The 60,948-nt window shown below is 38.8% G+C and overlaps 4 protein-coding genes across 5 annotated transcripts; all 4 read right to left on the bottom strand.

The window, feature by feature from the left end:
* Positions 1–202: 202 nt before the first annotated feature.
* LOC146660933 (uncharacterized) lies at positions 203–5,281 on the bottom strand. The gene is made up of 4 exons (XM_085419661.1): positions 5,062–5,281; positions 3,114–3,161; positions 2,807–2,911; positions 203–2,584 (listed from the first exon to the last, which is right to left on the bottom strand). Exons 1-4 carry the CDS (start codon positions 5,194–5,196, stop codon positions 2,408–2,410), a joined length of 465 nt encoding a protein of 154 aa, XP_085275787.1. The 5' UTR covers positions 5,197–5,281; the 3' UTR covers positions 203–2,407.
* A 3,953-nt stretch (positions 5,282–9,234) lies between these two features.
* On the bottom strand, positions 9,235–17,307 carry LOC146660932 (uncharacterized). Its single transcript, XM_085421010.1, has 6 exons — positions 16,262–17,307; positions 15,993–16,040; positions 15,688–15,792; positions 10,287–15,465; positions 10,032–10,136; positions 9,235–9,783 (listed from the first exon to the last, which is right to left on the bottom strand). The coding sequence occupies exons 1-4, from the start codon at positions 16,394–16,396 to the stop codon at positions 15,334–15,336; spliced, it is 420 nt and encodes a 139-aa protein (XP_085277136.1). The 5' UTR covers positions 16,397–17,307; the 3' UTR covers positions 9,235–9,783; positions 10,032–10,136; positions 10,287–15,333.
* Positions 17,308–17,489: 182 nt separating this feature from the next.
* On the bottom strand, positions 17,490–22,788 carry LOC146660931 (uncharacterized). Its single transcript, XM_085421012.1, has 4 exons — positions 19,386–22,788; positions 19,194–19,241; positions 18,929–19,042; positions 17,490–18,759 (listed from the first exon to the last, which is right to left on the bottom strand). Exons 1-4 carry the CDS (start codon positions 19,518–19,520, stop codon positions 18,643–18,645), a joined length of 414 nt encoding a protein of 137 aa, XP_085277138.1. The 5' UTR covers positions 19,521–22,788; the 3' UTR covers positions 17,490–18,642.
* Positions 22,789–22,862: 74 nt separating this feature from the next.
* Positions 22,863–54,533, bottom strand: rad50 (RAD50 homolog, double strand break repair protein). Of its 2 annotated transcripts, none has more exons than XM_085421008.1 (29): positions 54,288–54,533; positions 53,622–53,759; positions 53,365–53,448; positions 52,790–52,941; positions 52,473–52,658; positions 52,184–52,388; positions 51,020–51,148; positions 50,175–50,340; positions 49,872–49,930; positions 49,563–49,697; positions 48,887–49,093; positions 47,281–47,463; positions 46,846–47,003; positions 46,555–46,730; positions 45,468–45,705; positions 42,420–42,609; positions 42,072–42,198; positions 41,274–41,467; positions 40,884–40,994; positions 40,548–40,640; positions 40,179–40,292; positions 39,907–40,034; positions 39,630–39,731; positions 37,201–37,323; positions 26,046–26,131; positions 25,796–25,938; positions 25,508–25,641; positions 23,037–24,822; positions 22,863–22,908 (listed from the first exon to the last, which is right to left on the bottom strand). In XM_085421008.1, exons 2-28 carry the CDS (start codon positions 53,748–53,750, stop codon positions 24,636–24,638), a joined length of 3,939 nt encoding a protein of 1,312 aa, XP_085277134.1. In that variant the 5' UTR covers positions 53,751–53,759; positions 54,288–54,533; the 3' UTR covers positions 22,863–22,908; positions 23,037–24,635. The 2 variants fall into 2 exon arrangements, with proteins under 2 accessions (XP_085277134.1, XP_085277135.1); XM_085421009.1 differs by lacking the exon at positions 22,863–22,908 and having other exon boundaries at positions 23,056–23,138; positions 23,273–24,822.
* Positions 54,534–60,948: the final 6,415 nt, after the last annotated feature.

Genomic DNA, 60,948 nt, shown 5'->3' with positions numbered 1-60,948 from the left:
CCTTTAATGTAAAATCAACCAGGGAAGAAAAAAAATGACAAGAGGAAAGAAAAAAACCAGTGACACTATCACGCTTTCAGCCTGTCCTTCAACTCACTGATATGCTTGCTGTCCTCTTAACCATTACTTGAATCTCTGCTTAAAGGCAGTATAATCACAGCGTGCTTAAATGGCAACTAGATCTTCTCAACATACTCTCTTTTCACACATCTTCTGAAATTATATCTCTTCTCACCCATAGAGACATCCAATCACATTATTAATATCTAATCACCAAATATCCAGCCACACCTCAACATCCTCTCTCTGTCCATCTGACCTTTCCACATACATGATTTAATATAGGATTTAAGCTTAAATTGCAAACTCACGTCATTGCATTTCTTCCATATTTGTTATATTGGTTAAACTTAAATGTACTTATTTTTTAAAATATTTGATTATATTCTGGTAAGTATTAAGCATCATTTACTATCAGCAAAAATCACATATAAATTATGCTCAGTTTGCCATTTTTATTTATTTATTTATGTTTACTTTTGCTGCTGTGTGATGTCATGGTTATCTCAAGTACACAGCTCTGACTGCCAGTATTGCACTTCCACCCACCTGCAGTTCAAACCTTCTTTTAGGGATGGGCAGCCAATCAGAAGAATGTTGGCTTAAAGGGAGTACAGATATGAACTGAAAATGAAGGCTTGAACAAAGTATATAAAACAACCCCCCCAAAAACTGTGTGTATGAACGTTAATAGTTAACAGTCAAGAAAACATTTGTGCTTATAAGATGAGCCCTTACTTTAGTGAGAGTTTCATTGTATTGTTCAAAGATATGTTTAGAATGTCATGATAGACAGGATTTCCAGTACAAGGATGGATTGCCACGACCACAGCAGACACCAGCATAAACATCATCATCTCATAAACAATTTCAAGAAACTGGCCTTGAAGACCTTGTTTCTGTTGTGTTGCTCAGCTTGTAAGCTGTTGCGATGTCTTGGCTGAGAGCAGATTATTTGTATTTGCTTTGCCCATACCTTCATCACATTCACCAGTTACAAAAAAATCCAAATGCAGACAGTAAGATGAAATGTGTAATTAATTTGTGATCAATGAATAGAATCAATGTTTCTCCAAAGAACAACCTATAGACAGTAGAGAAAAAAAGTGGTACTTTCAGAAGAAAGTTGATAACAGACACGTAATCCACAAAGTAGTAATATACTACGCAGACCATGTCTTCAAGCAGAAGCCCTTAAAGTGGTTGTTTTGCTCAGTTGGCAGGTTGTTGTGAGATGTTGGTTCAGATCAGATTACTTATACTTGCTTTGCCTACGTCTTTGGCATGTTTGTCGGTTACAAATGCAATCTGAGGTGACTGTGAGATAAGGCTTATGATGAAGTTGCGGTCAATAAGCAGAAAAGGAACTGTTTCTCTAAAATGAACGTATATGTTTGTTTGCATTACATTTCCCCCCTCATTATCATGTTGAATAAACCACTTTGAGATTACTTGAGCTTTACTTGAGTCATTCTGCGCTCCAGATGGGTTAATTGCTTTAATCGTGTTAATTGTGATGATGGATTGATATGCGTTAACATTGACAGCCCTAATTTATTCATGTCTTACTTGAATCAATGTATCAGTTTACACAATTGTGACCTCTCTATGATATTCAAAACTTGTATTGCATTACCTTCTGGGCAATTCTTCCCAGACATTTTTACAGTTAGTTTGAGAGGTATATGGCTCAGGTTAGCATTTCTACAACTGTAAACCAGTTTGTACTGGCAAATATAGGCTATAAATTTCACCAATTATGGAATTCTACAACTTTGGACTGTTTGTGCTATCAAAGCGACCCATACTTCAAAAATAACCAATTTTCTACCCACCATATGTCACAAACCTGTCAAAATAGAACACAAAACTGTCAAAGTTACCCATTATTAGATCTCTAAATAAGTTTCACTTTAATAGGTATTAGAATTGACCTAAGTATGTGGGTAATAAACAATTTGAATAGATGATTAAACTGCTCAACGTTTTAATGACAATATATCCATTCATCTCTTTAGCTTAAGGGTCATGGGGGGCTGGAGCCTATCCCAGCTGCCATAGGGCAAGAGGCAGGGTACATCTTGGACAGGTCATTTGTCTAAAAGGATGATAAAGGCATAAAAAAGAAAAGAAAATACTAATAGCTTACTAAACTATACTATAAGCTAAAACAAATGTCCAGTTTCACAACCATTGTTCTTTTTGTTGTATTCCAAAAAGGAATTTGTATTTCTGGCCAGAATTGAATCGGAAACTTATGCTTGGCAAACAAATGGGCTAACCCGTACACTTTATGAATTATGAAAAACATTCAAGTGATCACATATCAGACAGTTCAAATATCTCTCTAACATGGTATTTTCTTGAAACAAAAGTAAAAGTCTGAAAAAGACTTGTCTGTGGAATCCATTTCAAATGGATTATACCTCCTTATAATACATTTGGTGAGGTTTCCCAGCAAATCAGGTAGTGGCTGTTCTTTTTCTGACGGCCCTACTTTCTTTAGTACATCTTTGCAGTCCATCTGAAAGACAGGAATCTGTGTTCAGTATATATGCTCAGTTTTGCAGATGTATTTGTCTACCTAAAGTGAGATTAGCACATTGTCTCTAAATATTTACAACACAGACTGACGCTTTTCTTTCCAAACTCCTTAGACTATGATGACCTGGATGACTGAGAACCTTCACAGACTACACAGATTTGTTGTTCTTAAGTTAGAGATGTGTCAAAATAGATAACTTACATCTGATTTCTTAATGAATATTTCCAGGTTTCTCACAATTTCTTTCTCGTTGTCATTTTTGGCATGCTTTTGTAGGATGTCATTCACTTTGCAGAAGAAGTTATTCTGTATGGAACACAAGGACGGATTTATAAGCTTTTAAAAACACATGCATTTACAATTATACAAGTTGGCTAGTGTTTTTTCTGCAGTTTGTAAAAAAAAAAAAAAAAAGACAACTCAAACTTCCAATCAGCAGAACAATTCAAGAAAACTGAATGAATTAAAAGGAACATTGTTTCAAAGACATGAAAAAATGTCTCCTCACCCCACATCCATTGTCAGCCAGGTCAGACACATCCTCCACAAAGAACCTCTGTAAGATCCAAGAAAAAATTACTTTGTCAGGTAACACTTTTAACATATTGAATCAGATAAGGCACCAAAAAATTTAATAGAAAAAATATTTGTAACTGAACATTGCAAACACTTTTTAAAGGTTTTAACAGAGGTGGGACCAAGTCATTGTTTTGCAAGTCTCAAGTAAGTCTCAAGTCTTTATCCTCAAGTCTCAAGTCAAGTCTCAAGTAATGTCAGGCAAGTCAGAGTCGAGTCTCAAGTCACTGGTGTAAAAGTCCGAGTCAAGTCACAAGTCTGAAACTTTGAATTTCAAGTCCTTTCGAGTCTTTAAAAAAAAAAAAGAAAAAATAATGTTGCAGTTATGCTAAATGTAAATATTAGACCATGTAATTTTAAAATCTGTGTTTTTCTCAACACATGACAAAATAGTGAACTTAGAAAATATACACAAATTGTGAAATTGCACCTCTTTAAAATGCAGCTCAATTAAACCTAGCTCCAAGAATAATTTTCACCGACAGTTCTGAGATAAGCTGCATGTTATTCTTGGATGCGGTTGTAGGACCAGCTTTAAAATCGCATGACAAAAATATCATACACATTAAAAAAACTGTATCACCAACGTAGCCTGGACAACATTTGCTAGTTAGATGAAGTCAGCTATCTCATCTTAGCATATTTATATGCATATTTATAATCATACGGTTCTTGGAGTGAGTGCACACACTCATGAAGTTTAGTAACTTCAGGTCACTGCAACAAGCCCAGGTACAGTTTACCGACGGATGGGTACAGGACCTTGAAATGCACCGTGTAGAAAGTAAAGACCATCGTACGTATCATAAGTTTACCAGTCTCACAAATCGTCGTCATAAATACACATTCCTTAACCGTTTATTAATAGGACCTTTGAGCTCAACGGTAATTAATTAGTAGTGGAAATAATTTCTGGTACCCATCACAGAAATGTAGCAGTGACAATAATACTGTATGCTGTAATCGTACTGGGCAATTAGTGATACAAAACAACTGTTTTATCCTGTGAATAAAAGTATATGTTTTTGTCAATGTACCATAATAACAGAAGCGAAACGCAATATTGTGTCAGGACAATTCACTATTTATGCACAATAAATAAAGGAGCATAGCGCGACAATTTCTGTTCAGCGCCAGACTTGCTTGTAACCTATATCACTAATTATGTTATGAAAATGAGGTATTAACTACTAAAAAACACTGACCTTCGTGTAAATGCTTGGAGCAGACTAACCTGTGAGCTGGTGTTCTGGGACGTTATATTTGATCTTTGAATGGCTGCGATCCAGGCCATCCGTCGCGTCTTTGTTACTTCGGAAACATGGCTTGAACAATTTCTCTTCAACGACGTAATCCGATAACAACCGATCTCTTTACCCGTCAGCTTCTCGTGGCTGTCATGCGACCGGCTATTGCAGTTAATAATACAACGGCTTCTTGACATTTTTGTGTTTCTTTTTATCGCTGTATAACTGATTTCAATTGAAAGCCTGCGTGCGCTAGTACCGCTTGCCACGAGTTCCCAGAATCCTTTGCGGTTCTACCCGTGAATGACGTCACATTTTCAATCTCTATATAATATGCATGTTAAATTTTATATTTGGGGTAAAATATCAAGTCTTTTCAAGTAAACCGGTTCAAGTCCAATTCAAGTCCCAAGTCATTGGTGTAAAAGTCCAAGTCAAGTCACAAGTCTTAGAACATTTTTTCAAGTCAAGTCTAAAGTCATAAAATTAATGACTCGAGTCTGACTCGAGTCCAAGTCATGTGACTCGAGTCCACACCTCTGGGTTTTAACAAGTTAGGGCACCAAAAAAATGTTACAAAAATTTCAAGCTAAGTGTCACTCAAACAATTGTGCTTATGCGATGAACCCTTACCTCATTCAGATCTCTGTTGTATTTCTTAGTCAGGTCAATGATACGGTTTAGGTTGTCGTTACTGACAGGATTTGCAGCATATGGATTGATCAGCATGGCCACAGCAGACATCAGCACAAACATCATCATCTCCATACTTGTTGTTCGTTGGCTGAAAAGCAGAAGTCCTTGAAGTTGTTGTGAAGTGCTGGCTGAGAGCAGGTTATTTATACCTGGTCTGTCTACGCCTTCATTACATTTGCCAGTTACAAAAAACCAAAAAACAGTCTGCAGCTCCTTGGCGATAAGATCCATGATTAGTATGTGGTCAATGAGCAGAAACGAAACTATTTTTCTCAGAATAACCAATAGACTTGGTTGCATTACAGAAAAGATGAAAAAAAAAATGGTACTTTCAAAAGAAACTTCATTACAGACTGTGATCCACGCAAAGTGATACTGCTGAGAAAAATGGGGGAAGACTCAAACAATCTTAACTTTGATTTGAGGTGTGATTTTAAATCTGGCCAAAGGGGGGAGTCCGGTGACGTAGGCTGTCAAGATGGCAGCTTGAATGGGGAAGCTCCGTCGCAGTGGCAGCTAATTTGCGTTAGACTTAGAACATTGCGCTACACAACACTTACAAAATATCACCCCAGGGCTGTGGGAAGCTTGAAGACTCTTTGTGAAAGCTCATAATGCAGAGTCACTAACAAAAACTTACGCTTCAACGGCAAGAAGGCGCTAGCAAGGAAACCTCGGCGAAAGCTAATGATGTGCGCCCGCCCTCACCTTCAATGTCGGATACTATCCAGGCTGCTACAACTGAACAAATGGCCAAGGACATTGCAAGTCCATTGCAACCGAGACACAAGAGAGCAAACTCAATTTTATCCAAATTGCTACGAGGGCAGTGGAGGCTAAGCTAGAGGATATGGCTACTCGAATAAGCAACGCTGAGTCTCACCTGGATTTCCTTGAGGATGCTAGCAGAGTGCTAAAGGAAAATCCTCCTGCTACTAGTGACGAGGTAAACGCTCTACGACAGAAATTAGATGATCTTGAAAACAGAGGATGGAGAAAAATCCTGCACTTTGCTGGCTTTCCCGAGGGCTGTGAGGGTTCGGACGCTCTGACACTCGTGCACAACACAATTCCACAACTCCTTACAACTTCCTGGGCGGGCTGGAGATTGACTGCGCACACCGCAGCCTAGTGAGACGCAAAACTGACAGTCATCCCCCAAAGATCATCATCGCCTGATTTCTACGGTTCCAGGACAGGGAACGGATCGTGGAAGCTGCGCCGAGGCTGGGGCAGCTGAGCTGGAACAACCACCACATCATGATCTTCCCCGACTACTCCAAACTTGTCATGGACAAACGAGCAGCATTTAATCCCTGTAAACGGTTGCTGCACGAAAGGAAAATGAAGTTCTCCCCACTTTTCCCAGCAGTGCTGGTGCTGAAAATGACGGCGGGCAGACGTGAGTTTACCAACCCAAAAAAAGCCCAGGACTACATTCTGTCTTTACCTTAAGGGAGTTATTTACAGTCATGGGCTTGGATTTAAACACAACCTTTTTTTTTTTGCCCTAGTGTTAATTAACACGCTATACACGATATACTTTGTACAAACTGTTTAGTTTCAATATTATAGGGCTTCGTGGTTTGATTTCTTGATCAATCAGCTTGATCATCAGCTTGATCAATTGCGATTGCAAAATTCTGGCCAAGGTACTAGCAACCAGATTAGATAAGGTCAAGACTTACCTAATACACCCCGACCAAGTCGGTTTTATTTGGACTCGCAGCTCTGCCGATAACATTAGATGCCTAATTGATATTATGTGGGCAACCCAGAATAAATCCCCTACGGGGGACTCTTCTCCAGCTATAGCCCTCTCCCTAGATGCAGAGAAAGCATTTGACAGGGTAGAGTGGTGTTTCCTATTTTGTGTAATGGCTCAAAATTCACAAGGTGGATCAAACTTCTCTACAACAATCTAAGAGCATTACTACTAATGAACCGTATTATATCACAGTCCTTCGACCTCCACAGAGGTACAAGACAGGGCTGCCCACAGAGTCCTCTGCTTTTTGTTCTAGCTTTAGAGCCTCTGGCAGCGACAATACGTAGAGGCCCTAATTTTCCAGGTATCCAGGTCCACAATAATAATCACAAATTGATGCTCTATGCTGACAATGCTCTGGTCCTGATATTGTAGCCAGAACACTCTCTACCTGCTCTCTAAAGAATTATTAACCGGTTCTCTAATATATCAGGATATAGAGTAAATTGGTCAAAGTCTGAAGCGCCCCCTGTGACAGCCTTCTGCCCCAAAACCCTGTTCCAGCCAGGGGATTTCAGCTGGCCTCAGACTGGTATTAAATACTTGGGCATTACGTTCCCCCCTTTGTTATCTAACATAGTTCAGGTTAATTTTGAACCTCTATTGAACACGTTCAGAACCAACATAATTAGATGGTCCCCTTTGTTTCTCACCCTTTGGGGCAAAGTTAACATCATCAAAATGAATTGTGCTCCAAAATTTAATTACCTACTACAAACACTCCCGCTAAAAATCCCATGGTTTAGTCTTGAGAGTACTTTGTGGTCACCACTCCCTCCGATGCACATTTTAACCACCAAGCTCTCACCAGATATACAAACCCACCCCATTCTTTCGTTCCTGTAGACAGTCTGGAAGAAGGTGGCCTTGCTATTAAATGTTAACTCCTACCTTCATACTAAGGCCTCCATATGGCTCAATCCCAAACTCTGCATTAATAAGTCTCCGTTCTTCTGGAGACTGTGGGTCCAGAGAGGGATACTTGTTCTTGGAGACCTGTATCAGGGGAGAATTCTCAAGTCCTTCAACGACCTTAAAGCACAGTTTCAGGTGCCACAGAGTCAGTTTTGGAGATACTTGCAGCTCCGGCACTTATTGCTCAAAACCTTTGGTTCTTCCTCCTCACCACCTCCAATTATTGAATATCTCAGCTACATCAAAAAAATCTTTGGGGGAAGTCATGAAGTCTCTAAATATTACTCAATGCTTGTTAAGGGCACGAGTAAAGGGCTACCTGCCCTCCGATTAGCTTGGGAAGCTGACCTTGGTGTGGTTTTTACAGATCAGGAATGGACTACAATTTTGCAGAATAGTAAAAAGGTGTCCAGGGAACTTAGAACGAGACTAATCCAATTCAAATTACTACACCAGATTTACTGGTCGCCACACAGACTGTACAGGGCAAACCTCATACAGTCCCCTGAATGCTGGGGATGTCAGACTGGGGTGGGCACATTGACCCATATGATTTGAAGCTGTCCTAAAACCCAAATCTTTTGGACTGAGATACATGACTTTATCAAATCAACCATACGATGGGATATTCCTTTTTCACCAAGACTACTCGTTTTGGGGGACCCATCACTCCTTAAACATGCTCTGCCTAAGGCTGCTGAGTGGGTACAGACTGCATTGATGCTGGGGCGTAAACTCATTATCTCCCAGTGGAAGGCCCCTTCCACCCCACCTGTCTCTGTATGGCATGTTCAACTAGGGAGACTTGCTGCACTAGAACAACTCTCATAAAGGCTTCTGAATAAAGTGGAAAGCTTCCACCTGAAGTGGGATCCATATCTGTTCAGAGTAAAAGGATCAGACTAGAACTTAGAGTGGCACAGACATTGGGATTCTGACGAAGCACTCTCAGGGATGACAGAGTGTGGCATGCAGCAAGACCCACGTAGTCAAAGGATGGCTGTGTTTTTGTTTGTTTGTTTGTTTTTTTGCTTGTTTGTTTATCTCTTGTTTTGTTTGTCCCCCTTCATTTTGGGTTTGTATTCTCTACTGTTCTGCCGATGCTTTTTTTATGTGACGTAATCTGTATCTACAGTGGACCGTAGTGTTCTAAAATTACAATAGAATATTAATCACAAAAAAATCTGGCCAAAGAGCCAATGATTTTGGTTTCCACTGAAAATTGTTACATCACTTCCTACTCTACAAATTACAGTGAATGGTAGTAAAGATTTTTGACTTGAGACTTTGACTTTGAAAGGGTCTACACGACCGTTCACATTTCAAAAAATGAAAAAAAAAAGCAAGTTATTAACAGACTGCCATCCACTCAAAGTGGTTACCTGGAAATATACTGTTCAAAGAAATTAGCAGATGTGATTTATTGTTCTGTAAACAGTTGTTACAATGCGGCGTGAGAGAGTTACAATAAAAATATCACACAAATATATTACAACAACCAGAATTTATGACTTTCACTTAAAAAAGAAGCAAATTTGCAGTTGTACAATAACACATCAAGTTGGTTTCTTAAACTTTGTAATGATCAAAGACAGCTACAGATATATTTCTGCTTTCGCAGTTAAAACATAGTTCAACCAAAATAAATCTTTGTCTTGTACTGAATTTAGTATTAATAAATAATAAAAACTGCATAAAAAAAGAGAAAAATCAGTGATAACTTACCAAACTAATAAAAAAAACAACTAGAATATGAAAAAAATCTTAAATTATGAAAACCCATGACTTTTGAAATACACTTAAAAGAGTTATCACGTTAGCCAGTTCAATGATCTTGAAGGTATTCAGGCAGCTTGTGTTACGTTTCCCATGAAATTTCTTCTCTGAATACATTTGGTGAGGTTTCCCAGCAAATCAGGTAGTGGCTGTTCTTTTTCTGACGGCCCTACTTTCTTTAGTACTTCTTTGCAGTTTATCTGAAAGACAAGAATCTGTGTTCAGTATATCTCTCACTGTTTTGCAGATGTATTTGTCTACCTAAAGTGAGGTTAGCACATTGTCTCTAAATATTTACAACACAGATTGACGCATTTCTTTCTAAGCTCCTTAAACTATGATCATGGATGACTGAGAACCTTCACAGACTACACAGATTTGTTGTTCTTAAGTTGGAGATGTGTCAAAAAAGATAACTTACATCTGAGAAAACCCAAAAAAAACTTACATGTGATTTCTTAATGAATATTTCCAGGTTTCTCAAAATATCTTTCTCTTCGTCATTTTTGGGATGCTTTTGTAGGATGTCATGCACTTTGCAGAAGAAGTTATTCTGTATGAAGCATAAATAAGTAAACTAAGCTTTACAAATAAACATAAATAAAATGTAAAAAAGAGACCACTGTTCTTGTTGTAGTCTCTCAAAAAAAAAAACCTGAATGGAAAACTTGCAAACTGTTTCAAAGACAAGAAGTTTTCTCACCCCACATCCAGATTCAACCAAATGTGTCACATCCTCCACATAGAAACTCTGCAACATTGGTGAGACAAATTGTCACAAACAAGTTTTATGCACCAAAAACGTGAACAAAGCAGAAAAAACACGAGTTAACTAACAACAACAACAACAAAAAGCTCTATGAGTGTTAGGAGTCCAGAAAACAGTTGTGCTTATAAGATGAGCTCCTACCTTAGTGAGATTTTCACTGTATTGTTCAACAAGGTCAATGATACTGTTAAGACTATCGCTGAGAGTAAGATTACGGACAGGATTTGCAGCACATGGACTGATCAGCATGGCCACAGCAGACACCAGCATGAGCATCGTCATCTCCACACTTGTTGATTGTTGGCTGAAAACCTCTAGAAGACGTGTCTTCAAGCAGAAGCCCTTAAAGTGTTTCTGTTGCTCAGATGTCAACTGGCAGGTTGTTGTGAGGTCTTAGATGAGAACAGATTATTTATACTTGCTTTGCCCATGCCTTCGCCCTAATTGTTGGTTACAAAAAACAGCCTAGATACAATCTGAGGTGAATGTCAGATAAGGGACATGAGGATGTTATGGCCAGTAAGCAGAAAAGCAAGCGTTTCTCTGAATTAAAAAAAATGAAAAAGCAACTTATTAACAGATTGTCATCCACTCGAAGTGGTTACCTGGAAATGTACTGTTCAAAGAAATTAAGGGAAGACTTGAACAATCTTATGTTTGAATTAATGGGCTGATTTTTTTTGGTTTCCACTGACTGTTGTCACGTCATTTTTTACTCAACAAATTACGCAGAATATGGCACTAAAGATTTCCAACAAGAATATTTCATTCAGCAAAATCAGATGTTTGAAGTGTTTGTTTGTTGTTAACTTTGTGAGCATATATTGAGTGTAACTGGCAATTTTGCCTCACTTTCATGTTCAAGAAACCAGTCTGAGATGATTTGAGCTGTGAGACATGTTCCCTTGTCCTGCTGGAGGCAGACATCAGAAGATGGGTACACTGTGATCCTACAGGGAGAAATGGACATGAACAGCAACAATACTCAATCAGGCTTTTATGATTTAATGATGCTCAGTTAGTACAAAGTAGTGGTGTGCGACATTGCATATTTTGGTATCGATTCAATACCAAGTAAATACAGGCCAGTATCGCCGATACTGATACTTTTCAATAAATAAGGTGGATGCACCATTGAATTGCTAAATCTCAATTAATTTTCATGAACTTAAGTTTTTTTTATGATGTTTCCTTTTTTAGTATGAAATAGTTAAAACCTAGGACATAATTAGGACAAAATTTATAATTAAATAGAAAATACTTATAGAAAACCAATATTATCAATTTTTTTTGACAAAACCTAAAATCAAAAGTGCACGCAAACCAGTAAACAAATTAAAACAAACAAGTACTGTTGAGAAACTGTAACACAAAAATGACATCTAAAATTCTCAACAAAAAAACAACTGGTGAAAATACAAATAATATGTAAACAATTTAACAACCCCCAAAGCATCTGAGTCACGTCACATGATGGCGCAACATCTAAACACAAGAGGAGGAGGGGGAGTAAAGTGTGCCTGCTCTGTGCTGACACAGGAGCGGCGAGTCCGGCGACCTGGCTGTTTCGTCTTTTCCCAAACCACAGCACTGCAAACAAGAGCGGAACTTAAAGTAAAGAATCAATCTCACCAGGCTAGTATTGATCCGATATCGATGCCGACTTGGTATCGATACAATCGATATTTGGATCGAACCGCCCACCACTAGTACAAAGTGTGCCAAGAAAATATCACTCACATTGCATCACCACCGCCAGCAGCCTAGAGCGTTCATACACGGCAGCATGGATCCATGCTTTAATGTCATTTACACCAAATTCTGAAGCTACTGTCTGAATGTCACAGCAGAAACTAAATCATCAGACCAAACCACATTGTTCACATCCTCTATTTCCCAACTTTGGTGAGCCTGCATGATCTGCAGCTTCAGTTTCGTGTTCCGAGATGTCAGGAGTGTGACCTGGTGCAGTCTTCTGCTACTGTACTCAATTTGATTCAAGGTTCAACATCTTGTTGCAGTTGTGTACCTGACAAAATGCTGGTGATTATATATATATATAACTGATAGACGTTTTTCTGTCAGGTTCGGTGGCTTTTCATCCACATCTACACCCCTTACATGTGGGGTCCCTCAAGGATCTATCCTTGGCCTAGTCCTCTTTTCTCTTTACATGCTCCCATTGGGCTCTATTTTCAGGAAAGATGGAATCTTATTTCACTGCCGATAATCCTCAAATCTACTTTCCTCTTAAAAGAATTCTACAGACTCTCTAAAAGTTTAGCTAGACTTCTTTGATGACATTAATTCATGGTTTGCTTTCAATTTTTTGAATATAAACGATCAAAAAACTGAGATTGTACTATTTGGACCTTCTAACCCTTGTTTTTCTTTTAAGGGTACGGTGGCCCTGAAAGACCAAACGAACTGCAATTTAAGAAAACACTAGAAATAAGAAAAACGCTGCAAAAGCACACAAAATGCAACAGAAATAGGAAAAACGACAACGGAAAAAGGAAAAAACTAAACAGAAATAGGAAAAATGACTACGGAACTAGGAAAAACGAAAACAGAAATAGGAAAAAACATATTTCCAAAAGCACAAGGAAAGTGTTTCTGTGGAGACAATAACCCGTCGGACCAGTTGCAGGAACCAAAATATGCTAAGAATTGCACTGGGAGACTCTTAAAAGAAGTGGAGGATCTATCAGTTTTGTGAGGAAAGAAAAGGTGAGAGGTAAGTTTGTTAGCCTAACTATTAGCCTAAAAATCCGTCATCAGTTTTATATGAATCATGATAAAACACACCTCCCATGTTTTGGGTTCTCAGGGCCACCATATAAGGGTGACCTTGGGCCTCTGGAAAAGTCTAGAACTCCCATTGCAAAAAATCTGGTAGTGTTCTTTAATAGCAATTTTTGATTTGAGAAACAAATAAATTCTGTTGTAAAAGCCAGCTTCTTCCAGCTCAGGGCCTTTGCAAAAATTAAGAACATTTTGTCATCTGCTGACTTCAAGAAAGTAATTCATGCATTCATTTCATCCAGGCTTGACTCCTGTAAAAGTCTTTATTTTGGTATCAGCCAGGCTCTGCTCTCTCGTCTTCTGCTTGTTCAGAATGCTACAGCCCGACACTTGACAGGCACTCGTAAACATGACCATATTTCCCCAGTCTTGGCTCATTTACAGTGGCTTCCAGTACTTTACAGTACAGTAGAAATGATTTTAAGATTTTACTGTTTGTTTTTAAGTCTCTAAATGGATTAGCTCCATCAGACCTCTCTGCTCTTTTAACTAAAACTAATCCAAATAGGTCAGCTGATAAGTTGCTTCTAGTTGTCCCTTGAAGCAGGCTAAAAAACAGTGGAGACCAGGCCTTTGCAATTTCTGCTCCCAAACTTTGTAATAGTGTCTCTTCAAATTAGGATCTGATCCGTCTGAAAACACATTTTTAATCACTAGCTTTTAATTGTGACTGAGTTTTTGTTTTGTTCTTTGTGTGTGTTTGTTAGACTTATAGTCAAGACCGCCTAAACCAAGACCAGGGCAATACCAAGACCAGAGGGCATCGAGACCAAGACAAGACCAAGACAGACCAAGTCAAGACAAAGATAAAGTCGAGACGAGACAGAGACCGAGACAAAAAAAAGTCTTTATACTACAGCCAGATGCTGCTTCGTTTATGGGTGTCAGGCATATTTATGTGTTTTTGCGATGCACCTGCACAGCCCTTCTCACCCCTGTCTACTGTCTCACTCACTTACTGAGAGGACAGACGCACGCTCCACTTGACTGTCGCGTATCTCACCCTCTCTGTTTTTCACATAATGATATTATCCTATATCCTCGCATGTGATTGGCCACAATATGGAGGAATTGGAGCATAGCTGAGCCACTGTGTGAGAGCTGAGCAGTGAAAGGAAATTAAGTGAGGAGGTGGCTCTTGCTCAATGAGAATCGACTCTTCTGATTCACTACAAAGCACTCTCTAAGCACGGCTTTTAGAGCTGATGCTTTTGCGCATGACACATTATCGAACGTTGTGTATCATGGATACTGATTAATATTAATACTGTTACATATTAAACCTAGCCATATTTTCAAATTATGAGGAAAGTTTATATATACGTGATACTGAAAGCTTCAAACCACTATGAATGCTCAGTTTGCGAGTTCTTTTCTATTTACAGAGCTGTGGGATGTCACAGCTGTGGCTGTGAGTTAGCAGCTCCACCCACCTGCTTTGGGTGGAGCTTGTGGTTGTTTTGATTAGACTGCCAATCACAAGGAAGCTGACTTGAAATGCATGCAGTATCAAAGCCAAAGGTTCACTCCAGAGCATGGATGGCATGGGGAACTCTGACAGAGACCAAGAACTGCTGCAAATGAATATAATATCTCCCTATTAAGATGTTGAAAGGGCAGAATGATATGAAACGATCTGCGAAAGGTTCAGTTTTATAAAAATTCAGGTTTAAAATAAAGAAAATAAAATGTTTGTTACAGTAGATTGACACAAAGCATTTCCACACAAATTCCACTTCTGGGCAAATGTGATTTATTGTTCTGTAAACACTTGTTACAATGTGGTGTTAGAGAATTACAATAAAAATATCACTCAAATATATTATTAGAACCAGAATTACTTTTACTTAAAAAAGAAGCAAATTTGCAGTTGTACAAAAACACATTAAGTTGCTTTCTTAAACTTTGTAATGATCAAAGACAGCTACAGATATATTTCTGCTTTTGCAGTTAAAACATAGTTCAACCAAAATAAATCTTTGTCTTGTACTGAATTTAGTATCAATAAATAATAAAAACTGCATAAAAAAGACAGAGAAAAATCAGTGATAACTTACCAAACTATATAAAAAAAATATATAATATGAAAAAAATGCTTGAATTATGAAAACCCATGACTTTTGAAATACACTTAAAAGAGTTATCACGTTAGCCAGTTCAACGATCTTGAAGGTATTCAGGCAGCTTGTGTTACGTTTCCCATGAAATTTCTTCTCTGAATACATTTGGTGAGGTTTCCCAGCAAATCAGGTAGTAGCTGTTCTTTGTCTGACGGCCCTACTTTCTTTAGTACTTCTTTGCAGTTTATCTGAAAGACAGGAATCTGTGTTCAGTATATATGCTCAGTTTTGCAGATGCATTTGTCTACCTAAAGTGAGGTTAGCACATTGTCTCTAAATATTTACAACATAGACTGACGCTTTTCTTTCCAAGCTCCTTAGACTATGATGACCTAGATGACTGAGAACCTTCACAGACTACACAGATTTGTTGTTCTTAAGTTGGAGATGTGTCAAAATAGATAACTTACATCTGATTCCTTAATGAATATTTCCAGGTTTCTCACAATATCTTTCTCGTTGTTATTTTTGGCATGCTTTTGTAGGATGTCATGCACTTTGCAGAAGAAGTTATTCTGTATGGAACACAAGGATGGATTTATAAGCTTTTAAAAACACATGCATTTACAATTATACAAGTTGGCTAGTGTTTTTTCTGCAGTTTGTCAAAATAAATAAATAACCAACTCAAACTGCCAATCAGAAGGACAATTCAAGAAAACTGAATGAATTAAAAGGAACATTGTTTCAAAGACATGAAAAAACGTCTCCTCACTCCACATCCACTGTCAGCCAGGTAAGACACATCCTCCACAAAGAACCTCTGTAAGATCCAAGAAAAAATTACTTTGTCAGCTAACACTTATAACATATTGAATCATTTGTCTAGATAAGGCACCAAAAAATGTAATCGAATTTAATAGAAAAAATATTTGTAACTGAACATTGCAAACACCTTTTAAAGGTTTTAACAAGTTAGGGCACCAAAAAAAATTTCAAGCTAAGTGTCACTCAAACAATTTTGCTTATACGATGAACCCTTACCTCATTCAGATCTCTGTTGTATTTCTCAGTCAGGTCAATGATACGGTTTAGGTTGTCGTTACTGACGGGATTTGCAGCATATGGATTGATCAGCATGGCCACAGCAGACACCAGCACAAACATCATCATCTCCATACTTGTTGTTCGTTGGCTGAAAAGCAGAAGTCCTTGAAGTTGTTGTGAAGTGCTGGCTGAGAGCAGATTATTTATACCTGCTCTGTCTACGCCTTCATTACGTTTGCCAATTACAAAAAAACCAAAAAGCAGTCTGCAGCGCCTTGGCGATAAGATCCATGATTAGTTTGTGGTCAATGAGCAGAAGAGAAACTATTTTCTCAGAATAACCAGACTTGGTTGCATTACAGAAAAGATGAAAAAAAAAAAGTACTTTCAAAAGAAACTTCATTACAGACTGTGATCCACGCAAAGTGATTTCTTGGAAGTATACTGCTGAAAAAAATGGGGGAAGACTCAACCAATCTTAACTTCGATTTGCGGTGCGATTTTAAATCTGGCCAAAGGGCCGATGATTTTGGTTTCCACTGAAAATTGTTACATCATTTCCTACTGTACAAATTACAGTGAATGGTAGTGAAGATTTTTGACTTGAGTATTTCATTCACAATCTGATACGTTAATTAAATGTTTCCTTAATCCCTTGGATGGATTCTTACTTTAATGTTGTTATACTAAATTCTGGTTCTACCATCTAAATATTGCAGCAGAAATCGAGACTCAACATACTTGGCGATGATTTAAATGGTTTCTATTGTAGAATTGTAAACTGTAGCCTCACTATGTTATTCTTAGCAAACAGGAGTGGCACCTTATGTGTCTTCTGAGGATGTACCCTTTCTGCGTCGAAGTTCAGTGCAATTGGGCTACAGTACAAGATGTGTTGTGCATTCAGAGATGCTCTTCTGCATACGATCAATCTAACAATTGGCTATTTGACTTAGAGTGTTCTTCCTATTAGCTTAAAGCAGGGGTGGGCAACCACATGCCTCGAGGGCTGGTGTCCTGCAGATTTTAGAAGTGTTCTTGATCCAATATAGCTGATTCAAATGGCTAAATTACCTCCTCAACATGTCCTTTAGTTCTCCACAGGCCTGGTAATGAACTAATCATTTGATTCAGGTGTGTTGACCCAGGGTGAGATCTAAAACGTGCAGGACACCGGCCCTCGAGGCATGGAGTTGCCCACCCCTGGCTTAAAGCAGTCTGGCCATTCTCCCCTGATCTCTGCTATCATGAAAGTATTTTCGCACAGATAATTCGGTTTTACTTTTTCAGTTCATTCTCTGTAAACCTTAGATTGTTGTGTGGGTAAATCCCAGTAGATCAGCAGTTAATGAAATACTCATCTGGAACCAAGAAACTCGTCACGCTCAAAGTGACTTAAATCACTTGTGGTCCTGATTCTGATGCTGTGTTTAAACTTTAGCAGGGCATCATTACCATGGCTGCATGTATAAATATTTGCTTTCCGCCATGTGATTAACTGCTTAGATATTTTTGTTAATGAGCAGTAGAAGAGATATACATACAAAAGTGGCCAGTAAGTGTATATGCATACACACAATGTTAGACTGAGAGGTGGTGGTATCCTTAATATTGTTATCTCAGGTACACAGCTCTGTCAGTCAGTACAGCAGCTCCACCCACCTGCAGGTTAAACCTTCCGTTAGGGATGAGCAACCAATGAGAAAAGTAGCTTAGGGAGTGTAGTTTTCAAGCAAAAGGCTAATTTCAGACAGTGGATGGACTGAGAGTCTGCAGCTCGGTCAGTATAAATGAATCATGCAAAGTTATGCTAACAGAAGCCAAGAACTAAAACACTGAGCCACAAATGACACCATCATCAAAATGTGATCTTAACAGCCAAATGTGTGTAAAAGTTAATTGTCTTGCTATAAAGCCCAAAGCATTTCCATACAAACTGGGACTTGTGGATAAAAGTGATTTATTATTGTTCTGTAAACACTTGGTTCAATGCAATGTGAGACAATTGCAATAAATATGTAATACAAATATATTAAAAATCCTTAACTTAAATAAAAAATAAATACGCAGTTGTACAATAACATGTCAAGTTGATCTGTTGTGCTGTTTGACGACAGCTACACATACATTTTTAAAAATGCAATTAAACACAGCTCAGTCAGATATGTCTTTGCTAATGTACCGAATATAGCTACTATTAAATAACATCAACTGCATAAAAAGGAAGAAAAATACTGTCTTAAACTATAGAATGAAATAAATATCCAATGCTTGAATTGTGATAAATTACAAAAAGAAAAAAAAAAAAGAACAAAGAAAATGACTTGGAAGCATTATGACAGACAGTCCACAGATCTGGAAGGTATCCAGGCGTGTTTTTATTTTCCACTGAAGTTTCTCTTCTGAATGCATATCTTGAGGTTTTCCAGCAAAGCCGGTATTGGCTTTTCAGTTCTTGCCTTCGGCACAGTCTTCAGTACTTCAGTGCAGTTCACCTGAATGACAAGAAATCAGCTGAGCTCAGTACAATATGTTTTATTGTTTTGCAGATTCTTTGTCTCACCAAAGACACAACAGGTAGATTTAGTACATTGTCTCTAAAGGTGCGTAACACAGATTTGATGTATACCTTATATAGGAAATATGTCAGAGAAGATATCTTACATTTGTGCCGTTAATAAACACTTCCAAGTTTCTCACAATCTCCTTCTCTTTATATTTCTGCTGCTTTGTGGCATGGTTTTCCAGGATCTCGTGCACTTTGCAGATGAAATTATTCTGTATGAAACATAAACAAGTATTAGCGTTACAAATAAACACAATTAAAATGTTAAAAAGAGATCACTGTTCTTATTGCAGTCTCTCAAAAAAGAAACCTGAATGGAAAGCTTGCAAACTGTTTCAAAGACATGAAAAGTAGTCTTCTCACCCCACATCCAGATTCAACCAAGTGTGTCACATCCTCCACATAGATACTCTGCAACGTTGGAGAGACAAATTGTCACAATCAAGTTTTAAAAACTTGAACAAAGCAGAAAAAATAAAAGTAAACTAACAACAAGAACAACAAAAAGCTCTATGAATGCTAAGAGGCAGTTAAATGTATAAGATACGGTCTTACCTCATTCAAAGTTTTACTGTATTCTTGAACAAGGTCAATGATATTGTTTAAGTTCATATTGTAGATGGGATTTGCAGCACATGGACTGATAAGCAGGGCCACAGTAGACACCAGCACAAACGTCATCATCTCCATACTTGTTATTAGTTGGCTGAAAAGCTGAAAAGCCTTTAAAGTATTTCTGCTCAATTGTCAGCTTGCAGGTTGCTGTGAGGTCTTGGCTGATGAACAGATTATTTATACTTGCTTTGCCCACGCCTTCACCACAATTGTCAATTACAAAAAAAACCCCAAATGCAGTCTGCAGCGATGGAGAGATAAGACTCATGATTAAGTTGTGGTCAATACGCAGCTTGAGAAAGGAGAACAGTTTCTCTGAAATGAGTCTATACGGTGGGCTGCATTACAAAAAAGGAGAAGAAGAAAACAACAACAGACATCTATTTACAATGGTTACTTGAAAATATTCTCATAAAGTTGAGAAGACTTGACTAGTCTGAAGTTTGATTTCTGATGTGGTTTTCAATCCCGCCCTCATACAGGTGCTGGTTTTTGTTTAGACTGATTACTATTTCATCCGTTTCTACTGCACAGATTACACAGAGTTTGGCAGTAAACATTTTTCGACTTGATTATTTAATTCATGAACATCTGATGTTTTAGCCGTTTCCTCAATCGTTTGGTCAAACAGTAACTGTAATCTGCAGTTTTGCCCTAATTTTCTTACCAAGAAACAAGTCTGAGATGATTTGAGCTTCGTGATTTATGATCACTATTTTTTTTTTATTAGTCCTTTATCTATCCACGTAAAAATCTCATTGAGATTAAAAAAAGAGAGACCTGGCATCATGGCAACAAAAGTCAAAAATGCATGTACCTCATAAGTATATAACATTTAAAACAAATACAATATCCCCGTACGAACATGTGAAAAATATACAATAACAGATCAAATTAAGAGCGATATTAAAAACAATCACACTGAGTAAAAGAGTTATTCCCTCGTTCCTTTAAGATGGACTTAAACTCCCCCAAGGTAACCAATTCTAATAATTTTAGTTCCTTCTGCAGATTATTCCAGGAAGCAGGGGCAGCGTATTTAAATGCCCTTTCTCCCAATTCTGTTCTGATTTTTGGGACAGATATTGTGAAAATTAAGGCTGTACTGGTTGTGGTTTTTACACATATAAACACATAAATAAGAGGGAACCAGCCCAAGGAGAGATTTATAGGTAATATGGTGCATTATCCTGATGGAAATGCACCATATCATGCTGAATGCAGTGCATCCACTGCTAACCTTTGTATATTGTATATTTTATTTTATACATATGTACACACACACACACACACACACACACACACACACACACACACACACACACACACACTTGTATATATACATATTTGGTATGCATATTCAACATTAATGAATCAATGGTACGGAAATGGAGAAAGTAAGGAGAATGAGTTGAGCAAAGTTTGACTTATCTGGCTGTTCTGTTTCACTTAATGCGCCTTATGGTCTGAAAAATACAGTAAGCATATTCCTACGAGAATCCACCCTTGTGTATATGCAACTACCAGCCATTTTGTTAGGTACACCTGTTCAGCTATAGCATCATGTTGACCTTTGAATCAAACAGACTAGCAGCAGATTCTGCTTTTGACATCTAAGAACAGGAAACTCAGTCTACAGTCCACAGAGGCTCACCAAAATGAAACAAGGGGACTGGAAATCGATTTTTTGGTCTGATAACATTCAGACAGTGTTGTGTGGCAGGTGTTTTGTTGCCAGACTTGGGAACGCTTGCGGGGTGGCTCTAGCTCAAGAGACACCACAGACATTCTTATATTTGTTCTTAGAATTCTCATTCTTATATTTTGCTTTGTTCTTATGTCATTGTATTTTGCACACCTCTGTTGCTTGTGAAGCTTGCACACAAGAATTTCACTTACATGTGCTGTACCAGTGTACCTGCACATGTGATGTGACAATACAAGTGATTTGATTTGAAGTGGTAAATGGACCGATTCTGCTTTTCTACTCCCAGAACATTCAAAGTGCTTAATCCAACATGCCTCATTCACCCATTCACACCTGCACTTTCTTCTATGCTTAAATGCTTTCTATCTACCAATCGCACACATTAATGCTCCAATGGATGCAGGTTAGTATTTTGCATAAGCATATTTGCCATGCAGATCAAAGCAGCCAGGACTCAAACCACCAATCCTCTGATCAGCAGATGAGTAGATGATCTGTGGTGTCTCTTGCGCTAGAGCCACCCCACAAGCGTTAAAAAGTCTGGCAACAAAACACCTGCCACACAACACCGTCTCAATGTTATCAGAACAAAAAAAAAAATCGATTTCCAGTCTCCTTGTTTCATTTTGGTGAGCCTCTGTGGACTGTAGCCTGAGTTTCCTGTTCTTAGATGTCAAAAGCAGAATCTGCTGCTAGTCTGTTTGATTCAAAGGTCAACATGATGCTGTAGCTGAACAGGTGTACCTAACAAAATGGCTGGACAGATTTTTAAGCGCCTTGTACCACATAAAATTGGTTTGAGGTCAGTAAGCACACTACATATGATTTTTGAGAAAACTTGAAGGATTTTAAGTGTGCCTTATAGTCCGAAAAATACGGTACATGAATCTAAGGTACACAGTTGTGGCTGTGAGTACAACCAGCTACTCCTAAACCTTCTATGTAGGAGGAGCTACCAATCAGAAGACAGCTGGCTTACAGGGAGTGTAGCATTGAACCAATCATGCAAAGTAATTATAACAGAAGTCAAGATACTGAACTGAAAATATTGACAAGTATGTCCTCTTTTCAGACAATAGGGACTGAAGGACTGAATAATACGAGACAGCTTGTCAGAAGTAAGGCGTCATCAAAATTTAATATAAAAATAAAACAGGATCAAAATGTCTGTTAAAGCTGACTGTCTTAACATAAAGTACAAAGCATTTCCATACAAATGCAGCTTGTGAGAAAAACGACTTCTTGTTCTGTAAACACTTGTTTCAATGTGGAGTGAAAGAACTACAACAAACATCCAAACATATCAAAATGTGAACTGAACTTGTTTTAAATAAAATATAAATATGCAGTTTACAATAATGTGCAGTTGCTGCCTTAACTGTTGTAAAGTTTAATGCCAGCGACGGATGCATTTTTACTTATGCAGCTTAAAAATAACTCAACCAAAAACGTCCCTGTGAAAGCACTGAATGTAGTTGCTATTAAATAACAAATAAACTGCATAAAAGAGAAAACTATACCAGAAAATAAATATCCAGTACTTTAACTGTATCAAACTGTGACTATGAAAAACATTTGAAGACGTTACCAGATGTCAGACAGTTCACGGATCACGAAGCTAATCAGGCATTTTTGTTTTTAGATTCCCATGAAGTTTCTCCGGCGAATGCAGTTTGCAAGGTTTTCCAGCAAAAACGGTATTGGCTTTTCGGTTGTTGCATGAGGCACGTTAATTAGTTCTTCTGTGCAGTTCACCTAAAAGATAAGAAAACACCTGGGTTCAGTATGATCTCGCTCACTGTATTGCAAATGCCATTAGTACATAATCCTTACATATTTGTAACATAGATGGGACATTTTCATTTGGCAAAAAGATATCTTACATTTCCTTCTTTAAAAAACACGTCCAGGTTTCTCACAATCTTCTTATCCTCCGTTCTGTCATGCTTTTTCAGGATGTCATGCACTCTGCAGAAAAACTTATTCTGTATGCAACAGGAGCGAGAACATATTCACTTCAGACGTGTTTAAAATGAATGACATTTAAAAATGTAATCCAATAAAACTGAATGCTCTACAGGGAACACAGTTTCAAAGAGATGGAAAAGGATCCTCTCACCCCACATCCAGATTTAACCAAGTGTGTCACATCCTCAACATAGAACTTCTTCCACATTAAATAGAAAAAATATTTGTCAACATTTAAAATTGTAACACACTTTCAAGTTTTTTAACAAGTCAAGGCACCAAAAACGTTATAAAATGTTCAAGCTAAGAGTCAAAAAAACACTCGTTCTTATGAGATGAGCCCTTACCTCATACATAGTTTTATTGTATTGGTCAGCCAAGTCAATGATATGGTCTAGGTTGAGACTCCGGACGGGATTTGCAGCACATGGACTCATCAGCGCAGCAGACACTAGCACAAGCATCATCATCATCATTTCCATACTTGTACTTAGAGTGAAAACCTTTAGAAGATGCGTCCTCAAAAAAAGCCCTTGAAGTGGTTGTTTGGCTGTAGTCAGATTCAAGTTTGTTCTGAAGTCTTGGCAGATAACAGATTACTTATACTTGCTTTGCCCACGCCTTATCACATTTGCCAATTGCAAGAAAAAAAAATGTACGAATTGTGTGACAAAATTCTTGATTAAGTTGTGGTCAATGAGCAACTTTGAGATAAAGGCGCTGTGTTTCTCTGAAATAAATCTACAGCAATTAAATAATCTTACCTTTGATTTGTGGTGTGATAATAGGTTAATAACTTTGGTTTCCACTGAATGTTCTGTAATTTTATTCTCAGCTAATGACAAATGTACACCAGCTAAGATTTTCAAGTTGAATATTCCATTCATCACAATCTGATATGTGACTTATGTGTTCTTTAGGGTTTTTTTTTTTTTTTTTTTTAGCTATATATGAATTTCAATGTGTAATTTCCCCCTATTTTTTTAAGCAAAGCATGTGCTGTTGCTGAAAATGCCATCTGATGGCTGCTGGTCACTAGTCAGAGCAGTATTTCAATAAATATGTAGAAAAGTTTCGACAGTTTTTAGCAGTTTTATTTTTCCCCCAAAACAAATCCAAACAGCTCTTTTCCTCACGCTGGATTCCAGCACAACAAGCAAATTCTTCATGGATTAGAATCAAGCTTTTTGTCCTTAAATATTTCTGATGTTAACAGAAGCCTATTGCTTTTGTTTTGGCACTTCTTCTAACAGTTTCTTAAGGATAATTACGGTTATAATACGTTTATATAAGGTTATTGACGACTGACTTCAAAAACAAACACTATCAACCAAACATGCCTTTGCATATCAGTTAAATTATAGTCAGTTATTAAACAAATGATGTGCGAATGAGTTTTCTTCATGCCTCCTGAAAAGCAAACCTGAACGTGGTCTTTGCCCAAATAAAATCAAAGCAAAGAGATAAAGCATTAGTTTACATTTCCAAAGCAGCTTTTCGAATCACTTCAGTGCTCAGTGAAGATAGGATGAGAGGGAATTGATGCTGCACTTTGTGATTTCAGAGTTCTGATCCTGGTTCTTACGGATACGATAGAAATGTTCAATGTAGCTGGATCGCCCGAGCAGCTCCACAAAGTCCTCGTCGTGAGTGATGATCAGCAGCTGGAAGTTGCGCTGGCGAGAGCGACTCTTAATGATTCTGAAGAAAACAGCAGGAGATAAAGAGTTACATCCCACTGCAAGGAAGACAGTGGCTGCCAAGGTATACAACTAGAAGTCTGTGTTTAATGTTTTGACAGGTCGGATGCTGGTTTCTCTGTCCGATACATTACACGGTCTGCTCCAGTAAAGCCAAAATAGTTCAACTTTTACAGAGGAATGGGCATGACAACCTATACATCCTGTAACACTTCAGTGGGCACTGTGTAGGGACACAGTATGAGGCTTGAAGGATAGCACCAATCTACATTAAAACAGAGGAGTCTGTTTTTTACTACTGCAATAATTAAACAGTTCTTTTTAATTCAGTATCACCAGCTGTGCACTTCTTTTTATTTCCTGGTTTGAAGCCCATCTACTCCTCAGTATCTATAGCAACATATCTACATCAAAGGGGCCTTTTTGGTACAAAGTTAACTTGGATTTAATGACAGCTTTTAAGCCCAAGTGAGGTTCCAGATGTGATGAGGCGGCTTATAAATGGGACCGAGCACATTAGACATTCCCTAAGTGTGTACTTTGACACTTTGCTACTTAAACTATTTAAAGGATTTGGTTTTGGGGCTAAAGAGACAGCTGTCAGTTAATGTTAGGAGCTGTTGCATCCTATTAATGAGGGTTTTCACAAGTATAGCAGTAAGAATACTGAATCCGTATATACGCACTCTACAAGGGCATGTGCCAGTGACTCGATGTTCTCTCGGTCCAGGTTGGTTGTGGGCTCATCCAGAGCTAGGATCCCACAGTTCAGACAGAACGTCTCTGCCAGAGCTAGACGGATTATCAGCGATGCCAGTACCTAGACACACACAATCATATTTTTAAAGAGGAAGACAACAAAATGGTCACATCATGTTTGATTCACTGAGAAGTTTGACCTTTTTACTGCATGTCACATGCAGGTTTCATGCGATGTAACCACAAAACCGAAAAAAAAATAATCATTTTTTTACCTTTTGGCCAGCGCTGCAGCGTCCTCTCATATCCAGAGCTGTGTCTCCTTTCACCATAACTACTCTGTAGTTGTAAACCCTCCGCCTCACTCCAGCAGATGAATTCTCATCCACATCAGATCTGATCTCCACATACTCAATATCTGGAGAGAGAAGAGAATAGATAAATGACAGTAAGGAGGGGGAAAAACAGTATTTCTGAAAATACCACAAATTAATAATAGCGCTCTCTTGTTAATGTGAGACACACCTTGACCCCTGTAGGTGCTGCGCCATAGGTCTCGTATGATCTTATTGATTTCATCCATCTTCATACTGTGGAATTTCATGATGGTTCTGTGGAAAACAAATAAAATTAAAAATTAATATACTGCTCAAAAAATTAAAGGAAAGGATCACAATGGGGAAAGAAATATTATACTGGATATATCTACTGATATGGACGTTATGGGAGTAGTTAGTATTGGCACCACATGCCTGCCTGACAATGTCAGGGCTCCTAATGAGATGACAGATGATGTCCTGGGGGACAGATGATGACCAGATCTGGACCAGGGCATCGCTGAGATCCTGGACAGTATGAGGTGCAACCTGGTGGGGTTGGAAACACAATGTCCCAGATGTGTTTTTCTGATTTAGGTCAGACGAGTGTGGAGGCCAGTCAGTGGTATCAATTGTTTCACTCTCCAGGAACTCCCTACATACTCTGGCTACATGAGGGCAGGCATTGTTGTGTACAAGGAGCAAACGAGGACCCATTGCACCAGTGTAGCGTCTGACAATGGGTCCAAGGATTTCATCCCGGTGCCTCATGACAGTCAGGCGGCCGTTGCCTAGCCTGTAGAGGTCAGTGCATCCCTCCATGGATATGGCTCCACAGATCATCACTGACCCACCACTAAACTGAACAGTGTGACAGGGACCATAATGTTCTCCATGGCTTCTCCAGACCTTTTCACATTATCAAATGTGTTTAGGGTGAACCAGCTCTCATTTTGAAAAGCACAGGGTGTCAGTGGTCGATCTATCAGTTCTGATATTCTGTGCCAAATGCCATTCACGCCTAACAGTGCCCGGCAGTGAGCACACTAGAGTAGGCCCACTAAAGGATGCCGGGCCCTCAAGCCACCCTGACTGTTTGTTCAGAGGCACTCACACGAGTGGCCTGCCAGAGTTCATTTTGTAGGATTCTGGCAGTGCTCATCTGGTTCCTCTTTGCACAAAAGTAGCAGATTATGATCCTACTGATGTGTTAAGAACCTCTAACAGCCCTGTCCAGCTGTCCTGGAGTAATTACCTGTCTCCTGGAATTACCTTCATGCTTTAGATATTGTCCTGGAAGACACAGGAAATCTACTGATGTGCCATCCTGGAGGAGTTGGGTCAATATCCCAAAGTTTATTTGGCTTGATGCTATACTCTGATTAAAAAGTGTTCTTTTAATTTTTGAGCAATATATAAAGGATAAACCTAATTAAAGATAGATGTATTTATCTACCAAAAAGCCACTTCTACTAGACATTGCTGCATGGGACATCTAAGTTTATTGAAGTGCTATTTCCCTATTCGCAATCAGGTAAAAAGGTTATAACAGGTCACATCCTACCATTATGTGTGAGGTAGTTATTAAGCAATCCCCGTGTCTGCACATCTCCAGATATTTATCATTTATTCGACAGTGGATAAATGCGAAAAAAAAACCCCCAACGTTTGCACAAAATTGAAACATTCAAAAAATAAGCATCTGATCAACTGATTACAAAAAATGAAAAACAACAGCAACGTTTTTTTAATCTTTCAATAAATGTATCTATAATATTGACAGGATATGAAATCATACATAAGATACACGCTCAGCTGGATTTTTTTTCACTTTCCGGAATACCAAGAAACTTTTGGTCTATAATCTAACAAACTGATTAGAAACATGAAATGTGGTTTGCAAAAAAAAAAACCTAGCGATAACAGTACAACTAACGGTATGTCTTCTGTAGACCATATATAGTGAATAAACCATAAAGTAAAAATAGAGATAGTAGGGCAAGTATCCGCCTGTCCAACCTATTACATCTTCTTTACAGAACTTCTCATGCAACAAAAGGAAGGTGTGACTAATGACTTCCATTATGTGAAGGTGGTGTAATATTTGTCCCTTTAAAAAGTAATCCCATTTTGAGTTTTATTATCTTGTAATATAATAATACAGCATTTCTTTATATGAAAATACTGCATTAGCATTAGGTAACATTTAGTCTCAAGATGTCTACTAATATCCTAGAATATAACAGAAGTAAGGCAGGGCACTGTCTATCATCCATTGACTTTAGTAGGCTGACTTAATCACACTAGGTTTCAAAAGTTCAGGATGTTTAGTGCAGAATTCTGCATTTTCTTGATGAACTTTGCTATAGAAATACTAAAACTGTTGTATTGTGATGATCTTCCAGTTCAGAAAAAAATCCCAAAAGGTTGATTCTGTTCACCTAGATTGCCTAGATTGCCAGGCCTCTGGAGAACATAAGAGGCCTGGCAATAAGACATGTCGAGGAGGTAATTTAGCCATTTGAATCAGCTGTGTTGGTTCGAGAACACATCTAAAACCTGCAGGACACCGGCGCTTGAGTGACGAAACATTTCAGTGGGAGAAATGTTTCGTCATTCATCCAAGTGACATCATCAGTATCAGTTCTCCCACTGAAAACGCTACGTCTAAGACGAACAGAATCAACCTTTTGGGATTTACTTACCTGGATGATTGAGCATGCATCAAGACTTTTACAACAAAATGTTATTAAGTATTCTTTGTAGAACCTATTGCACATATAGGAGAAACATGAAGAAAAGGCTTTACATTACGCCACTGTCAGTGCGCCCCAGGGCGGCTGTGGCTACAATGTCGCTTGCCATCACCAGTCTCTGAATGTGTGTGTGAATGGGCGGATGACTGAACGTGTAAAGCGCTTTGGGGTCCTTAGGGAGTAAGTAAAGCGCTATACAAATACAGGCCATTTACCATTACATTGCTTCAATACAGGCATGTTTTCAGGGTTGGCAGCAGAGCATAAACTGGACAGACAACCAACTTTGACCAGGGGGGCATTCAACTCAAGTCATACTGCTAAAAACCCTTGCTATGCATATCTACAACAATATACACACAGTAAGTTCATAGAAGACTGTAGCCATTATTCTATGAATTTCTATGTATAAAAAGTGCCAAAATATCTGTCTTGGATTGCAGGAGAAAAAGAGGAGAGACATTTTCTCCAAGTCCAGAAGTGGACCAATCAACTCCCTGCACACTATGATAATGCAGTGATAGTGACTGTGAGCCCACAATATCCTCAACACATTCAATTAGTTTTGCAATTTTGAAGTAGGACCATGAATTAAAACTCTGAAGCTGAAGAACGACCTCATTTTAATTTGAGATACGTGAGGGGTACTTCCCAAAATCTGACGTGCATAGACTCGTCTGTTTAATGTCCGTCTCAATCAGGCTGAGTAACATGAGTTCTGCACACGCACTAAATTACTGTTGTGTATCATACAGACGCAGCAGAAGAGGTAATTGTTGTCACTCAGATCTCCTGAGACTTTGCTTTGGTAATGTAAAATGACATTCTGCACTCTCATTGGTAATCACTTCAAAAAGGGTTAAAGATCATTAGTGGTTACTTCACCCCCTTTCACTGGAAGTTGCTGACTCTCATTATACGGTAGCTGCAAGTCATTTCCTTTGTTGACGAACGTTTACATTCACAAATCTACAGAGCCCGCTCTACATCTGTGACCCAGTAAACCTGGTATCTCTTAGAGATGCCCTCGCTTTCCCAGATGTGTTTAAATACTGCTTGCAATGTATTCAAAACTGACGATCTAAGTTGAAAAGTATGAAGCGAGATGGGTCTGAAGGAATCAGATTTCCTTCTTATACAATGACTCACGCTCCTGTACCGACATTTACAAATTTAAATTATACTTGGATAACTTTTCGCTTTTAATGATTGCTAAAAGTTAGAGTGTGAGGCTTGAACTTTCATGGACTTCTGAAGAAGGGCATGAAAGAAAATGTTTAAGAACCGCTGAGCCAACACATATAGACTGTTATTTTGACCAGAATACAATGAAAGCTATGCTGACTCTTCAATAATTAGCAAACACAAACTCTTTAACTTTGACTTTCAACTACCTTCATTTTATTGAAAGTCACATTATCAGTGACTTCTAGCTTTTGCTCAGTTCTGCACAGACAATTTTTGCACACTGATTCATTTTTTTGCGTCCAAATCAAAACATCTTACCATAGAAACCATTTTCTCTGTATTCAAATAGAAACTGTGACCTGGATGTAATGTCTGATGGAAGGCTCTATGCCTTGCTTGCAATCTTGATAACACTGCAGGCTGTCATGCCTTTTCTAACCCACACTTATGGGTAAATGATGCTTCTGCTCTCTTCAGATACCGTACTCAGATGGTATCAGTGATGGTGAGCTCACACATCCTTACCAAGGCCTTTTATCCTTATTAAGTGTCTCTCAGAGTATCCTGATCTCCAAGAATAAACAGTTTGCAAACATGAATATATTTTTAATAGAAAGAAAGGATAATTTAAAAAAAAAAGCCTGATACATTGACAAATAAACGTAACCTTCAGGTGCTTTTGATTTGCTATAACACAGTTGCATTTAAATAGAAAACCCAGACATATCTGTACAACTCACTGTGTACAATGTCATGCTTTGCTACCTTGCTGATAAATTTTCAATTATTTGCACATTTCAATCATGAAAATCAGCACTGCAAATGCTGAAGCCACATAAAAATGATGGCATTGATAGTTATGCGGTGATACAAAATAGGAAGTGAACTCTCTGCTCTATGAGATGTTTTTTTTCTGTGCTTGGAAGGCTTGCATGTCGAGCAGGATATTTTTCACCACAATAGCAAATTTAGGTTAATCTAATAAGTAAGTTTAAGTAAGTAAGTCTAAGTCTTTTTTTAGGTCATTTAAAACCTGTTGGAAAAAAACGTCATCATTAGATAAGACTTCTTTTGAACCTTCAGAGTAAATGGATTAGCAGATAATACTAGTGATTCATCTACTATCCATTAACTGCTTAGTATGCAGCACTAAAACAGACATGTACAATCTTTGTTTTTTGCATTAATTCTTGATAAGATCTTACTTCGCCATTACTCAAGTCACAGGTATTTAACTGTGCTTAACACAAAAATAATACACATGTTAAATATTTTGTGCACTCTGAGAAAAATAAGTCAACTCTTGTATCTCAACAGTATTCCTACTAGACTCTGGCTGGGCCACTCTGAAAGATGGATTCTGCTGTCTTTCCTTTGATGTTTACATTCACTGTCCTGCTGCATTACCCGGCTTGAGATAGTAAACCTAACATTATGTTTTAGGATTTTAGGCGGTCATTTCAAAAAGCATAAATAGTGGTGAGTGCTCTTTGGAAGTAAATCAAAATCAGTTCTATTAATCCAGAAAAAAACCCTGCCCTGGTAGTGGTAGACGCACATCAGGTACAAAGCTACACAGTTAACAACTCTGTTGTGACCTGCCACATTTATTCCGGTACAGCTTTAACTCTTGCTGTGGGGGGTTGATCTAATCGTTTTTATACTGTAACAGTTTCTGTGGGGGGTTGTTTTTGAGTTTTATAGTCATCTTTGCTGGAAAGTCTTTACACAATGACGTATGAGAAAACATGGAAGCATAACTCGGCATTAAGTCGAGATGCTTTTCAAAACACTCGGAAAAAACAGGCTCTGCAATTATTTAGCATTTGTTCCTGAAAAGTTATTCAAACGATTAACTGTGGATTTAAATTCTGTTTATTTTTTTCATCAATCTTACAATCCATTAGGATACAGTGAACTGGAAAGGTGAGAAAGTAAGTGTATTGTGAAAGTTCACAATATGCCAGGTCTGGGGTATCAGATACAATTTGTTATGGGAGCTTACTTAAGGTTAGCCATGTAAATGAAGATAACATAGAATAACACATAACTGAAGATAACACAGAAAGATAATATATCATCTTAGCACCCTAACGTAAACTACCTATATCTGTAATAATCTATGGGCCTACAATTAAAAGTCAAAAGCCTGTATTGGCTTCTATTTATAAAAGGCTTTAGCGACCTGAACTCAAAACAAGTGCTCGCATCTGCACTCTGCACACGCAAACATGCTTTCAAACTGCTGACTGCACCGAATAGTTGAACTCTTTGCACACAACAAAGTGTACTGTTTCATACCTAACTCTAAGTTAGAAAAAGTTTTTTCGCCATGAAATGTAGTGGGGGATGAGTATGTGGCAAGCAGAACATATAGGTCAAGAGCCAGATAATTCCGAAAACTTAACTTTTGCAAGTGTTGCATTATGTAAATCGGGCTGCTAATTAGTCTGCAAATTGTAATTATAGGTGTAATTTAGCATTATTAGGCAGGTCAATATATATATTTTTCTAAAGATAAAAAGCATGCAGTAGCAAAGTGTCAGAACTAAAAACCAATGACCTTTCATTGAAACTGATGAAACATTATTAAAGTTTAAAATAAAATGTGCAAATGATTCATAGCTGTAGTTTATGAATGCAGTCACATAGAGTCTTGAAAAAAGTTTTCCCAAGATAAATTAACAGCATTATAAAGGCAACTATAAAAATAGACGAAGAAGTTGAGCAGCAAAACTAGCTTTTTTAATATATTAATTTAAAACTAATCTGCTTTTTGGAATCCATAGAATCTGTTTAGTTACTCAAGAGCCTGGTACTTCACATGAAAGACATGACTCATTTTCAAATTATTTTATTTATAGAATGACTAAAGGCCACCTACTTCGTGCAAGACAGTGAAGTAATCTTTTTTTTTTCCCTTCACTGAGGCGTCAACAAGACCACCACAGGAGGCAATACGTTCAGTCAACGTCAAAAAACAGAGGTTATCTGGACAAGCTGATGTGATGTAACACATCAAGTGGAAAACTGCCCTGTGATCTAGTTGAAATTCTTGGAAGCACCATCCTCTGGGGTAAAGCGAGCCCTGCTTGTTATTAATAGGCTGTACAATTAGACATTTTGCTTCCCACAATTAACTCATTCACTGCCATTGACGTCTATAGCCGTCAATTGCAGTGAATGAGTCAATGGGTTTAACTCATTCACTGCCAGCCATTGGCAGTGAATGAGTTAAATGAACATGATCAAATAATATTTCAAATGTGTGCTATGCCAACAAAGCGCAAAGCAAAAGCACTCAAGCGCTCTTCAAATCACCGCTTGATGGCGTGCCAATCACAGCTGTTTGCTGGCCTGCGAGACATGATGCTTCCTGAATGCACTTGACTGAAGTGATATACTACGGATAACAGACCTGCATATCTGCACATCTATTGAGCCCACAAAGACGCACTGAAATCACCAACACAAGTGCATTCCATTTGGCATGCTGTCCACTAAGCAAAAGAAGTACTTTCAGACCTCACAGAAATGATCAACCCCATGGACAAAAAATAATGTGATTATTTTTCCAAAGTCCCAATAGCTGTCATGTATGCAAAACAAGGCAGATGAAAAAGAGAAGGATCTCTCAGTTGTAGCTTTACTACAAGTTTTATTCACATCCATCATAAAGCAAACTTTAAAGCTTGCTTCTAGGAAAGGCAAACAAAATAAACACCTTATTTGACTGCAAAGATTAATTAACAGGAATGCAACACAATGTAAAAGTGTAAGCAATGCCCTGTTGATTTAATTTAGTTAGAATTCTTTTAAAACATTTTTCTTCCAAAAATTTTGATGAATTTAGGTTAATAAGGAATACTTAGATAAAGATTTTTCCAAAACAGTAAAAAAAAGATAAAGTTAATAAAAACGTCACTATGCAATACCAGTTAAACTGTATCAGATTTCAGCCTGCACTCGGCCACCAACTCAAAGTACTGGAAGACACTGACATCACTTCCCACCCTGTCAATGCTGCTGACGTTCCAACTATGAAGCTAAAAACTCTGCGGTAGTTCTGGTGACCTAAATTCAAAGAGCCTCATCAGGAAGACAAGCACAAGATGTGTCATTACAGTAAAACTACAAAAGCTTTTTAGGACAGAAGACGTGCATAAAACTTACCAATATTTCTTCATGTAGGCAGGAAAGTGGTAATATTTACACATGTATACATTTTTTGAGCTGTGTAAAAATATAAATCAGAATAGTATGTATAAATTTGTGATTACATCAACTAGGATTGGTAAGATTGACTTTGCACGCCCTTAGATGAAATCGTGACATGTTTTAATTTAATCTGGATGACCTGCTCTACATTTGCTATGTCAGATACCAACTTATACAACCAGTCAAAAGTTTGGACACATGTCATTTTATCGTTTTTTTTCTTATTTTCATGACTATTTACATTGTAGATTCTCACTGAAGGCATCAAAACTACGAATGAACACATAGAATTATGAAGTAAACAAAAAGTGTGAAAACATGCTCAATATTTTAGATTCTTCAAAACAGCCACCCTTTGATTGCTGCTCTGCACACTCTTGGGATTCTCTCCATGACTTTCATGAGGTAGTCACCTGAAATGGTTTTCCAACAGTCTTTAAGGAGTTCCTAGACATGCTGAGCACTTGTTGACCCTTTTGCCTTCACTCTGCAGTCCATCTCATCCCAAACCATCTGAATTTGCCACAGGTGACTGTGGAATGTTGCAGGATGCTTTTGTAGCCATGCTGATTCCGTGTGCCTTCAATTTTGAACAAATTCCCAACAGTATCACCAGCAAAGCACCCCCAACCATCACACCTCCATGCTTCACGGTAGGAACCATGCACGTAGTGACCATCCGTTCACCTTTTCTGAGTCGCACAAAGACATCGGGGGTGGAACAAAAAGATCTCAAATGTGGACTCATCAGACCAAAGCACAGATTTCCACTGGTCTAATGTCCATTCCTTGTTTTTCTTGGTCCAAGCAAATCTCTTTTGCTTGTTGCTTTTCCTTAGAAGTGGTTTATTAGCAGCTATTTGACTATAAAGGCCGGATTTGCGCAGTCTCCTCTGCACATTTGATGTTTAGAGGAGACTGCTACTAGGACTCTATTTATCCTCAGCAGCAGAGGTAACTCTTGGTCTTCCTTTCCTGGGCTGGTCCTCGTGTGAACTAGTTTTGTCGTAGCATTTGATGGTTTTTGTGACTACACTTGGGGACACATTCAAAGTTTTAGCAATTCCCTGGACTGACTGACCTTCAGTTTTTAAAAGTAATGATGGGCAGTCTTTTTACTTAGCTGATTGGTTCTTGCCATAATACGAAATCTAACATGCCTTGACACATGCTCAATCATCCAGATAAGTAAATGTCAAAGGTTGCTTCTGTTTGTCTGGATGGAACGTTTTCATTCGGAGAAACAATCCATCACTCATCCAAGTGACTTATTTAGTCTCAGCTGACTGCAGGTTTCCCCAACCTTATAAACAGTACATTTATACAATGACTGAAACTGAATGGACAAATGGCTGTGAGGTCAGTTCCTTGATCATTAGTTTGCAAATTGTCAAGACCACTGATCAACAACCACAATGACAAAACATTTCTCCCACTGTAAATGCTACATCCAGATGAAAATAATCAACCTTTTGGGATGAATTCTAACAATTGTCAAATAGGGCTATTGTGTACCAACCTGACTTCTGCACAACACAACTGATGCTCCCAACCCCATTAAGAAGGCAAGAAATTCCAATAATGAACCCTGACAAGGCTCACCTGTGAAGTGAAACCATTTCAGGTGACTACATCATGAAGCTCACTGACAGAAGGCTAAGGCTGTCAACAAACCAAGGAGTGGCTACTTTGAGGAATCTAAAAAATAAAACCTATTTAGAGCTTCTTTTTTTTTTGCTACACGACTCCATATCTTGCTTCATATATTTAGTGTCTTCAGTATGTATCTACAATGTAGAAAGTAATTAACTTACAGAAAATCCATTAAATGAGAAAGTGTGTCCAAACTTTTGACTGGTCGTGTATGTTACTAGGTCACATTGAGGTCCCCCCCCTTCTTTCATTTAAACCATCTTGTGACATAAAAAAAATTAATAGACTTGGAAAGTTGGTTTGCACTTTCTAACCAGCAGCCATGAATCCAACATTTTATAAAATGAAATTTTTAGTGTAGATGTTAAGTGTGACTGAAGAAGAACACATCTCGGCAGATATTAATAAAACTATACTTTGATGTGGAAATGAACCTCCCTCTAAGCGAAGTTTGAAATTGAAGCAAGTGAATTTTTTCCCTCAGATATGCATAGACGTCCAATTAAGGCCTAACTAGTTAATGATGTTCTGACACAAGACCTACTAGTACTGTTCAAACTGCAACAATGCAAACAGTACATCAACTCAGAAAGAAAGGTTCCATGTAATGTCTGAAGTTTACAACACCCTGCTTAACTCAACTTTTACAGCCCTGTAGTCCTACCAGAGCCCTGATGTCTACAAGCCAACAGCTCTTGGACATTTCTAGAGAGAGGCTAATAAGCAGAGGTGATAGGGCCTGTTTATCTGTGAAACAATCTGCTTTCTCACATTAAAGCTGCGCAATCTCTCAGTCATTTTGAAAACGCTGAAAAAACCTATTTATTTTTACTTGCTTTATCCTGGCTTTTTATTGTGCAAACACAGACACATTTACTTCTATAATTTTTTTTTATTTAATGATTTTTGTTTTTTTAAACTGAGGTTTGTATATTTATAATTGAGGTTTATGGTTTTTATTGCGTATATCTGTTTATATTTATTGTAGACTCACTCATAGATATGTATTATGTATATTTTGTGTAGCATGTATAGCACTTCTTGATCTCTGATGAAGACTCACAAGTCTCACATTAACAAGTTACTGTTCTAATACAAGGGAACGTGTCAAAAACTCTGAACTCCTGACACACATTTCACTATGCATTTCATGTTATTTATCTGTGGTTTTACCCTGAAACTAATCAATCTCATCTGTTTCAGTATGTGTCACCATACACTTCCATTTTCCCAAGCTGAGTAAATAGCTGACTAAACTGCTTAGCCATGTTTCTGCAAGTGACACTCTCTTATACGTGAGGGAAAAGCACAAAAATCTGCACAAGATAGAACTGCGATAATTTGCATCAGTTGACACCGTCATTTCCTGTTGACATTGCAAAGTATCACAAAATATGGTAGAAATCTTTCTTTATTCAACAAAGCTGTCAAATGAAAACTATTTACAGAATTTTAAAAGAAGACCATAAATCAGATGTTATGTATGGAGAACTATTTTTTGTTAATAACCACAAGCTGTATATATGCATATGTTAGGACAAAACTTACTGATCAAGAGCCTTGTAGTAGAGATCCAGGTCCTTGATGACCAGTTCTGTGGTCCTCATTGTAATCATCTTGTTTCTGTAGCGCTCATCAGCTTTGTCATACTGATCCTCTCGCAGCTCTTTCCTGTAAGCAATATTTTCAAATTGCACTTTTAGTTTAATGATAAATCGTTGAATAATAGAGAATGACATGGTTTTCTGTTACTGTTTCTCAACACTACCCAGGGCTTTGATAACTTAACTTTAACTTAAACCATTTTTAGTACACTAGGACACATCAGTACTACAGTATTAGTGCATTAGATGTCAGTCGTCTAACGCAGCGGTCCCCAACCCCTGGTCATTTAGTACCGGGCCGCGAGAGTTGAGGCACAGATGCGAAATTTGTGGTTTTCAGGGTTTTTATCGTTAACTCTGTTTCCCTGGGTCTTTTCCCGTGTGTTATGAATAAATTTTCTTTTTTTGGTACCGGCCACACAGAAAAAATAAATAACTTCCTCATGCACGATCACCTGTCTTTGCCTTTAAAAGAGTTCGAGTGCTACTTCCTAATCACAAAAGACCCACGAACTGACACGGAATGGATCTGCGACCCATTTGTCAATAAACCGGGTGAATCCAGCATGTCTGTGCAAGAAGAAGATCAACTGTTGGAGATCACAACAGGCCTTAAAAGTATGTTCGAGACATCAACTTTGCCGGTATTCTGGATAAAAGTTGTGGCAGAATACCCCAAGATTGCCACAACAGCACTAAAAACTATGTTTCCATTTCCAACATCATATCTGTGTGAAGCGGAGTTTTCTGCAGTTACAGCTACCAAAACAAAATCGCGGAGCAGACTAAGCATAAGCAACACACTTCAGGTGTCACTGTCCCCCATTACGCCCAGGTGGGATCGTCTCGTTGCAGAGAAACAGGGCTCTCGTTGATTTAGCATTATGGCGAATTAGATATTTTCAAGTACTTTATATTTGTTTTGTAGTTGTGTGTCTTATTTTGAAAGAAATATTTAACTGTTACCATAGCGACCAGAGAGCGTTAAGGTTACTCTAAATGTTGTTGGTGTATTTCACACACTCAGACAATGTTTGCCAACATCAAGTGTAAAATGAAAAATTGGTATGCAAGATTTTGTTCAATCAAATATACACTGAGACGATAAAAGATGATCTTAACTTACCTCTTATTTTATGTTTGCATATTTATGTGCCTTATGGTTTACCTACACATGTCAAATTACATGCTTGAAAAGTGGATTTTGTAAGCTGGACTAATTCACATAGCTTAACATCCCATTGCCTTTGAGTACATTTTTACAATTATTTCATGTTTGATACAGCCCTTAAATACAGCAAAATATTAGTCCAGTTATGCTCCACCACATTCATGTCATTAGAGTCAAATGCCAGATCCTTCCCAGTAGGGCTGGGCCATATTATACCGTTAAAGGTAATACCGCTGTAATGTTAGGCAATGACAAGAAAATGAAAATTCACGATAGAATGTGGATAAAACGCGCATGCGGAGTGCCTTTGTATTCATACACACATACGGAGAATGAGAAAGGCTAAAACAGATTGTTGAATGAAACAGATGAACCAGAATTGGTTTGTAAAAATGGTGCAACTTCAGTGACGTGGAACTGGTTTGGTTTTTGTCCATCAGATAGCTCCAAAGCACATTTTTTTGTAGAACATGCAAGCATGCCGTCGTTATTACCGTATTTTTCGGACTATAAGGCACTCTTAAAAGCCTTTAATTTTCTCAAAACTTGACAGTGCACCTTATAATCCGACGTTACAATTGTGGAAAATGACATGTTGCAGGCTCAGAAATGGTAAAAATGGGTTGGTGGCTAAGAACCTCTGGGGTCCTAAGATGTACCTGTGTGCCTTGGTTACTGAACACCTGATCATAGAGGAGAAACTCTTGGACAAACAGACAGAGGTGTATCATAATAGGATGACTTCACACACTCGGCTGTACACTCTATGGTACACATAAGTATTGGTATTAATATTCTGACAGGGATCTGAACAATACACAGTATTTATAAATGAAAACAAATAAAGTTCTAATTCACAGCAGTCTAATCCAGAATATATACAGATATAGCAGAGGTGTTATTGCTGCGAAAAACATCAACAATAATGGTTAATCATGCTGTGTTTTTATTATATGATAACATTTATTTCTACTGAATTAGCTCAACGTCTCTTGGGATGGAAGATCTATTGGAGATTCACTTCTTGTCATCCTCATTTGTTTTACACAGAACCTGAATGGACAGCTGCTTTTGGGATATCATGTTTTTCCACAATTTTCCAATCAGTTTTCTTATCTGTATTATTTCCTCATTTTCTGCATGACCATATGTGTATAGAGTAAGCTCTGTATGTGTAAGTGCCGCATATCTGCATGTTTCACCTATAATGCAGTATCTCCTCCTCAAAGCCATTCTGTCGGCCCAATGCAATACTGCGGTTTCTTTTCAAATCCTCCAGCTTGCGCTCTGCTTCACGCCGTTCTCTGGAAAACCACAGAAAGAGATGAAGGGAAGGAATTTAAAATACTACAAACAGCTCTGTAACATTTACAAGTGTTAAGTGTGGCATTTCTGATGTGACGGAGCCTGAAACTATTTTAATTGCTTGGTTGCTTCACCAATCATGTGGAAAATTGATAATGGGTGTGGTGCTCTTACTTGCGTAGCTGCATGACTTGCATGTTGCCCATGTCCTTCATAAGAGCCTCACGTTTACCCAGAACTTCTTTCAACTCCTCAACACGTTTTCTCAATGTCAGGTTGTCCTGTAACCAGCGCTCCTGGACCTAGGATTCATTAAGAAGGTTTAAACTTTTAAAAAGTGCTTGCCGTACTCATGTAGCTAGAGTTAGGCGAATCTAAAATAAAGTTTCTTAACTTCGTTTTAAAGTTACGAAACATGAAACAGTGTTTGCTCTGTTGTCCTGTACCTTTTGAGTGTCTATGTCCTGACGGATGTTTCCCATTTCCTTATTAATTTTCTCCTTGTGCTTCTCAGCTTCATGGAGCTGAGTGTTAGTTTCATGGAGCTCAGACTCTTTTTGCTGCAATGATAGGGTCCGTGAAAGGGTTAAACACATTCAGAAATAATAAAATCAACACATTTACAGTCAAGCTTCTACAGCTAATCTCACAAGAAACAATGCTAAAGTGTTAAAATGAAAAAGCTGGTGTTTCAAAGTTATATAAAATATATGCGTACCTTTTACTCCGAGGCTACAATTCAATATATGTCACAGAATAAATCACTGGGGGTGGGGGTTGTGATGCATCTTGTACAACAATGCCAAACATGTTACCTCTTTATATTCATCTTTGCCCTCATCGACATATTTAGTGATGTCTTTTTCCAAAGTGGTGATCGCCTTTAATTTCTCTTTAATGGAGCTGATCTGTCAGAAACACAGTCAGAATTCAGACTTAGATGAACAGATATTCACAGTTTATTTGTGGCAGAACAAAGGTCTTACAAAAACATAATGCTCTGTCATTATCTATTAATATGTGTATGTGTGTGTGTGTGTGTGTGTGAAAACTGATAACAAGTAATTGCTCCGTAAATGTAAAGTTCTGTGCTGTTTTTTCATTATAGAGAAAGCACGTTCCAAAAGAGACAAAAGTGAGACTGTGCCCACCTTCTCCTGCCCTTCTTCCTGCTTCTGCCTCTTGCGCTCCAGCAACTCTTGTTTCTCCTGCTGTAGCTTCTCCAGAGTGGCAGACAGAGGGGACAGCTGTTCCTTTGCCTCCTGGTAAACCACAAAGTGGAACAGGAAAAAAAACCCACACACAAAAAAGGGACAACATAGAAAATTTATAGAATTTTTTTTTAAACCATGCAACTAAAAACAAACAATGTTCACCAAACATCTGGTAGCCATATATAATGAATATATAAGACTTGATTGTATGATTATGGTACATTTCTGTTATTTTGTATTAAGAGTATGAGAATAAAGTGTGAAACATTTTAATCTTCATGTGAATATAAAATATGTAAGCACAAAAAAAAAATAAAAAAAAAATACCCTGATGTCTCTGGTCAAGGATTGGATCTCAGTGGTGAACTCGGCACACTGCTCCTCCAGCTGCTGCTGTTTCTGCATGTCACTGCTCAGCTGGAGCTTTTCTGCTCGTGTCTCATTCACTGCACTTCTAAGCATCTGTATCTGTTCCTGCTGGTCCTGGATCAGCTTACGTTTCAACTCCATCTTGCTGGAAGCTGAAAATATACAAAGAGGTAAAGAGAAAGAAAAAACAACTAGCAACTAGAGACACATCAACAAACCAGCCAGGGACTCATATCACACGATTTCCAGCATCTTTGGTCACTGATGACCGGCAGGGTCAATGCATACCATTTTATTCATGAACAACATGCATACAGCGGTGCAAGCGATCAGTTATATGAGAGTAAATCGCAGGTGGAACAAAAATGTTTTTAACAATAAATCCAATCAGTAACTTAGATGATCGTCAACAGGCTGAACGAGGACATCTTAAAGAAGCTAACAAATGGCTAGCAGCCTCGGTATGAGCAAAGAATCAAAGCAGTAAAACTGTTTAAGCTGTTTCAGTGAGAAAAGTAATCTAGTGTTTGAGCGAAATCAATAAAACAGCCCTTCTCGAATAACTGCTTCTATATCTTCATACCCCCCTCCCAGTCACACTCCTTATGTAGGTCCTCAGAGCATGATAATTGAGCCAAATTCTTAAATTAAAAAAAAGAAAGAAATAAAAGATTTTGAGTGCCAAAGTTAGAAAATTAAGAATGTAAGAGACACAATTTCCCCGTGAATGGATGTGCTTGCTTTGTGTCATCTTACTGGTGTCTAACTTGTGCTGAGTTTCTTGTTTCTCCTGACTGACTTGTTGTGTGGTTCTGGTCAGGTCTACTCCTTGGAGTTTTGCTGCATGCTGAGCGATTTTCCTCTCCACGTCCTTAAGGTCCATCTGAAAAGCAAAAGAAAATCCAAAAAAGGACATTGCTTAAATGGAACTCTAATAACAACATCAATCAACAAGAATAATTTATAGCCAATTAAATATCAGGAAAATAAAGAAGAGAATGAAGAAAGGTGAGAAAACAAAGGCCCACAAAGGTTTAAGCTGGGTAAAGAGAGATCAGGAAAGATATAAGTGCAAGTCCAGAACGACAGGCAGGAGGTTAATACCAGATATCTGTCCATGAGAGAAATGTCCTGCAAGCAGGCCTTGGCAGTTTCTTCCTCAGACATCAGCGTGCCAAGCAGAGTCTCCTGCTCCTCCACGTCACCCTTCAACCTCTCAATTTCTCTATTCACAGTCTGTAGACGGTTTTTCAACTCCGGTAGCTCCTTTTCCTGAAGCTGTACAATGGACTGTCTGAGAGACATGACAATGAAAAGTAAATATACTTTGAAAGTGTGACACTTATTAAAAACCTGTATGTACAACAATGTCTCCTTTTGACACCTTGTTATTAAAGTCTACAAGCATATTTGGAGGCACATTTTCAAATATCTGTCACAAAACTATGAAAGAAGAGTTTTGGAGTCATGTCGTACGTACACTTGAGTTATTATAATATACAACTGCAGAACACAACAGAATTATTATTCAACATTATTAATAGTTAAAAGACGTCAATCTCCACCCCAAAAAACCAAACCAAACCAAAATAAACCTTAAGGGCATTTGAGCGGATGGTGGGGGTGCGGGGAAAAAAGAAAACTCTTAAACCCCCACAGTTCTCACGATTCATCTTGTGAAAAACCACCTTTTCATCAGTCTCTGTCATAGAAATGGCTGTTAATATACTAATTTATAAACCAATAGTCAACCTTTTGTTATCTGACAAAGTTGAATTCATGTAAAAAGAAAAACGCTTTAAAAAGGTGTACTACATCCCACAAAAAGGTAAGTGTTCTCAGACTAACAATTCTGATAAGGTTGCTAACCTCATTTCACTTGAATAAAGGCAGCCTTTGAGAGACTGTGTAATCGCTGGGTAGATTTTTCAGATAACGTTCCTGAATGGCTCAAATCACGTATCACTGACAGGAAATTCTTCATCTTTGGCGGAGATTGAGTATCACTCTGTGATGTTCTACACGGCAGTTGTCATTGAAGTTGACAGTAGTTACATTTCTCACATTACTGTACATGTTGCTATTTACCACCCTTATCAGACAGCATAACATTTGTTACCATGACAATGATGTACTGAACTATCTGGCCATACATTTAAATGGTAAATGGTAAATGGCCTGCATTTGTATAGCGCTTTTCTAGTCCCTAAGGACCCCAAAGCGCTTCACACTACATTCAGTCATTCACCCATTCACACACACATTCACACACTGGCGATGGCAAGCTACATTGTAGCCACAGCTGCCCTGGGGCGCACTGACAGAGGTGAGGCTGCCGGACACTGGCGCCACCGGGCCCTCTGACCACCACCAGTAGGCAAACACGGGGTTAGTATCTTGCCCAAGGATATTTGGCATGCAGGCAGGAGGCAGCCTGGGATCGAACCACCGACCTTCTGATTAGTGGCTGACCTGCTCTGCCACCTGAGCTACAGCCACCCCCATTAACAAAAAGACATTAACAAAAAGATTACTGCATTTTATCTTCATAAATAGATTTTCAGAAGTTTGCTACTACAGTTTTTGACTTTTATGTCCCAAACTGTGGAATAGCCCACCTGAAAACATTAGGAAAACAAACCGCTGATAACTTTGTGAAACTCTTGAAAGCAAACTGTTATGTCTATAATGTCTGTTTTCTGAAGGAGAGGAGAGGAGAGGAGAGAGATAACACACATATAATATAAGATATCCTGTCCCACGACACACAGTGGCCATACTATATGTGCTGAAAGGGGACACCTCTTAAACTAGTGTTTCTACTTAACTTAAGTGGAAACACTCATCAGAGTTAACTAATTTAACTTTATCTAGTGTTTCCACTGTAAAGCTGCACCTACTAATGAGTTTAGCTACATTTAGCTGAGCATTTAATCATCTTATTGCTTCCAAGTTAAAGAGACCTAATAAAAACAAACATCCCTTTTGAGAGACACTTGGCCTACTTCAGTGTCCTGAATTTGAACCACAGGCAGCCAAGACATTTGGTGCATTGCAGGGTCACTGAAGACAGGCTGTGCCTCATATGATAATACAATCAAACGAAAAAGTAATGGCATATCAGATGACTCAGAGGCTCGACTCAGACTCTGGTTGTAGAGATCACAGCTATATAAGGTGAATTAATTAAGTATGCACACATAAAATCAGCTCACATGAACTCATTGGATACATTGTCACACGGCCCTGTAGCAGAATATTCACACCCTTTGAAAGATGGCAGCTGAGAAAAGTTTTTCCATCTCCATTAATAAAACGAAGCAAACATAATGTACAGGCAGCCACAAGGTGGGGCTGAAAACCCTCGAAAAATTTAAGTACGTGACTATTTACATAAGATTATTTGTAAATATGACACTGAAATGTTTTCGTTTTTTGTATACATGTTTCTCTGACTATCATCACACTCACTATAAAAGTTAACATGAAAGGTTGTCCTGACAACAACAAAAAAGTGTCTGTTGGCTTACTAAACTATGTTCATCTCAGAGATTTAACACACACTGTATGTGTGTGTGTGTGTGTGTGTGTGTGTGTGTGTGTGTGTGTGTGTGTGTGTGTGTGTGTGTGTGTCCGTGTCCAGAATTTAGAACTATGACACTCTAGCTCCATCTACTGGAAAGGAAAGAGAACAAGAGACTGTCCACAGGCTAATTTATTTCCTTGTTAGGAAGAAAAATGGTAACTCTGTAAATTTTGGAAAAATCAATTAAAGATATTTACTTTTATGGTCATTTATTTATTTAAAAAATCAAACTCAGTATAGGAACCTTATGCTACACAGTCCTATAGACTGGTGTTTATCAGTCTATATGCAGTGCTGCTTAAATGCCTTTTGCTTATTACAACTGGGTGACTACAGAAAAGACATCAGGGATTTGTTCTTTGCACTGTTTTATGGTAGAGTTTTAAATTACTATGATGCTAAACAACAACAGTTCTGGTCTTCTATTTTTTATTACTCTTTATTTTTTCAATTTTTTTCTAGTTCTAATATTGTTGAGGGTATCACCTGACATTTGTTTTTACTTGAGTTTAGAAGCAGAAAAAAAAACACTCAAACTCAGATCAGAGACCCCTCTGGTTCAGTACCTCACAGGTTTGAGAGCCATCATCTCATCTTTCTTCCTCTCCTTCCTCTTCAGGTCCTGCTCTGTATTTTTCAGTTTGTCCGGCACCAGGCGTAACTTCGACTGCATGTCGTTGATAACCTCCTGCAGATCAGACTCAGAGGGGAACGTCCGCTGGCACACTGGGCAGCAGGGCTCCCTGTCCTCTGTCAGCTGACTGATGAATTGGGTGTACACTGCTGTGGCTCCAGCTAGCATGGCTATACCAGGACAGGTGCAGAAAGAGAAAATTTATTAATCATTTGCCAATTATTACTAGAAAAGACGCCAACCAACCACACTGTACATTAGGCTTTTAGTTAAAATGGGCATACACACTAAAGTCAAGTAATCACTTCCTTGGTTAACTTACTGCATACCCAGAGAATACATATATAGTTATATTCAATAGGAAATACTTTTCTTGATTGTGTGATGCTTTTGAATATGTCAACCAATTTTAACAAAGTTGATTCACTCGAGATTATAGCGCAGATGGAAAGATGTTGTTACATTAATTTATAATGTAGTCAAACGCACAGAAGATGCATTTAAAGAGCGACACACTGAACCTGTTAAATCCACCCAGCAACACAAAGGATTCTGTATTTCTTTAGAATGAACCTCATCAACCTCTGTAACATCTTATCTACATAAAAGATAAAATGTATATTAATGATGGACATGTTCATCACCTGTTGATCTGCCAAGTTTTAAAGAATAAGTCTGGCACTTTGGCTGTGGCCATCTTGGGTTTTTTTGTTTTTTGTTTTTTTAGACAAGACATGATGATCAAGGACTAATCAATAAGTAGCTACTCTGCTTTATCCTCATTTTTACACTACATTGGGTTATTACAATGAACACCACTATATAAAACGGGAATAACAACTAGCAACTTATTGGGAAAGTAATTATGACAAAGTAAGTTCTATACAACTGGACATTTTGCAGCCAGAGCACTAGTGAAAAAGAGGCATTTTTATAGTTTACAGTTAAGGTCCACACTGCAATTAAGGATCTTGTCAACTCCAAGGTGCCAATTCTAGTTAATTTTTTAGGCCATTAACCTCTTTGTTTGGATATCTTCTCCAGATCTTCTTGCAGTTTGCCCAGGTCCTGGTCTAGATCTTGACTACCACACACATTGAAGAACTTCTCTTCGTCACTGGTTAACTGCTGCTCCTTCTTACGCAGCTCAGCAGAAATGTGACTTTTGTTCTGCTCACTTGAAGCCAAGTCCTTACTGAAATGTAGGAAAAAACAGCAATATAACACCAATCAGTCCCTCTGAAAAACGTCTTTTTAAAAGCATTTTCTTTCATCGTGTGTGTGCTTCAACGTAAATGCATTTTGCTAACTTGAGTTTTGCAAGTCTGTTCCTGGTGCTGTTAATTTCCTTGGACTTGGAATAGATCCAGTCCTCCAGCTCTCTCTTGTTGGGAAAGTGGCCCAGTAAGGACACCAGATCCTCACTGTGACGGGACTTGAACTTGCGTACCTGCTCCTCCTTTTCGCCCTAAAAGATTAAAAGAGCAAACGGAGAAATGAGAGTCTACAGAGAAAGGAAACATGATGTGGCAGCTGGCATAAAAGGGAACGACGAAGAAGGGAGGTTAGAGGTTAGAAAGAAGGTTAGATTACCATGCAGGGTTACTTGGTTTTACTACCACTATAGTACAGTTGGATGAGTTTCTGCAACATTTTTTTAACATCACCTTCGAGGGGGTCAACTCTAAGAAAGGCTGCAGTAATCAACGTTGACTCTTTTTCTTTAACTGTAGATGACACATTACCTTATTCTTTTTCAGCATGTCCATCTCCGTGCGTGCAGTCATGTGTGTGTTGAGCGTCTCCATCTCTTGATCTAGCCGTCTCTGTTTGCGGTCAAGTTCAGCTTTTTCTCTCTGGAGCTCCGAAACCTCAGCCTTCAGCTCTTCCACGTTGGAGTTCTGGATTGCACTCTGCAGCTCACGCTCCTGAACAGGAAAACAAACATTGAAAAAAATGGCATCAATTATACAACAAAAGACCACAGTGTGTCAGCAGTATAGTTCCAGTTAAACTTTCTATGGCAGAAATTTTAAAACTTCAATCACAAAAATGATAATAACAAATCGCAGGAATAATGCACAACTGTTTGACAAAAAAATTTCTGAACATTACGCAAACAATCTCTTCGAGAAAGCTCAGGAAATGTATATCTCTCTGTCTTACTCCCTTTCTGTGTGTCCTCTCTGTTATCTGTTATTCGAGTGTAGAGCAGGGCGATATGACCAAAAATATTTATCACTATATACATTTGAAAATTTGCGATAACGATATAACTGACGATATAATTGACACTAGACAAAATACTTTACGACTCCACAATTTTATTAGTGCAAAAAAAAAAAAAAACCATCAATATATTTTTACTTAAACAAGCAGCTGTTTTTTTATGTGCATTAAAGTTATATAAATATTTAACAGTACAAATGCAAATTCCTTACTGACAGTTTAACCAAAAGGCATTTCCAGTGGAAATTGGCCGACATATCCTCAGCATAACCATGTAGAATATCCACAAAACTTAAAAAGAGGTTATACACACACACACACACACACACACACAATACGGTAATATTATGTTGAAGCACAGTACGTATCACTCCGCGAGGCTCCTGCCTACGATAGCCGTAATGTTCCGACAACCCATCAAGCGGTGCGGGTTCGTAGCTTAGCAAAGTTGTACTAAAACATTTGACAGATTTTCGAGCACCGTGTATGACATAAAATCGTTTCGAGGTCAGTAAACACAACCAGAAGTCATACATAAGGCACACGGGATAATAAGGGGCACTGTCAATTTTCAGAAAAATCAAAGGATTGATTTTAAGTGTGCCGTATTTTCCAAAAAACACGGTAATAACGACGGCCTGCTAGCATGCTCTACCAAAAATAGCGCTTTGTGGTGTATCTGACGGACGAAAGCCAAACCAGTTCCACACTGAAGTTGCAGCATTTTTACAAACCAATTCTGGTTCATCCGTTTCATTCAATGATCTGCTTTCGGCCTTCTCATTCTCCGTCGCCGAAATGCTTTTTCCGCCATGTGCGTATGAAAACAAAGGCACTGCCCTATTCGAGTGTTATCACCATTACTGACAAAACATCAAGTTACAACCTGAGCATTGTTACTTCTTTGTCTGGTGTGAATAAAGAGTCAAACATGCTACAAATTAAAAACATTTTTTGAGGGAATGTGTAGGGAGGGCACCAACATCTTTTTCCAGAATAACTGTGTGTAGGTTCACATGCTCTGTGTGCCCCAAACAAAGTGTAATCCTTAATATGGAATTCTGCAAATTAACCAAAAAACAACCACCTTTTAAAATTCACAGCAAAACAAAATACTCTCACCACTTTAGCCAATTCATTTTCCAGATCCTGCAGTCGAGTAGACGAACCCTCCAGCCTCTGCAGCTCTGCTCTGACACTCCTCAGTTCTTGCTGCTTCTTTCCCTGCATGTCTCTCTTCAGCTCCACTGTTCTCTCCAGGCCAGTTTTCTTATCCCTCATTTCATCAATAGACTGCTGCTTCTGCTGCTCCTTTTCCTGCAGATCGACCTTATGACACAAAAGCAAACGCAGGAATAAGGCACCATGAACATGACCTGCATATTTATTTTTAATTGCACAGTCCAAAATTCACGAGTGATGTAAAAACTTCTGTGAATATAGTAAGAGTGGAATTTTCAGTGGCTTCTTGTGTTCAGTAGTTAAAATCTTTCACAAAAGAGAAAGCTGCACATGAAATGTCAACATCGTCTTAACAGTTTCTGTCTATATTACTGAATGTTTTATGGAAAAACCTTCTAAGACACTAGTGAATAATAAAGATATATTTATGTATTAAGAGTCTCTGCAGATGATCAGACAGAGAGAAAACAATAGCACTGCTTAACAGCATTAACCAGAAATGAAAAAATGAAAATATTTAAAAGAATTCTTGTCCATTTTGTTTTTCAACTCTGTTTGTAAATAACATGAATTCAGGAAAACTCTTGGTTTTTTATTTCAACTGAGAATTTCTTACCATAACTTGGCCAAGTGTCCCTTTTTCCTGCTCCAGTCTCTGCGTTACGTGACGATGAAAGCTCTCAAGCTGAAGAGCAGTGAAGGGTGGTCGGTCATAGCCCTCCATCTCCAGGTAGGTTGACAGAGAGCGAACCTGTGTGGGAAAGGGGAGGAAAAGGGAGGAAAAATATACCAACATGTGTGATTTGTTCAAGGAACAACCTAACATTCGCTTGACACTGCTGTGATGAAATTTTCCTAGTCTCTGTCACTCGATTATATTCATTTAAAGCCTCCATTACAACAACTGCGACTGTGCCCCCATTACCTGAGTGTCACGTTTCCTGATGTTTTGTGTATGGTGGTCAGCTTCCGACTGTAGACGACCTGGGAAGAAGGAAAAACAAAAGCAAAATAGGTGTAAGAAGCTAGTCTTGTACTAAAGAAAAATAAAGTTTATGCTGAAAAAAATAGCCTTAATAATACGAATATTTTCAGCTTAATCATTTATTTAGCATTGAGTGTGATATTCTGCCAGAATGCTGGAATATATTCAATCGTGCGTGTGCTTTCACATTCAGATACAGATGTTTAGCTACCCTGGTAGCACCAGGTGTACAGCTGTGGGTACCTTGTTCACCCAGAAGTTCAGCTTTGATTCTGTTGAGTCTCTGACACTCTCTGCCAGCTCTCTCCAGCTCCTTCTGGCACTCGGTCAGCCTTCGCTCCTTCTCCCTCACCGTCCCCTGGTGGTTCTGGTAAATGTCCTGCAGCTCCTCATCTGAACCCTGAAACACCTGCCACACACAGTAAACTGGTTTCAGAGTGGCTCACCGAGTGTAATTAATATAGACATTTGGACCTGCTTTTATAAATGCTTTAAAATAAAAACAGTATATAGTGGTAATAAATTTGGTCTTTCAGTCATAAATCTGCCCCAATTGCTCTGGTTCCATATAGTTCAAAGTCCTGATACTGTTAACTATAGGAATAGATCCCATCACCCAACAAACAGAAGTGAAAAGATAGAGTAGTCATGCTAGCCAAAGGTTAACTGGCTCATTGTTAAGTTAAACAATCTCATTCACCCTCTGTAGCTTTTTTTTTTTTAATTTTTATTAGTTCCTCACTGAAGATAATGACACATCATACAAAGTGGACTCTAGAGTACAATGAGGCAACTGCTAAGCTTTTCCTGCAGAAGAAAATTAGCCTGTGTGGCAAAGTCTGGCATATTTACATGAATACATAAATATAATTAAGCCTATTATAAGGGAGAAAAACATTAATAATACAACCTCATTAACTTTGATCATGCATTTTATTATTTATCTCATACTTAATTTTTCAGTCTTTTTCATCCCGGCATTCCTCCTTTACGAAAAGTTGTCATTCCTAATTGTTCTTCTGCTTTAGGTTTTTCATCACAAAATAAAATAAAAAAATATATATATACTACGTATATTATCAAATTACCTGCTCCATTGTTTCCTCCAGCTCCTTATTGTCCTCCTCCATCTGTTTCTTCCTGCTGTCTAAAGCCTTGATCTCATTATCTAGCTTCATCACTTTCCCGAGTTTAAGGTCAATATCCATCAGTCGATTCTGAAAAAGACGATTACCATTATACCTTAAATATTATTGTGCTATAAGCTTTATTCAGCTGATTCAGTGAATGAAGTTACTTAAAGCATTACTGGTTGTTCATTTGCAGTGAAATACAATAAACTTGTAACAGACTCCTACAGGGATGTATTTGCAGTGAAATATAAAAAATATATTTGGTCAGTTGATTTAATAAGAATAAGATATTTAAGTTATTTTATCCCCTTCCAAGGTGCTCATTGCACCCATATGCTTTGACACAGGATTAAAAAAAAAACAAAAAAACTTTTAATCATAGCACACCCAAATAATTTATCCGTGTTCCTCAACTTCTTCCACTCAAGAAGAAATACTTGCAAGGTTTGAAATCTGCTTGCACCACAATATGTATGCATGTATACATACACTTCATTAGGTAAACCTCTTGCACTGCTCAGTGGCACAAGTATGTAACCAGCAAATCGCATGGCAGCAATGCATTTAGACTTAGACACATTCATTGCAGACACAGTCAAAACAGCCTGGTGAAATTTAAACTGAGCTTCAGAATGGGGAAGAAAGGTGATGATGATGGTCTGAAAAAGAGAAAATCTCCAGAGATCGGCAGTTCTCTGGCTTAAAATGCCTTTTGATGTAAGCGGACAGAGGAGACTGACTGGATTGCTTCCAGACAACAATAACTTAAATAACCACTCGCCAAGATTTTCTTGGCACATTTTGGACTCCATTGTAACAATTGAGCATCGTTTAAACACCACCGCCTCTCTGAGTGCTGATCATATCCATCCTTTTATGACCACAGCGTGCCCATCTTCTGATGGCTGCTTCCGGCAGGATAACACACACTGTCACAAAGCTCAGATCTTCTCAAACTGGCTTACTGAACATGGCAATGAGTTCAGTCAAATGGCCTCCACCGTCATCAAATCTCAACCCAACAGAGCACCTTTGGAATGTGATGGGATGGAAGCTTGGCCTCATGGATATGCAGCCAACAAATAAATAAATACACAAAACACACATACACCAGCCCACCTCAAGCGGCTCAATCTGGTTCTCTATCTGCTGGACGCTGGCTTTTGAGGCCATCAGTTGGGCTTCCTTGGTGTCCACAGTTTCTCGAATTTGCTGGGCCTTCTCCTTGTTCTGCTTCAGGTAGCGCAGCTCCACCTGACACTCTTTGACTGTCTGACTCTGTTTGAGTCGCAGCTGACGCATTGTCTCTAGAGCTTTGATATACCTGATCAGGAGAGAGAAATTGACATTAACAGAAATTCCTTTTAGGCTAAAACTGGGTAATGCAACACTTGTGTCGTCCATTTACTTGGTTGCAGCAAAAATGGAGTCAAATTTGTCTTTGAGTGCTTTTCCCTCACTAAGGGGCCAGTTAGACTCTTCTTGGTGGCAGAAGATGACATGATTTAGGACAGGCTTCGACACACCCAATGCAGAAATCATCTCCCGGTCCAGCTCACCACACTTAGAAGACAAGCTGACTTTCTCACCATCTCTGGATGAATTATAATAGACAGTCACATAAGAAAAAGGTCAGGAAACCTTAGTATACAATCCACAAATATTTCTCTTTTTTTTTTTACTTTAAACAAAACTTTACATAAGAAACATAAGATTTTGGCTTACTTCCATCTGGTAATGACCTGCTCTAAGCTTTTGAAGGTGTAGCTTTTTGCCTTCTGAGTGCATGACATAGAGCGTTGGATGGTCACTTTCTCTCCATTGACATCTGAGAATAAGAGGCGAATTTGAGCACGCACATCCGTCTCATGGGCATCCTGGAATCATATGAACATCGCTATACGTGAATAAAGGTGAAAAAATCATCCAACAAGGACCTGAAGAAGATGTAAAGGCTAAGACTGAATTTTAACATGTTCAGAAAATGCTAAATTTGAGAAATCATAACAATTCTTAAGGTATGAAGACAAACTAAACCTGATAAAGATATTTAGCACCAAGCAGTTAGGAGTTTTATTGTCATTTTCACAAGTGACTTAAATCAGGCTTTTTCACACACTTCATCCCTTGCTTATGTTTTCTAGTATTAAATTTGCATTTAAAACATATAAAATATTACAAATACACAAACAAATCTGTTGCAAAAAGTAATTTCAGATGCATGCCACACATTATGAGTCTTAAGTGTACCACTGCAGTCAGAAATAGAGAAATGTACTTTTAGTTCAACACAAACAAACCTTTGGATCATGAACAAATGCACCTCCTTTAGATCCAGGGGGAAGTTCTCCAGATGTTGCATACTTTAGGCATTCAATAATAGTCTGAAAGCATCAAAAAGAAATGAATACATGACAGCAGCATTTATCATTCTGGAATATTATTCTTCAACTTCCTGTAAGCCTTTGGAAAATACAAAAAGTGCTATGTCGACCCTTGTGTTCGCTGTCATGTTTCGATAAGTCAAGTATTGCTTTTGTCAGAAATGCTTTCGTACTGTTTTCCCTGCTCCATTGGGTCCGACCAGAACAGTCAGAGGAGTGAAGAAAGAGATGACTTGTTTGTCTTTATCCTCAATCCCAAAGCTCCTCACCCCCAGGATGCTCATCTTGTCGATCTTTGACATTTTTGCTTTCTGAAAGAGAAAAGAAGGAGAGGTGATGAAAATAAGACACACAGGGATTCTCTTCCCTGTGAGTCAACGAAATATAGTAGGAGTGACAGATTATTGGTTTCTTATTGGCAGTAGCCACATTAACAAACAGGTCTTATCAAAAGAATAACTAACATCAGATGATGTGCTCGCTGCAGCGTTTGTGGTTTTCAACTGTTATCAGTTTGTGCTGCGTAACCACTAATCTACACTGACAAGTCTTTCAGCAAAACAAACCTTCCGCTATAATATTTGATGACTTAAAAAGACCTGAGCTGAAAACTGGAATCTTTACCTGTTATGCTAATTAATTTCTTCAACAACAGACTATAATAAAGCTTAACTACAGAGTTAGCGGTGATTAATTATTTCAAAGGTGCTTCGGCGTTCAATAAACTGAAATAAATATTCTTTTAGGATACATTTAAATAAAGTAGCTATCTTAGTAACATGTACCCGACGTTCAGTATATTGGGTATATCTGGAAAGCTGGCAGAACAAAGTACTTACTAAGTGTTGGTTAACTCAGGAGGCTAGCTTTCATGCTACGTCGCAGTGTTTTTAGCAGTTAGCGCCACACTGACCCACAGCAGCGTGACACAGGGTTTAATTTCGCTCACAACAGTAGTGTACAGCCACAGATACGACGTGAATTCAACTCACAACAGACAATTTTTACCCCCGTGCAACTCGGACATGTAACTACAGTTTTCGCGCTGCTTGGGAAGGAGGCAGCGTGAGAGAGGCAGAGGCTGACTTCCGGGAGGAGGAACGTCAATATAGAATATGAACATAGAGCGGCAAGCTTACGCCATAGATCTGTCCATCTGTAGCCCGTGTTTGTGTTTTATTCTGCAAGTTACAGTATGGTCGAAAGTTCTTAAAGTTAGTTATTAGTTTCATTAGTTAGAATATGTTTGTTTCTTTTGCAAACGTTTCACCCTTTTTAAAGTAGTTTCCCTTTTGCAGTTATTTTTTTTTATTGTGCAAATGTTTAATTTCATTGTATTTTTTGTAGTTTTTAATTATCATTTAAGTAATAACTTTTTTTACTCGTTTTATCACAACATGGGGGTATTTGTTCGATTCAAATATCTGGAACGGATGTAATATCTGGAACAGAGGTGTCAAACATAAGGCCCAAGGGCCAGAATCGGCCAAAACAAAGACTCCAATCCTGCCCGCTGGAGTGCTTTGGAAAATGTGACTTTTAACTGTAGGTCTTACACCTTTTCATGCTGATAGGCCTCTCCCACAGCCATACTACACTAAAGTAATTAAGTAATAGATCAAAAATTACATTACAGAAAATAAATTGTTTTCACTATATAAATATAGACTTTTTTTTTTCAATGTGTCCACAGTAAAAATAAAAATGTAATTGTACATATTTATTTCTTAATTTAAGCTTTTTGCTGACAGATTTCTTTCATTTTGTACGTCAGCATTTCTTCATTGTGTAGAAAAACAAGCTGCTGTAGCAGTTGCACTTGCTTTTCTTTAACTAAGATATCTCCAAGATTAAATATGCAATGAAATTTCTATACAGTGACAGAAAGGAAAGTTTCACTTTTCTGGTCATCTTAAGATTAAAATGGGCTGCATGTGGCCCATCATGTAAAATGAGTTTGATATCCACGACCTAGAACAAGGCTGAAAACACTTTTTTAAACGTTTGTTTTATATCTGTGCAGTGTAGTTTTAGTTACTTTTCCAAACCGTGTTTGTTTTCAGTTAACTAGTTTTATTTGATTACTCGGAATATAAAAACATTGCTATACACTGAATGAGTTCATCCTTTCTCCACACAGGACATAACTTTCTCTTCTTCTTTCAGCTGCTCGCTTTAGGGATCGCCACAGCAGACCATCTGCCTCCATCTCACCTTTTCTTTAGCATCCTCCACTTTCAAACTAACCCTCCTTCACATTTACATCCATAAACCTGGCTGCTACATGTTTTCCATTACATCTGCTTTCACTCCAGTGCACATGTCCAGACCATCTCAGCCTTGCCTCTCTAACTTTGTCTCCAAACAGCTCAACCTGAGCTTTCCCTCTGATCTACTCATGTCCATTTTGGTCACTCCCATTAAAAATTTTAGCATATTAGCAGCTCTGCCTTCTTTTTTTTTTGTAGGTGTTACCATCTTCAAACCATATATCACAGCAGGCCTCACTGCTATCTTGTAAAACATTCCTTTCACTCTTGCTGTTGTCCTTCTGTCAGAAATCACCCCTGACACTAATCTCCACACACTCCACCCTGCACTCTCTTCTTCACCTCTCTTGTGCACAGTCTGTTGCTTTTGGATGGTTGACCCCAATTATTTAAACAAAATGACAAAATGACAAAATGCCAGCCTTTTCTGTGCCACTTTCAGTGTTTGTGTTATCTACCATCTAGTATCTGTTTGAATGTTGAAAACATTTTACACCTGCATGGAAACTTTTCTGCAGCTATAACCCCATTCCCACACGTCGCCCTCAGATTCAGAATGAGTAGCTCCAGTCATGTGAATGTATACGTTTTGTCACAATATGTTGAGAGCAGCGTTTCTCCTGGCCCCATTGTGGTGATGTTATCAAAGGATGGAACAATGTTCACTCTTAAAAATAATAAAAAAAAAATCAAGCAAACAATTAAAAAAAAGCTTAGATGTGATATTTATCATTTTGTGGTTATAACTGATTATCCTGTGCTTGTATATTCAGCAACATGTTTAAGTAAACATGCCTTAAAATATGATGTAAGTAGCTACTTAATTTGTTGGTTGTCGCTTTGTAGTACATAGTGTTAAAAATTTTAATTAAAACAAGTTTTTGCATGTAATCAATAACAATATATACATTTTTAGAAAAAAATATAATTATATTATATTATATTATTGAAAAATCCTGGACCGAAATACTTACTATTCCCTGTGACTAAGCTCGATCTGTTCTTCTTCACTAGATATACCACAGGAGGGCAGTGTTAAGTTGCGGAAATTTAAGTGCTGCCCAAGGTTCTCTCTTCTCCTTCTCCCCTCGTCACAGCTTGGCAACCATTTCTTTCAGTATTCCTGTGACAAGATAAAACATAAGACAAACGTAAGATAAATTTGCAGTGAGGAGGTTGGTCACTAGTATCCCAGCCAGTTTGATCAGTTAGGATGCCGATGGTGTTTATTTCTAACATGCTAACATTTCTACATTTAACATCACAAATTAAAATCAGCTGTAATGTAATGTAAAAGCTAAAAGACACATTTTTCCATATTGTAGTCTGGAAGTAAAACTGGACAGAAAACAGATGGCTTCAGAAAAAGAGGGAGAGAAGGAATCTAATTGGAATAAAGGGAGAGGAGTTATTTTCAGCATGTGTTTGGGGTTGAAGAACAGTTTGAAGACATCCGCAGGGACCTGCAGGACTGGTGTTCCCCACCTGCAGCTAACCCCTAAAACCCAAGAACATCATCTCTCTGATGTCCTCTCATTTCCCTCCCCTCTGAAAAACTGCAGCAGACACACACACACACACACACAGACACACACTTACTTCCGCGAACTGCCTTCTGCTTTCAGCCCACTGATTCAGTCCGTCTGTGTTATCAGACTGACTCATTGTGCCTCAATCTGTCCAGCTCCTGGCCTTCTTTCTATTTTCATCCTGTCCTGACATAAAATGCCATGACCTTGTGCCTTGCACTGAACCACTGGAGATCTATCTATCTATCTATCTATCTATCTATCTATCTATCTATCTATCTATCTATCTATCTATCTATCTATCTATCTATCTATCTATCTATCTATCTATCTATCTATCTATATTATATATATATATATATATATATATATATATATATATATATATATACTCTCAGTGGCAAGGGAACAATAATAAGAGAACAGCACCACCAAGGCTGGAGACGGAGCAATACTGGAAGAGCATATGGGAGAAGGACGCAACCCATAATGGCAATGCTCAGTGGCTAGTGGATCTGAGGGCAGACCACAGCGACCTCCCTGAACAGGGTCCAGTAACCATCACAGTGGCAGATATCCAAGAAAGGGTCTCCAGTATGAAGAGTTGGACAGCACCAGGGCCCGACATGGTTCACGCCTACTGGCTAAAGAAGCTGACTGCACTCCACGAGCGTCTGGCAGCACAAATGAACCAGCTGCTAGTTAACGAGAGACACCCGGAATGGCTAACCGAAGGTCGGACGGTCCTGATCCCCAAGGACCCCAAGAAGGGACCGGTCCCCTCCAACTACCGACCAATAACCTGCCTCAGTACTACATGGAAGCTCCTGTCAGGCATCATATCGGCTAAGATGAACAGGCACATGGGTCAATACATGAGTGGGACACAGAAAGGAATTGGCAAGAATACCAGAGGTGCAAAACACCAGCTACTGGTAGACAGAACAGTCAGCCGAGACTGCAAGACCAGACTGACCAACCTGTGCACTGCCTGGATTGATTACAAGAAGGCCTATGACTCAATGCCCCACAGCTGGATACTGGAATGCCGAGAATTGTACAAGATCAATGGGACCCTAAGAGCCTTCATCAGGAACTCAATGGGGATGTGGCGTACAACACTAGAGGCCAACTCCAAGCCCATAACACAAGTCACCATCAAGTGCGGGATCTACCAAGGAGATGCTCTGTCCCCACTGCTGTTCTGCATAGGCCTGAACCCCCTCAGTGAGATCATTAACAAGACTGGCTACGGATACCGACTACGGAACGGAGCAGTTGTCAGCCACCTCCTGTACATGGATGACATCAAGCTGTATGCCAAGAGTGAACGAGACATCGATTCACTGATCCACACTACCAGGCTATACAGCAATGACATTGGAATGTTGTTCGGACTGGAGAAGTGTAGTCGGATGGTAACAAAGAGAGGGAAGGTAGTCAGAACTGAGGGGATTGAACTACCAGAAGGCAACATTGCAGACATAGAGGACAGTTACAAGTACCTGGGGATCCCGCAGGCAAATGGGAACCATGAAGAGGCCGCTAGAAAGGCTGCAACCACCAAGTACCTGCAGAGGGTCAGGCAAGTCCTGAGGAGTCAGCTGAATGGTAAGAACAAGATCCGGGCCATCAACACGTACGCCCTGCCCGTGATCAGGTACCCTGCTGGGGTAATAGGCTGGCCAAAGGAGGAGATAGAAGCCACTGACATAAAGACAAGAAAGCTCCTTACCATGCATGGAGGGTTTCACCCCAAGTCCAGCACCCTGAGGCTGTACGCTAAGCGGAAGGAAGGGGGCCGGGGACTGGTGAGTGTCAGCACCACAGTCCAGGATGAGACAACGAACATCCAAGAATACATTGGGAAGATGGCCCCAACTGACCGAGTGCTCAGTGAATACCTCAGGCAGCAGAAACCCAAGAAAGAGGAGGAAGACGAGGAACCATCATGGAAGGACAGGCCCCTGCACGGTATGTACCACCGGCAGATAGAGGAGGTGGCTGATATCCAGAAATCCTACCAGTGGCTGGACAAAGCTGGACTGAAAGACAGCACAGAGGCACTAATCATGGCAGCACAAGAACAAGCTCTGAGTACAAGATCCATAGAGGCTGGGGTCTATCACACCAGGCAAGACCCCAGGTGCAGGCTGTGTAAAGATGCCCCAGAGACAATCCAGCACATAACAGCAGGGTGCAAGATGCTAGCAGGCAAGGCATACATGGAACGCCATAACCAAGTGGCCGGCATAGTGTACAGGAACATCTGTGCCGAGTATAACCTGGAAGTCCCGAGGTCAAAGTGGGAGATGCCCCCAAGGGTGGTGGAGAATGACCGAGCTAAGATCCTGTGGGACTTCCAGATACAGACGGACAAAATGGTGGTGGCTAACCAACCGGACATAGTGGTGGTAGACAAACAGAAGGAGACGGCCGTAGTGATCGATGTAGCGGTTCCGAATGACAGCAATATCAGGAAGAAGGAACACGAGAAGCTGGAGAAATACCAAGGGCTCAGAGAAGAGCTCGAGAGGATGTGGAGGGTGAAGGTAACGGTGGTCCCCGTGGTAATCGGAGCACTAGGTGCGGTGACTCCCAAGCTAGGCGAGTGGCTCCAGCAGATCCCGGGAATAACATCGGAGATCTCTGTCCAGAAGAGCGCAGTCCTGGGAACAGCTAAGATACTGCGCAGGACCCTCAAGCTCCCAGGCCTCTGGTAGAGGACCCGAGCTTGAAGGATAATAATAATAATATATAATAATAATAGTGTGGATCAGTGAATCGATGTCTCGTTCACTCTTGGCATACAGCTTGATGTCATCCATGTACAGGAGGTGGCTGACAACTGCTCCGTTCCGTAGTCGGTATCCGTAGCCAGTCTTGTTAATGATCTCACTGAGGGGGTTCAGGCCTATGCAGAACAGCAGTGGGGACAGAGCATCTCCTTGGTAGATCCCGCACTTGATGGTGACTTGTGCTATGGGCTTGGAGTTGGCCTCTAGTGTTGTACGCCACATCCCCATTGAGTTCCCGATGAAGGCTCTTAGGGTCCCATTGATCTTGTACAATTCTAGGCATTCCAGTATCCAGCTGTGGGGCATTGAGTCATAGGCCTTCTTGTAATCAATCCAGGCAGTGCACAGGTTGGTCAGTCTGGTCTTGCAGTCTCGGCTGATTGTTATATATATATATATATATATATATATATGTGTATATATATATATATGTATATATATATATATATGTATATATATATATATACACACACATATATATATACACACACATATATATATATATATATATATATATATATATATATATATATATATATATATATATATATATATATATATATGAAAGGCCTTATCTTACCTAATCCTATTATAGCACCCTAACTTACTGAGATATGATGGAAAAGCACAAAAAACCTGGAGAAGAGGTTGTAGAGAGGAAGAAAGTAAATGAACTGATATAATAAAAGCAGCAGCTATATTTTTCTGCTCAGTAAATAAATAAATAAAATCAATAAATAAAACATTTTGATATGACGGTCAACATCAGTCGCCATTTCACAAGCCAGACTGACAGACCCGCCTTTCCGTGAACCGTCTGTTTTTGACATTTTAAAAATTGTCTCACAAAAAAAGAAATTTCATTAAATCTTTGGGGACTTGGTGCTGCCCACTCACTGGAAA

The sequence above is a fragment of the Rhamphochromis longiceps genome, linkage group LG10 (assembly GCF_057381845.1).
Source record: "Rhamphochromis longiceps isolate RC_006_pf linkage group LG10, R_longiceps_female_GT1.1, whole genome shotgun sequence".
Lineage (NCBI taxonomy): Eukaryota > Metazoa > Chordata > Actinopteri > Cichliformes > Cichlidae > Rhamphochromis > Rhamphochromis longiceps.
Note: the sequence above shows the minus strand (reverse complement) of the source record. Positions and strands in the feature narration are given on the sequence as shown.

What these genes read in the sequence shown, in the direction of transcription:
- LOC146660933 (XM_085419661.1), bottom strand. Translation starts at nt 5,196, where the DNA reads ATGGAGATGATGATGTTTGTGCTGATGTCTGCTGTGGCCATGCTGATC. An exon ending in ACAACAGAGATCTGAATGAG is followed by an intron (nt 3,162 to 5,061) that starts GTAAGGGTTCAT and finishes TGGATCTTACAG; the next exon opens with AGGTTCTTTGTGGAGGATGT. An exon ending in TGGCTGACAATGGATGTGGG is followed by an intron (nt 2,912 to 3,113) that starts GTGAGGAGACAT and finishes TGTTCCATACAG; the next exon opens with AATAACTTCTTCTGCAAAGT.
- LOC146660932 (XM_085421010.1), bottom strand. Translation starts at nt 16,396, where the DNA reads ATGGAGATGATGATGTTTGTGCTGGTGTCTGCTGTGGCCATGCTGATC. An exon ending in ACAACAGAGATCTGAATGAG is followed by an intron (nt 16,041 to 16,261) that starts GTAAGGGTTCAT and finishes TGGATCTTACAG; the next exon opens with AGGTTCTTTGTGGAGGATGT. An exon ending in TGGCTGACAGTGGATGTGGA is followed by an intron (nt 15,793 to 15,992) that starts GTGAGGAGACGT and finishes TGTTCCATACAG; the next exon opens with AATAACTTCTTCTGCAAAGT.
- LOC146660931 (XM_085421012.1), bottom strand. Translation starts at nt 19,520, where the DNA reads ATGGAGATGATGACGTTTGTGCTGGTGTCTACTGTGGCCCTGCTTATC. An exon ending in ACAGTAAAACTTTGAATGAG is followed by an intron (nt 19,242 to 19,385) that starts GTAAGACCGTAT and finishes CCAACGTTGCAG; the next exon opens with AGTATCTATGTGGAGGATGT. An exon ending in TGTTTATTAACGGCACAAAT is followed by an intron (nt 18,760 to 18,928) that starts GTAAGATATCTT and finishes CTTGTCATTCAG; the next exon opens with GTGAACTGCACTGAAGTACT.
- rad50 (XM_085421008.1), bottom strand. Translation starts at nt 53,750, where the DNA reads ATGTCAAAGATCGACAAGATGAGCATCCTGGGGGTGAGGAGCTTTGGG. An exon ending in AAAATGAATTGGCTAAAGTG is followed by an intron (nt 47,464 to 48,886) that starts GTGAGAGTATTT and finishes TTTCCTGTTCAG; the next exon opens with GAGCGTGAGCTGCAGAGTGC. An exon ending in CAAGTCATGCAGCTACGCAA is followed by an intron (nt 39,732 to 39,906) that starts GTAAGAGCACCA and finishes GTGGTTTTCCAG; the next exon opens with AGAACGGCGTGAAGCAGAGC.